Raw genomic sequence first — 72,089 nt, forward strand, 5'->3', positions numbered from 1 at the left:
AACAATAGACATTTATTTAAAGCAAATTCTTGATTACGTAAAGGAGGAAAAAATATCTTTTCCTTTTACTTGTTAAAAACAAGACAGCAGGGTCACCTGGGTGGCTCAGTTGGTTAAGCTTCTGACTCTTGATATTGGCTTAGGTCATGATCTCAGGGTCATGAGATTGAGCCCCGCATTGGGCTCCACTATGAACTTGAAGTCATCTTAAGATTCTCTCTCCTTCTGTCTGCGCCCTGCCCCCTGCTCATACATGCTCTCTCTCTTCGTCTCTCTAAAAACAAAATAAAACAAAAAAGCATTAAAAACAAGACAACAGGTGCAAAATGGAGTTGCTTATGCTAAGTCCATGTCCAAGCTGAGACTTAATTAGAGTTTCAGCTTTTCCAGAAATTGAACTTCAAACTGATCAGGAATTACTTGATCAGTACTAGTTAGGCTGATAGACCCTTGGCAATCCCCTAGAAGAAAAGGACCTTGCAATAAGCAACCTGCTTTTCTGCCTAGTATAACACCCTTGTTCCTGCTCCCTTCTGCCTATAAATGTCATGTGTTGCATACAGCTCCTTGGACTCCTTTTTATCTGCTAGATTGGATGCTGCTCAATTTATGAATCATTGAATAAACCCAATAAGATCTTAAAAATTTACTCAGTTGAATTCTTTTTTAAACATACCCTTTTAAATTCTTGGCTAGGGCCCCTATAGCAAAAAAACAGATTAATAAGAAAAGGCATAAAAATTTATTTAATATAAGTTTTGTGTAGCATGAGAGTCTTCACAAGGAAATGAAGACCTGAGGAAGTGGTTATGCCTGAGTGTTTTTATGCCAGGTTTGATGAAGAGTGGAAAGTTGTGGAAAAGTGTGATAGAAGGGGAAACTAAGCAAGGCCTGTTCATTCTGATTCCTCCCCCCCTTTCATCTTCAGAGATAAGGTTGTTCCTTTCCTCTGGGTATAAGGAGGGCACCTCTCACATGAGAGTTTCATGAACTAGTCCAGGGAGAAGGTCAGAAAGCCCTTCCTGAACTTCTCATTTCTCAAATTCCTTCAGATTCAAATGCTCTATATGCCAAGATGCCATTTGTGGGAGTGGGTTTTGTGTCTCAAATCCTGTTGATAAGCATTGTGCAAAAACTCTCCTCCAGCATACATTGATTTTACAAACTATGTGTTGATTTTATTGTTTACCCTCTCACAGAATTAACTATTTCAGTATTATTTTGTAGCTGCTCATAAAGTCTTAATCCCTCTTAATGTAAGGAACAGCATAACTCCAGAGACTGATAATCTAACATTTTAAGAGTTTTTCTCATAAGGCCAATACATTTGTCCTGAGTTACCATCAATAGCATGAGTAAACTCACACTTACATGATAATTTAGGTCCTTTAGTCACTTTTCTATCATCCTAAACAATATTTTCCAGATCCAAGACATGGCCATGATCTAGTAGCAAAAGCTTCTTGTGAGGGACCCTTGGAATAGTACAGATCATTTGCAGTGTCCATGGAGATAGTTGTTCTAAGTCTTAAGGACCAACTTGACCAAACTCTACACCAGATCTTCTGGACTCACTTCTCACCTAGGCCCTGACTCTGTGGCTTCCATGTTTCTCTGTGTTGCCCACTTTTAGCAAGCAGCCTGCTAAGTCAGTTTAGCCAGAACTCCCCATGATTGGTATCTGATTGGCTTGGATATCTGATGGTGTTCCTCACCATCACTTCCAGGCAATGTTTGATCACCTTGGCTTGCCTTCAGCAAGACTCCTATTAGGTCAGTATAGTCAGAAACCCCCCACCCTGCCCTGACCCCTGATGCTTCCTCTTGGAGATTTTCCATCCCATGACCTCCCCCACCCCACCCCACTCCTTGGTTACCAATTTCCATCATTCCTTGTTGTGTTTGAAGCTGAGCCCAGTCTCTTCCCCCACTGCAAGACCACCTTTGAAGAGGTCTCTAACACCTCTCAGCATGATCTTGAATAAAGTCTTATGGTTCCTTATGGTGCCTTATGGTTCTCTAAGTGTCATGAACAATTTTTTTCTTGAATAGTATCAAGATGAATATTATTAGTTCCTTTTACTTTAGCATTATCAACAATTATTCATGACAATGGTCCCAACCTCACTTTGCTGATAATAGGTTGTTGGACTTGTACGTCCAGACCGTGTCTCTCCTGGGAATACAATATGGAGCTGATCAGAAACATGTAATCATGGAAACCATTTCAAAAGAAATAGCCATGTTCCAAATAACATGTTTATTTCTAATAAATTTTTTAAAGATTTATTTATTTATTCATGAGAGACAGAGGGAAAGGCAGAGACACAGGCAGAGGGAGAAGCAGGCTCCCACATGGAGCCTGGTGTGGGACTCGATCCCGGATCTCAGGATCACGACCTGAGCCGAAGACAGAGGGTTAACTGCTGAGTACCCAGGTGTCCCTGTTTCTAATAAATTGTGAGTCTTAAAGTAATTGAGATAATCACTACTGTGAATAAGACAGCAGGGCTGTTTATGATCATAATAATAATTTCACTAGAAAAGCTCTTTTCTTTAAAAAAAACTCTTTTTTATGGAGCTCAGTACCAATATCAGTGATTTTAGAAAACTTGTTTCAAGTCCTTGTGGGAACCTCAGTCCTTTCTGAAATGCTGACTTCACATTAGAAGCATAAATCCAACTGGATTTTTCTTTCACTTTGATAGCCACATCTAAACTCTTGAAAGGGTTCCTCCCAGTGTGGCGAGAGGCATCTGTCCTCTGGAACACCTTTATGTACATGAAATCCTCCAGCAGAGAGGGGTGGTAGACCTCCTCCAATGGGTCCTTCTAGGTCCTGTGATGTCTCACACTTTCTAGGGAGAGAAGCCCTTTTAAGTATTGAACATGTTTATGAGAGGATTCAACTAAACTGGGCACAGAATATGGTCTCAGACCCCAATGCATAGGCCTGTCACACCTAAGTTCCTAAGTTCAAAGGGAGAGACACTGTGCTTTCTGGAAGGGTCACTCTCTTTTTTAACAAGGGTGGTGGTAAACCCTAGCCATTTCCACCTGGTAGACTCCTGAATGAAGTTTTCAGAATTGGATTCACCATCCACTCTACTTGTCCAAAGTGCGGAGGGAACAGGATGTATTCTAGCATGATTTGCATAACTCCTGAATGACAGTGGGCATCAGGCCACCCGCACATCCCCATACACCATAATGAGACAAAAATCTCTTACTTTCCACAGGTGTCAATTATATGGGATTGAGCTGTCCCCAGTGCCTCCTATGCTTATGTTGGCAGTGGCCCAGAAAGAATTCTACTGACAGCCCAGAGCATCTCGGATATATTTTGGATAATGTCATCTGTTTGGTAGTCATAGTAAGAGTCTAGTGCCTTTAAAATCCCTCTCAGATGATTGACTCGGATGATTTTGTTGATGGCACATTACTAACCAAGCAGAAGGGAAGTATGGTACAGGGGTTATTTTGTTAGTGGAATCCCAGAGACCAATTGAATGATTTTTAGCCCTTTTCTCAACATATCTGTCCATTTCCTTTCATGAAGCATGTCTTTGAAAATGAGTAGAAATTATTTGCATTAAAAATGAGGCATCTGGGCAGCCTGGGTGGCTCAGTGGTTTAGTGCTGCCTTCAGCCCAGGGCCTGATCCTGGAGACCCAGGATCGAGTCCCACGTTGGGCTCCCTGCATGGAGCCTTCTTCTCTCTCTGCCTCTCTCTTTCTCTCTCTCTCTCTCTCTTTCTCTCCCATGAATAAATAAATAAAATCTTTAAAAAAATGGGACATCTAAGGTTGGGGTTCACATTTTAACAGGGGCTTCAGCAGCTCTCTGAGCAAAATCATCTCCTTTAGAAGCTGACAACTGATTGCTGATATATGAGTTGCAAAGCCTCTGACAACTCCACTCTAATTTTCCATGAGATATTTTAGTTCCCAGCTTACTCAAGGATCCCCTATATTTCCAAGTTTTCTCTGTTGCTTGACAGACCCTAAACAGATATCTACTATTAGCATGTAGGTTTGCTTAAGTGCTCAACTGAGAATCATGGTCCTAGTAACTGCTAGCAGCTAACTCAACTCATGCTGATTTAATTTCAGGCAAAGCCTAAGCTTCTGAGGTTTGATGAGCAGCCATCACAGTACAGAGTCTTGTCTTGGCCATTTTCGTCTCTGAAAGTGACCCTACAGGAAACATGATCAAATCTGAATTTTGAGGGGATCCCTGGGTGGCACAGAGGTTTAGCGCCTGCCTTTGGCCCAGGGCGCGATCCTGGAGACCCGGGATCGAATCCCACGTCGGGCTCCCGGTGCATGGAGCCTGCTTCTCCCTCTGCCTGTGTCTCTGCCTCTCTCTCTCTCTGTGACTATCATAAATAAATAAAAATTTAAAAAAAATCTGAATTTTGAAATGGAATGACAGATAAATTATATCAGGGCCTAATGTCCAACTCTTGCCATTGTACAGTACAGGCTGTCTGTTTGATCAGGTAAGAGAGTAGCAGGGTTTCTGAAGTCATGTTCCACCAGCACAACATGAGGGTTGGGTTGTGTCACTTGCTCAGAGCTAATCTGATGACACACCTGCAATGCTTGCTGAGTCTTCCACATATGAAAAATGGCATGAGACATGCCAAAAAGTCAGATGACCCAGAGAAAGGCTTGAGCCCTTTCAATAAGGGTGGCTGCTTCCACCACAGCTTGGAGGCATCCAGAAGAACTGAGAAATAATGCTATTGGTCTAGAGTCAAATGCCTGCTTTTGAGTTAAATTCTGCTAGCAGCCAGTGCCTTTTTTTCCATGGTAAGTCATGTGGAAGGATTTTTCAAAATTTGGAATCCTCACAGCTTACAGCGGGACCACAGCCAATTTCAGTTGCTCAAAAGTGTCCTCCAGATTCTAGGGATCAAACACCAAGGTCTAGAGTATTATCAATCAGTTGGTCTATCAGAGGATTTGCCCACTCTGCAAAAGCTGGAATCCACTGTGGAAAATATCCTACTACTCCTCCAGATTGTCTAAGTTGTTGTTGTTATTGTTGTTGTTGTAGGCTATTTCATCTGCAAAATTGGCCAGCTCCTACATTCTAACACTTTGTGGACAAATGCTGTAAATATTTGACCCCAGTCTGGCAATATTGCAGTTCATCTAGTGAGGCCTTATGTTCCTGTGAGGTGAGGAATTGTAAGAAGCCAAAGTATCAGTTTTGCATTACCCTTTAGTTTCTGAAGCTACCAGCAGATCATCCACATATAGATAATTATAGATCACACAGCGAGACAGATTTCCCTAACAAGGCTAGACAAGTAGGAGTCCTGAAACTCCTGAGGAATCCTTTGCTATAAACACATTGGACTCTTTCAAAGGTAAAAGCAAATGGGAATTTGAGCTCATTAGTTAGAGGGACATGGAAAAAAAGAAAGAAAAGAGCAGAATGTAGAGAAAACCTTTGCAGGCGACAGAATCAAAGTCAGAAAAGTTGCAGGGTCAGGGACCACAGGGCTTAATGAAAGGACAAACTCATTCACCTCTCTAAGATCTGGTACAAATCCCTACAGGGGTCAACCCTTTATCTCAAGTTCACCTTCCTTGCCTGCTGGAAGTGTGGGCATATGACAGGGTGAGTGTCCCTTTTAAAAATGATGGCTTATTTTCTAATTTTTTAAATATCTGGTTTGATTTCGTCTGATTGAGCCCTTGAAAAAGGATATTGTTTTACACATGGCCAAGGCACATCCTTTTGGTAAGCTATTTTTATCAGTTGTACATCTCCAATTAGACCAGTATCCTAATTCCCAAGGCCCCAAAGTAGTGCATGGATCTGTTTCAGCCTGGGTGCTTTTCCTGCATGGTGTGAGAGTGCCACTTTGTCACTCACCTTCTCTTTTAAAAGGCTCAGGGTAACCGAGTCAGCCTTTTGTCTGGGGAGCTCCACAAACACTGCATCGGAGCACAGAATATGGTAGGCTTCCACATGCACAGCGGGCATTTCCCCTGTGGGTTTACAGGGGAATTGGAAAAAAAAAGTAAGAATGCCTGTTCCTCAGTCAGGGAGGGACCACAGAATAAGAGGAACAGTGGAAAAGAACTCTTTTGTTATTGGGTGGAGTCTTTTTAAAAATGGTAATTAGGTCAACATGGTTTACAGCATTACTAAACCTTCTATGTCATACTGATTTTATCTACTTGGTTATCAACTACTGAGAGAAGAATGTTAAAGTCTTTAACTATAATGGTGGATTATTTATAAATATCAATATACTATATATAAATGGTGATCTATTTCTCCAGGCAATTCTTTTTTTTTAATAAATTAATTTTTATTGGTGTTCAATTTACCAACATACAGAATAACACCCAGTGCTCATCCCGTCAAGTGTCCCCCTCCGTGCCCGTCACCCATTCACCCCCACCCCCCGCCCTCCTCCCCTTCCACCACCCCTACTTCATTTCCCAGAGTTAGAAGTCTTTATGTTCTGTGTCCCTTTCTGATATCTCCCACACATTTCTTCTCCCTTCCCTTATATTCCCCTTCACTATTATTCATATTCCCCAAATGAGTGAGAACATACACTGTTTGTCCTTCTCCGATTGACTTACTTCACTCAGCATAATACCCTCCAGTTCCATCCACGTTGAAGCAAATGGTGGGTATTTGTCGTTTCTAATGGCTGAGTAATATTCCATTGTATACATAAACCACATCTTCTTTATCCATTGATCTTTCGATGGGCACCGAGGCTCCTTCCACAGTTTGGCTATTGTGGACATGGCTGCTAGAAACATCGGGGTGCAGGTGCCCCGGCGTTTCATTGCATCTGAATCTTTGGGGTAAATCCCTAACAGTGCAATTGCTGGGTCGTAGGGCAGGTCTATTTTTAATTCTTTGAGGAACCTCCACACAGTTTTCCAGAGTGGCTGCACCAGTTCACATTCCCACCAACAGTGTAAGAGTGTTCCCTTTTCTCCGCATCCTCTCCAACATTTGTTGTTTCCTGCCTTATTAATTTTCCCCATTCTCACTGGTGTGAGGTGGTATCTCATTGTGGTTTTGATTTGTATTTCCCTGATGGCAAGTGATGCGGAGCATTTTCTCATGTGCATGTTGGCCATGTCTATGTCTTCCTCTGTGAGATTTCTCTTCATGTCCTTTGCCCATTTCATGATTGGATTGTTTGTTTCTTTGCTGTTGAGTTTAATAAGTTCTTTATAGATTTTGGAAACTAGCCCTTTATCTGATATGTTATTTGCAAATATCTTCTCCCATTCTGTAGGTTGTCTTTGAGTTTTGTTGACTGTATCCTTTGCTGTGCAAAAGCTTCTTATCTTGATGAAGTCCCAATAGTTCATTTTTGCTTTTGTTTCTTTTGTTTTCGTGGATGTATCTTTCTCCAGGCAATTCTATCAATTTTTGCTGCATGTATTTTGAAGTCCTGTTATTTAGGTGTATGCACATTCAGGAATGTCATATCTTCTTTGAATGCAGCATTATGAATGTTTCTCTAGCATCCTGGCTAAAGTCCTTTTGTGATTTGCTTTGTCCGATACTGATACAGCTACTCCAGGTGTGTTTTATTTAGTGCTTGCCTGGTATGTCTTTTTCATTCTTTCACTTTCAACCAGCTGTGTCTCTATATTTATTTATTTATTTATTTTTAATTTTTTATTTATTTATGATAGTCACAGAGAGAGAGAGAGGCAGAGACATAGGCAGAGGGAAGGGCAGGCTCCATGCACCGGGAGCCTGATGTGGGATTCGATCCCGGGTCTCCAGGATCGCGCCCTGGGCCAAAGGCAGGCGCTAAACTGCTGCGCCACCCAGGGATCCTTGTCTTTATATTTAAACTGTGTTTCTTATAGAGAGCATATTTTGGGTCTTACTTTTCTACCCAGTCTGATAATATCTGCCTTTTGTTTGCATTATTTAGGCCACTTACATTTAAAGTAATTATTACCATGGGGCATCTGGGTGGCTCTTGGTTTTGGCTCAGATCATGATCAAGGGTGGAGAGTCTGAGCCCGAAGCCAGCCTCCATGCTCAGCACAGTCTGCTTGAGTTGTTTTGCCCCTACCCCTTCCCCTGCTCGCACACACACACTCTCTCTCTGAAATAAATAAACTCTTAAAAAAATAAAATAATTATTAATAGGATGTACTTTGGAGTGGTTGTCTTTGTTTCCTTTGCTTAGGGTTTATTGAGTCTGAATCTGTTGGTTTCCATCAAATTTGGAAAATTTCAGGACATTATTATTTAAATTTTTTTTCTGCCTCTTCTCATTCTAAGACCTCAGTGACATATACAGTAGACCATTTGATATTGTCCCACAAGCCCCTGATGTTCTTTTCTACCCCCTCTTTTCATTCTGCCTCGATATTCTCCTCTCTGATCTTTATAATATCTACTCTGCTGGAAATTACATCTGGTCATTGTTTTTAAAATGTCTTCTGTTTAACTCCTGATCCTCTGCATTCTTGAGCACACAGAGCATATTTATGATAACTTTTTTCTATGTCTTTTTCTATTAATTCCATCATCTCTGTCACTTAGAGATCTGATTCTACTGATAGATTTTCCCTTGATTATGGGTAATGTCTTTCTGCTTCCTGCTTCTCTCCATGCCTATATAGTTAACACAAAATTTACCATTGTAACCATTTTCTAAGTGTGCAGTTCAGTGGCATTATGTACATTCACATTATTGTGTCACTATCACCACCATTCAAACTCTAAAGCTGAAACTCTGTCCCCCTTAAAAAATAACTCTCCCCAGCCCAGGAAACCACCACTCTACTTTTCTGTCTCTATGAATTTGACTACTCTGGGGACCTCATATGAGTGGAATCATATATTTGTCCTCTTCTGACATGCTTATTCTATTTAGCATAACATCCTTAAGGTTCATTCAAGTTATAGCCCATGACAAGATTTTTCCCCTTTTTGAGTAAGGACTACTAATTTATTTTTAAAGATATTTATTTATTTATTTATTTATTTATTTATTTATTTATTTATTTATTTAAGAGAGCATGGGGGTAGGGGCAAACAGAGAGGGACAAATAGACTCCCTGTTGAGCATGGAGCCTGACCCTGATCCTAGGACCCTGAGATCACAGCCCAAAAGCTGAAGTTAGGTGTTTAACCAACTGAGCCACCCAGGCATCCATGGCCTACTGATTTTTAATTGAATACTGGACATTGTGACTTTTACATTGTCAGGTCCCGAATGTCATTGAATTCCTTCATAAACTGTGGGATTTTCTGCTAACAAACAGCTTGAAAGGACCAAATGGATCCCTAGTAGCTTAGCTGTGTTCCAGAACAAAGTACAACAGCCTTTCAAGGAAGACAATATCTAGTCCCATGTATTACAAGCCCTTTCCATGCTGGATCTCTTCCCAGCCCTGCATGAGTGCCAGTAATTATTCAGTCTACAAATTCCAAGTCAGATTTCTGGGGAAAAAAAAAAAAACTCCACAAAACCTGCTTAGGTGCACTAAGTAAAAGGCCAATTCAAAATACTGTATTGGTATCAATGAAGACTCAAGGGACCATGAATCTAGAAACACAGTCTAATTCACTCATTTCTATTATAATAAATTATATTTATGCTCCCAATATAATGTAGACTCTACTAAGATATTTATTCCTCATATAGACATCAGGTTTTATTCTACAGTATTCTAACATCCTGTACAACCTGAGTAATTGTTAGATTTATCCAAATATTTAAAACTACCACCATTCCAGTCAATCATGTGTCCTCAAAAGGATATCCAGGGGCGGCTGGGTGGCTCAGTTAGTTAAGCATTCAACTCTTGGTTTTAGCTCAGGTCATGATCTCAGGGTCATGAGATCAAGCTGCATGTGGAGCTCTGCACAAGAGCTTGAGATTCTTTCTTCTCCCTCTCCTTCCTGCTCTGCTCCTTCTTTTGCTCATATTTTCTCTTTAAAAATAAATAAAATCCTTTTTTCAAAAAAAAAAAAAAAGGTCATCCAGAAGCTTGTAAAACAAAAGAAACACAGATTATTCTTAAAAACTTCCAGAAGGGATTATTGGTGCCCTTTCCCTGCATACTCCACAAAATACAACTCCCACAAAAGGAATCAAGTAACTAGAAAAGGTGTGCAAACTTCTCTCACCTTCACAGAAGTCATCAAAGATGACACTTCTGTTCTAAAGACTTAACAAATGAATCTAAATGCATTAGCTGAAGTAGTCATGGCAATCGTATAGCCTTTGACTCACTCTTAGCCAGTCAGGGGGGTGCTAATGCTATAGCACATCTTGTCACACATGCATAAGTGTTATGGGGCATATGGAATGGTCTGTGATTAAAGCTAAAAAAAAAAAAAAAAGGACCTGACTCTGAAACAGATCCATCAAATTGTGGGACCTATTCGATTTGAGACCCCTTTCAAGCATTGATAGTCATTGTGTGTTCCTTGACTATTTTACAGTTGATGTATATATCCCATCCAGAGTTTTAAATGGACTACTGAGCAGTCATTGTTACCTCAGGTGATCCGACAACTCATCCTACAACAGAAAGAAAAACAGAGATTAACCCTGGGTCAGCTACAGAGTATGTGTAATGCACATGCTTCTGTTCTTAATCAACATCTTGACAAAAGTAAGAATCTAGACATCATGAATTAATGTCCTGCAGCCTGACGTCATCTGTCCTTGGCCAAAAGAGAAACTGAGAGGGAAAAAAGCAGCGCCTGACATCTGGAATTGATCTAATATTCATAGCTACATCTCAATGTGATCATGAGCATGTCTGAGGCTCACAGCCAGGCCATTTTGTTCTGTTGGACATATGAAACTTCAAAGACTATCAGCCTCAGAGGTTACTCTGAGACCAGGGTAAAATGAAACAAAACAAAGGCGCTTCATAATTTGGTCTAAGAACAGATGCAAATAAGGTCACTGTGCCATCCACAAAGTGCCCAGTGGTAAGACTGGTCCTTGCTTTCTAATAGCATTTGATCTGGAACAAATCCCTGGCTTCCTTGAACCCTTCAAATCATCCACCTAGTGCCCAAATCCTGTAATAGGTTGCCATGGTGTACATTCTCCTTCCTACCAGCCAGTAAAAAACCCAACTTGGTCAACTACATGTATGTTCCATGTTCCTGAAGGGCTGAAGGGCATTGAGAAATTGAATATAACCAAGAGCACAAGCGCTGTGGAGTGGGCTTGGCCAGGGTTCTGGCTGTGCTCTTTACCTGCTGTGCACCCTTGTTCTGCACACTATTTCTCCCCATGACTCAGTTTCCCCATATTCAAAAAGAAGCATTCTATTTCAAAGGGGGCTGGTGTGAGGAATCATAAAAAGAGGCCAAAACCTAACAAAAGATAACAAATGTTACCATTTTTACTCCTTACTCTCATAAATGATCCCAACCACAACTCAAGATTTGGGCTTCAGAAATGCGAGTCTTCCCAGGGGACCAAATTAATTCAGGCCCTGTAAGAGGACTGTGGTGGGCCAGAAGCCCCACTGTCTGCCCTCAGCCCTGCCCACTGCCCCTGGTCCCTGCTACTTCTTCCTTGGGGTGAGCTGGGTAGAGTGGGTCAGCTGGCAGCTCGGTCCAGGCAGTGGAGGTAGGGCAGGCTGTGCTGGCCCCAAGTCCTAAGGGTTTATCAACGGCTCCTTGCCAGGCCCGGCCCCAAGTGCCACAGCCACCACCATGGCTCCTTTGGCCACCTAAATGCGCCAGGCTAGCCCAGGATAGACTCAGCCGCCAGATGTGGGAGAGGAGCTCACAGACCTGTTCCCCTTCCATCTCTTGTGGAACTCAGCCAGCCTCCCCACCCTTCCCCTCACACCTACTGTGGATGAAAGTATTGCCATTAGCTTTAATGTCTATATGATCAACTCCTTCTGGAATCTACAGATTATCCACTAATTACACAAGGACACAACTTTTTTTTTTTAAAGGAACAGGTGGGCAGACCCCACTTTCTACCAGGGGCTAAACCCTGTCTGTACCCCATCTTCCCTCAGCAGAAGAGAGAGAGTCGCACCAGAGGCTTCCTCCTTTCCCAGCCCCGTTATCCTTTACTTGTGACCCAGTGATGGAATGCAAGTCACAATTCACCCAGCACCCTTTAACACTTTTTTCAGTCAAAAATTTTTTTATTTATTTTTCCTGTGGTAAGATATACATAAAATTTACCATTTTAATTATTTTTCAGTGTACAGGTTCTGTGGCATGAGGTACGTTCATATTGTTGTGCAGCCCTCACCACCATCTGTCTCCAGAACTTTCTTCACTATCTCAAACTGAAACTTCAGACCCATTAAATCATCTTCTCATCTCTCTCTCCTCACTGCCCCTGGTAACCACTACCTTACTGTCTGTCTTTATGAATTTGACTATTCTAGGTGACTCATATAAGTGGAATCAAACAGTATTGGCTCTTTTGTGTCTGGCTTATTTTATTTAGCATACTGTTCTCAAGATTCATCCATGTTGTAGCATGTATCAAAATTTAAATCCTGTTATGGACTAATAATATTCCATTGTATGTATATACCCTATTTGTTTCTCCACCTTTTGGCTGCTGGCATAATGCTGCTATGAACATGGTGTATAGATACCTCTTTAAGTGCCTGCCTTCATTTCTTTTGGTTATATAATCAAAAGCGGAGTTTCTGGATGATACCTTAATTTTATATTTAATATTCTGAACCACCATACTGTCTTCCATAGTGGCTACAGTACTCTCCATTCCCACCAGCAGGGTGCAAGGGTTACAGTGCCACATTCCACATCCTTGGCAACACTGTTGTTTTGTTTAATAATGTCATTCTAATGGATGTGAAATGATGTTTCATTGTGGTCTTTTCTTTTTTTAAGACGTTATTTATTTATTTGAGAGAGAGAGTGAGACAGAGGGAGCACATGCAGGTTGAGGGTGCAGAGGGAGAAGCAGACTCCTGGCTGAGCAGGGAGACTGATATGAGGCTCAATTCCGAGACTATGCGATCATGACCCGAGCCAAAGGCAGATGCTTAAACTGTGAGCCACCCAGGTGCCCCTCATTATGGTCTTGATTTGCATTGCCCTAATGATTAATGATGTTGAGAATCTTTACATAGGTTTATTAGCCATTTCCATATCTTCTTTGGAGAAGTCTCTATTCAAATTCTTTGTTTGTTTTTTTTAATCAGATCATTTGCATTTTTGTTGAGTTGTAGGAGTTCTTTGTATATTATGGATACTAGACTTTTATCAAACATATGATTTTCAAATATATTTTTTATACTATAGGTTGTTCTTTAACTTTTTTTTTTAAAGAGAGGGAGAGAGAGCCATAGGAAGGGGCAAAGGGAGAGGGAGAGGGAGAATCCCAAGGAGGCTTCATGTTCAGCACAGAGCTCGAGGCGGGGCTTGATCTGACAACCTTAAGATCATGACCTGAGGGATGCCTGGGTGGCTCAGTGGTTGAGCATCTATCTGCCTTTGGCTCAGGGTGTGATCCTGGAGTTCCAGAATGGAGTCCTGCATTGGGCTCCCTGCAGGGAACCTGCTTCTCCCTCTGTGTGTGTCTCTGCCCCTCTTTTTCTGTCTCTCTTGAAAAAATAAATAAAATATTAAAAAAAAATAAAAGTGATCATGACCTGATCCAAAATCAAGAGTTAGATGCCTAACCTACTGAGCCCCCCAGGCACCCCTGTCCATTTCACTTTTGAAATGGTGTCCTTTGATGCACAGACATTTGTAATTTTAATGGAGTCCAATTTATCTGTTTTTCTTTTGTTGCTTGTGCTTTTGGCATTACATATGGGAATCCATTGCTAAATCCAAATTCATGAAACTTTACCTCTGTTTTCTCCTAAATGTTTCATGATTTCAGCTCTTAAATTTTGATCATCAACTTAAATCTTAATTTGTGAATCAGTTAAGGGAAAAGAGAAGATTAAATATGCATTTATGTAATTTTTTATGATTACAAATTCCTTTATCAGTTCTCTCTCTTTCTCCCTGTGTGTACAAATTTTCATCTGAGTTTAGTTGCTTTCAGCCTGAAGAACACTCTTTGTATGTCTTTAAGATGGATCTGTTAGCAATGATTCTTTCATTTTTTAAATTTTCTGGGAGTATCTTTACTTTGTCTTCCTTCTTGAAAGATAGTTTTTAGGGATACCTGGGTGGCTCAGTTGGTTTAGTGTCCAACTGGTGATTTCAGTTCAGCTCATGATCTCAGGGTCATGAGATTGAGCCTTGCATCGGGCTCTGAGCTAGCCATGGAGCCTGCTTAAGGTTCTCTCTCTCCCTCTACTTCCCCTGACTAATGTGCACTCTCCCTTCTCTCTAAAATATATAAGTAAACTAAAAAAAAGGTAGTTTTTAGTTTTGCTGGATATAAGAATCTTGGTTGACAATTTTTTTTTCTTTCAGCCCTTCAGTATGTTATCTCACTGCCTTCTGGCCTCCATTATTTCTGATGAGAAGTCATATCAGGGTTCCTTGTATGTGATGAGTCATTCTCTGACTGTTCTCAAGGTTTCCCCTTGGTCCTTCAGCATTTTTACTGGTTTGTCTGACTGTGGATCTCTGTATTTATCTTATTTGGAGTTCACTGAGCTTCTTGGATATGAAGATTAATGCTTTCCAGAAAATTAGGGACTTTTTTTTTAGTCATTATTTTTTTCTGTTCCTTTTCCTTTCTTCAGGCACTCCCATTATATGTATGTTGGTGTACTTAAGCATATCCCATACTTCTTGGAGGGTCTGTTTATTTCTATTGTTTATTTCTATCCATTCTATCTTCCTCTTTGTTCTTCAGTTGCATAATCTCTATTGCTCTATCTTCAAGTTTGCTGGTTCTTTATTCTGCTAGTTCATCTCATATTAGCTGTTGAGCCCCTCTAATCAAATTTTCATTTTGTTCATTGTACTTTTTTTAAGATTTATTTATTTGAGAGAGAGAGAGAGAGAGAGAGAATATGCATCCATGCGTGCATGCACATAAGCTCATAGAGGGAGGGGCAGAGGGAGAGAGAAAATCCTGAAGCAGACTCCACAATGAGCACAGAGCTGGATGCAGGGATCAATCTCAAGACCTCAAGATTATGACCTGAGCCAAAACCAAGAATCAGCTGCTCACCTGATTGGACCACCCAGGCCCCCTGCTCATTGTATTTTTAACTCCAGAATTTCCCATATATATATATTCTGTTTCTTTGCTCTTACTCCCTATTTGGTGAGGCGTTTCTCCAAACCTTTCTTTACTTCTTTGAGCTTCCTGGAAGTTAGTTTATTGAAAATAAATTTTGGAAGTTTTCAGCCTATATTTTTTCAAATATCTTTTTGCTCCTTTCTCAACTCTGCATTTCATGTGGTTCCAAAGTTCTTTGAGATTTTGTTCATTTTTTTCATTCTTGTTTTCTCCCTTTTCTTCAGCTTCCATAATTTCTCTCAATCTATCTTTCAGATCATTAACTCTTTCTCCTACCAGTTCAAATATACTATTGAGTCCATGTAATGAATTTTTTTTTTCCTTAGAGAAAGGGAGTGAATATGAGCAGTGGGGAGGGGCAGAAGAGGAGGGAGAGAGAATTTAAGCAGGTTCCATGCCCAGTGTGTAGGCCAACACTGGGCTCTATCTCATGACCCTGAGATCATGATCTGAGCTGAAATCAAGAGTCAGATGCTTAACTGACCAAGCCACCCAGGTGACCCTTAATTTCACTTGTTGTATTACCAACCTTAGAATCTTTCTTCAGTTTTTTTAGGTTTTTTTGTTTGTTTTTTTTAGATTTTATTGATTTATTCATGAAAGACACAGAGAGAGAGAGAGGCAGAGACATAGGCAGAGGGAGAAGCAGACTCCCTGTGGGGAGCCCGATTTGGGACTTGATCCTGGATCCTGGGATCATGACCTGAGCCAAAGGCAGACGCTCAACCCCTGAGCCACCCAGGTGTCCCTCTCTTCAGTTTTTTTGAAAATAATTTCTATCTTAATTGTTTCACAATATATGTTAAGTCAAGTCATTCTGCTATACACACTAAACTTATATGGTGCTGTGTATCAATTATAACTCAAAAAAAACCTGGAAAAATCACAAAAAAATAAATTATTGACAGCAAGATTTTTAAAAAATTTCTCACTTTGGGGATCCCTGGGTGGCTCAGTGGTTTGGCGCCTGCCTTTGGCCCAGGGTGTGATCCTGGAGTCCTGGGATTGAGTCCCGCGTCAGGCTCCCGGCATGGAGCCTGCTTCTCCTCCTCCTGTGTCTCTGCCTCTTTCTCTCTCTCTCTGTGTGTGTCTATCATAAATAAAAATAAATAAATAAATCTTTAAAAAAATTTCTCACTTCACTGATATTTTTTATTTGATGCAACATTGTCATCATACTTCCTTTACTTCTTTAATCATTAATTTTTTAGTTATAAGAACTTTTTCTTTTAACTGAACTAAGTGGCCTTATTGGGGAAAGCCAGAATTACAATGGACTTAAGAGTTGGCATCAGAGCCCTTCCTCTTGCCAAAGGTAGACACAACATTGACAAAGCACCAGTTGTACTGCATCCACCACATGGCTCAGCCTGTCTTCTTCATTTTGTCCTGTTTGGCTATCTTGGGAGTCTGCCCTCTTACCTTCCCAGCATAAGCCAGGGAACCATAGCACCAAGCACACAGCAGGCTAATTCCAGGGTGGTCAGAGCCTCCACTCCACACCCACCTAGGGTAGCCTTGTCTCTAGGGCTGTGACTGCCAGGAGCACAATTTGATCTTCTGGAGCGATGCCCTTCAGTAAGGCTACATGAGCCTTGATCTGGGCCACTGTCTCCTGGCTGGTCACCTTGAGGGTGTGCCACAGGCCAAGAGCTGCCTTTTGGTGACTGAACTGTGGCCACCACAGCACTATGAACATATTTATAATTATTACTTAGAAGTCCTTTTCTATTAAATCCAACATCTTGTCACTCTCACAGGCAGTTTTTCTTGCCTCCTTTTTCTGCTGTTTGGGTCATACTTTCTTGTTTTCTTGGCTCATAATATTTTTGTTGGAAGCTAAAAATTTTAGATAATCTATTGGAACAATATCAGGTACTACTCTTCCCTCCTCTGAGGCTTTTTATTATCATTTGCTTATTTTTTAGTTACTAGCTGGATTTTTTTTTTTTACAATAATGTATTGTGTCCTCCTCACCACACACACACACACACACACACACACACACACAGCATTAAGCCTCTTCTCTTGCTCCTCAGAAATATGCAGCTTTGGATAGACCCACAATCACCCTGGCATGACAGTTGTGTAGGTAGGGATTTCTTCCCATTTTTCCTAACCCCATCTAGCTGTTAAATTTACTAAATTTTGGCTGATTGCTCTATTGTTTTCAACAATATCTTTAGGGCATACATTGTTCTACAAACTGATCCAATCAAATTTGGGCTCCACTGAAAGAATAGTTTCCAGTGTTTGACATTTATTCCGACCTTGGGAGGGCTCCTCCTACATGTTCCCCAGTTCTTGCTTCCAAACTAGCCAGGCTATAGTTTAGCCTAAATCTCCATTAAGTTCATTAACCTCCACCCAATTGTCTTTCCATACAATTTCCACTGTTCTTGAGAGCATGGTGAGGTTTGAACTTCTCCATGCTTTGTTGCAAGTCAGTTTGACGCAAGCTGGCTGGGTTCAAAGACCCAAAGGGGGTCCCACAGGACTAGTCAAGAGGATCCTTGGCTTCACACAGGATAGAAATCAAATGTGAGCTGAGAAGTGAGAGCAGAGTTTATTGAAGACATAGAGTGAGATACAGACAGAATGTCTAGGAGACTTGGAAAGGAAAAAAGGATGAGTCTTGTCTTTGCTTGGGGTATGGATTTTGTTTCTTTGTTTTGTTTTGTTGTTTTTGAGAATTGTGATCCAGTGCACATGTCTTCTCAGGCATTTAGGAACAAAGATAAGTGTTTAGGTATCCTTCATCAGTCACTCATATCCTGGAACCAGGGGTCTTGGTGAATCAGTGGTCTTAGAAAACATTCATGATGAACCCACTTATCGTGGAAAACTTCAAAAAAATAATTAACTCCTTGACTTTTACAAGGAGAACATACATTATCTGTTCTATAAGGCAGGGGTGTAGGTCCTAGCAAGAATAGAAGCAGGAAAAGTGGCGGGGCCGGGGAGTGGCGGTGGGGGAGTAATCTTTCATGAGATCCCTTTAACTTCTCTGCCTCAAGTTTATTTGAGAGGAGAATAGGAGCTGCCAGTTTTATGATCTGCCCTCCCAAATCTATTGACCAGAGGTCTGGAAGTTAAGGGTAGGCACAATGGTCCTTTAATCTCTGAGTGACACTTCCACTCAAGGAGCTGTTTGGGAGGACAAGAGACTTGTCCTTTCAGTTTCCCTCCCTTGACATGGAACCACTGCTTCATGAGCTGAGAAAAGGGTATTTGGGGCCCATTATTTTCAGTATATTATGCCCAAGGTAGAGCCCTCATTCCATGGGTAGAATCTGGACAGAAGAAGGCAGCCCCCAACTCTTGACTACATTCATATGCAACTTAACCTCAGGAATAGGTTGCTAGCTGGAGGCAGGATGAGAAAAACTGGTCTTATACCTCTTGGGAAGAGGGCCCTCTAGCTGGGATTTAGGGGTAGAAGGACTCTGTTCTTGGTCCATGGTGAGAAAGCCCTGTATTCTTGGCTGCATCTGGAATAGAGTCTCTGAGTTGGGAGGGAAAGAGAGTGTGGTCTTGGTTCAAACACCGTAGACTCGCATTTCTTGCCATATGTTCATAGATTTTCTTGAATATATATTTCTTCATTTGCTGTTTGCCCTTAGAATCATTTTCATAGGCTTTGAATTGTTGGTTTTTTATTGTTAAATAATGTTCACCAATTTCACTGGGGAGTGGGTCAGTAGGGCATCTCATTCTGTCATGCTAGAAGTTGATACTTTAACTTCTTTAAGCATGGTTTCTATTAAAAATATTTGTAATGGCTACTTTGAGGTCTTGTTTGCTAAATATGATATCTGGTGCCTTTCACAGACAATTTCTGTTGCCTGTCTTTTTTTTCTGTGTAAGGAGGTCACTTTCTTACTTGCTTGTATATCTCGTTAATAAACAAATTTAATGAAATTTGCACACTTAAGGTAATACATTGCATTAATCCTGCATGAGGATTCTCTCCCTCTTCTCTGTGGCTTATTTTAATTTTTTTGCTTGTTTATTTGTTTTGTGACTTGGCTAGTCTATTTTAGTGAAGTCTATTCCCTCCATCCTGCCTGCTGCAGTGCATAGCATTTGGTGTCACTCCTCTGAGGCTCAGGATTGAGGGGGTGTGCAGTAACCCTGGAATGGCAGTGCTCTTGTTCATTATCTATGCCCTTGATCTCTCTGTTTAGCTCTTAGCTCTTCCTAGTTGTTTCTTTGCATAGTTCTCTCTGGCTAATAAGCTGGCTGGCCTATGGTTTAGTTTGTTGCCCTAAATTAAGAGGAGTTATTGTTTTTGAGAGTGTTTTATGATTGAGCTTTCCCACTATTTCAAATAAAGTCAATTCCTTTATGGATAGCTTTGGAACTCTTTTCTTATGATCTGCTTTTTCCCTTGGGCAAGGTCTCCGAAGTACTACTGGGTTTTGGGTAGGTGGTAGATGAGGGTGTTCTCTGCATGCCTCTCTCATTATGGAGCCTTTGCCTTACAAGCAAGCTGGACAGAGGTGATCAGGACCCTTGCTCTCTTGGCTTGCGTGTCTAGGTTAGAGCCAAGGTTAGAGCCTTTATCCTGTTGGTGAGGACTGTGTGGAATAAAAGGGGTCCTAACTTTTCATTCATACTCATTAGGAATTTAGCCACTTCAACGTGAAGTTAGAGAGAGGAGCAATGCTTGTGACCCAACCCTCCTCGTGAGATAAGATAACCCTTGATTGGGAGCTGAGGAGAGAGGAAACCCTGTATTCTTGGCTACATACCTGGAGTAGAATTTTTATCAAGGTGAGATATGAAAGGGGAAGAAGAAGAAACCATCTGTGGCTCAAATGCTGTTCTTTCTGAATTCTAGGGGATTTTCTTTTCTCTCCCTTTTTTCTTTAAGATTTATTTTATTTATTTATTTATTTATTTATTTATTTATTTATTTATTTATTTATTTATTTATGATAGAGAGAGAGAGAGAGAGGCAGAGACACAGGCAGAGGGAGAAGCAGGCTCCATGCCTGGAGTCCGATGTGGGACTCGATCCCGGGACTCCAGGATCTTGCCCTGGGCCAAAGGCAGGCGCCAAACCACTGAGCCACCCAGGGACCCCCCGGATTTTCTTTTTTATTGTATATACATAACATCAAATTTGTCCTTTTAATTATTGTTTAAATAACAATATTGCAATGGCATTAAGTACATTCACATTGTTGTACAACCATCCTCACCACCCATCTCCAGAATGTTTCATCATCCCAAACTAAAACTCTGTATTCTGTAGATAATAACTTCCTGCCCCCCCCCTTTCCCTGGTCCCTGGTAAAAATAATTGTGTTTTCAGTTTGTGTGAATTTGTCGAATCACACAAAATTGATCCTTTTGCACCTGGGTTATTTCACCTAGCATAATATTTTCAACATTCATTTATATTATAGCATGTAGGAGAATTTTGTTCCTTTTTATTTTTTGAAGAATTTTTATTTACTCATTTAAGAGAGAGCTTCTGTAGGTTGCTTTTTCACACTGTTGATGATATCCTTTGATGCACAAAAGCTTTACATTTTTATGAAGTCAAACATATTTTTTTCTTTTATTGCTTGTACTTTGGGTATTAAAGCCAATAAATTATTGCCAAATCCGATGTTGTGAAGCTTTTTCTTTCTGTTTTCTTCTAAGAGTTTTATAGTTTTGTTATTATATCTAGGTTTTTACCCATTTTGAGCTAATTTTTGTATATAGTTTTAAAATTCAACCTCCTTTTTTTGCATGTGGATATGTAGTTGTCCCAGCACCATTTGTTGAAAAGATTGTCCATTTCCCATTGAATCATCCTGGCACCCTTGTTTAAAATCAGTTTGACTGTACCTAGGAAACTTTGTTTCTGGTCTTTCTATTCTATTTGTCCATATGTCTTTATACCAATGCCATGCTATTTAGTTCCTGTAGGTTTGAAGTGAGTTTGGAAATCAAGAAGTGTGAACTTCCAACTTTGTTCTTTTCTTTCAGTATTAGTTTATTTGGGGTTCCTTGAGATTCTGATATAAACTTTAGGATGGCTTTTTATATTTTCACAAAAAAATGTCATTCAGATTTTGATAGGGATTGCATTGAATCTTTGGATTGCTTTGGGTGGTATTCACATCTTTATAGTAACTCTTCCAATCCATGAGCATTGAATGTCTTTCCATTTATTATTGTCTTTTTTTTATATCTTTAACAGTTTTTTGTAGTTTTCAGTGTACAACTCTTTTACTTCTTTTGTTAAGTTTATTTCTAAGCATTTTATTCTTCTTGATACTATTGTTTTTTTTTTAAAGTCTTTTTTTTTTTATTTATGATAGTCACAGAGAGAGAGAGAGGCAGAGACACAGGCAGAGGGAGAAGCAGGCTCCATGCACCGGAAGCCCGACGTGGGATTCGATCCCGGGTCCCCAGGATCGCGCCCTGGGCCAAAGGCAGGCGCCAAACCGCTGCGCCACCCAGGGATCCCTCTCCTTGATACTATTGTAAATGGAATTGCTTTCTTAATTACCATTTCAGATTGTTCATTGTTAGTGTGCAGAAATGCTACTGATTTTATGTGTTATTTTGTGTCCTTGATTTTGTTGACTTTGCCATATTAATTCTAACAGTATCTTTTTTTAAATTAGAGAGGTTTTTTAACATATAAGATCATGTCATCTGAGAACAGAAATCATTATATTTCTTCCTTTCCAATTTAGATGCTTTTCATTTATGTATTACCTAATAACTCTGACTAGCACTTCTGATACTATGTCAAATAGAAGTGATAAAATTAGGCATCCTTGTCTTTTTCCTGACCTTAGGTAAAAAGCTTTCAATTTTTCACCATTGGCATATGATTTCTATTATTTGAGAAATTATCCTTCTATTCCTAGTATGTTGAGTATTTTTATCACAAATGGGTGCTAAATCTTGTCAAATACATTTTCTGCCTTAATTGTGATGGACATGTGTTTTTTCCTCATTCTATTACTGTGATGTGTCACATTGATTGATTTTTATATGTTGAACCTACCTTGCATTCCAGAAATAAATCCCATTTGGTCATGATATACCATCCTTGTAATATGCTGTTGGATTCCATTCACTGGTATTTTGTTGAGGATTTTTACATCAATATTCATCAAAGATATTGGTATGTAGTTTCATTTTCTTGTAGTTTTTTCCACTGTCATCAGTATCAGAATAATATTTGCCTCATAAATGAGTTAGGGAGTATTCCTACCTCTTCAGTTTTTGGAAGAGTTTGATGATTGGTATTAATTCTTGTTTAAATGTTTGGCAGAATTCACCAGTGAACTATCTGGTCCTGGGCTTTTTTTGTTGTTGTTGGGAGGCTTTTGATTATTGAATCAGTCTTTTTACTAGTTATAGATCTCTTCAGATTTTCTATTTCTTTATGAAATATAAAGGTTATGCATTTCTATGGATATGTTCATTTCTTAGAGATTGTCTAATTTGTTGTTGTAGAATTGTCCATAGTACTTTCTTATGATCCTTTTAATTTATGCAAAATTGGTAGTGGTGTTCCCACTTTCATTTCCTGAATGAAATGTTTTTAGTATTTGTATTTTTTCCTGAACATAGTTAAATATTTGTTAATTTTGTTGATCTTCTCAAAGAGCCAACTTTGGTCCCATTGATGTTATCTGTTTGTTTGTTTTTTTATCCTTTATTGTATTTGTGTTTAATTTTTACTATTTCCTTCCTTTTGCTAGCATTTGGCTTAATTTGTTCTTTTTTCCTTACTCCTTAAAGTAAGAATTTAGATTACTTATTTGAAAATTTTCTTCTTTTTTAATGTAAGCATTTACATCTATAAATTTCCCTATTTCCAGTGCTTTTGCTGCATTTTATAAGTTCTGGTATGTAGTGTTTTCATGTTCATTTGTTTCAAGATATTTCTAAATTCTTTTATGGTTTCCTCTTTGATTCATTGATTGTTTAAGAGCATGTTGTTTGGGCAGATCCTGCGCCGGAGGAGACGCGCGCTGCTAACCTGGTCTCCTTCGCGCGTCCCTTACAGCCGCTGGTCTCGGGGCACAATGGCAACTCTTAAGGAAAAACTGATTGCACCAGTTGCAGAAGAAGAGGCTGCAATCCCAAACAATAAGATCACTGTAGTGGGTGTTGGACAAGTTGGTATGGCATGTGCCATCAGCATTCTGGGAAAGTCTCTGGCTGATGAACTTGCCCTTGTGGATATTTTAGAAGATAAACTCAAAGGAGAAATGATGGATCTACAGCATGGGAGCTTATTTCTACAGATACCTAAAATTGTGGCAGATAAAGATTACTCTGTGACTTCCAATTCTAAGATTGTGGTGGTGACTGCAGGAGTCCGCCAGCAGGAGGGAGAGAGCCGCCTCAATCTGGTGCAAAGGAATGTTAATGTCTTCAAATTCATTATTCCTCAGATAGTCAAGTACAGTCCTGATTGTATCATAATTGTGGTTTCCAACCCAGTGGATATTCTTACATATGTTACCTGGAAACTAAGTGGACTACCCAAGCACCGTGTGATTGGAGGTGGGTGTAATCTGGATTCTGCTAGATTTCGCTATCTTATGGCTGAAAAACTTGGCATTCATCCCAGCAGCTGCCATGGATGGATTTTGGGAGAACATGGCAACTCAAGTGTGGCTGTGTGGAGTGGAGTGAATGTGGCAGGTGTTTCTCTTCAGGAACTGAATCCAGAAATGGGAACAGACAATGACAGTGAAAATTGGAAGGAAGTGCATAAGATGGTGGTTGAAAGTGCCTATGAAGTCATCAAGCTAAAAGGATATACCAACTGGGCTGTTGGATTAAGTGTGGCTGATCTCATTGAATCCATGTTGAAAAATATCTCCAGGATTCATCCAGTGTCAACAATGGTGAAGGGCATGTATGGTATTGAGAACGACGTCTTCCTGAGTCTTCCGTGTATCCTGAATGCTCGGGGCTTAACCAGTGTGATCAATCAGAAGCTGAAGGATGATGAGGTTGCCCAGCTCAAGAAAAGTGCAGATACCTTGTGGGATATCCAGAAAGACCTAAAAGATCTGTGACTTCTGGCTTCTAGGCTGTAGAAATTTAAAACCATGATGTAATTAACTGTGAGCCTTTAGTTTTTCATCCATATACATGGATCAAGTTTGCTTTTATCTTCCTAAATATGTGAATCTGGGCTCACAGGATCAAAGCCCATGCTTGGTTTAATGCTTGCAATATGAGCCTTGAACAAATAAAATTAACTACCGTAGTGTGCTTCTAAAAAAAGAGCATGTTTTTTGGGACACCTGAGTGGCTCAGTGGTTGAGTGCTTGTCTTTGGTCCTGGGTGAGATCCTGGAGTCCTGGGATCAAGTCCTGCATCGGGATCCCTGCATGGAGACTGCTTCTCTGTCTTGTGTCTCTGCCTCAATCTGTGTGTCTTTCATGAATGGATAAATAAAATCTTTTTTTCTTAAAAATAATCTCTTAAGAGCATGTTGTTTAATTTCTATGTGAAACTTCGTTTTCCTTCTATTGTTGGTTTATATTTTCATTCCATGTAATCAAAAATATACATTGTATAATTTCAATCTTTTAAAATTTATTATGACTTGTTTTGTAGCTTAACATGATCTGTCTTGAAAAATGTTTCCTGTGCACTTGAGAAAAATGTGTGCTCTGCTGTTGTTGGGTAGAGTGTTCTGGATATGTCTGTTAGGTCTTATTGGTTTATAATTGCTGTTCAAATCCATATTTCCTAATTGATCTCTTTAATGGTTGTTATATCCATTGTTGAAAGTAGTATATTAAGATCTCAAACTATTATAGAACTGTTTGTTTCTCCCTTTGATTCTGTCAATATTTGCTTCATATGTTTTGGTTTTCTGATGATTGGTGCACTTATGTTTATTATTGTTATATCTTCTTGATAAATTGATTCATATATCAACATATTATGTCCTTATTTGTCTCTTGGAACAGTTTTTTATTTAAAGTCCTGTTTTGTCTGATATTAGCATAGCCAACTCAGTTTCTTTTGGTCAGTATTTACATGGAATATCTTTTCTATCCTCATATTTCCAGTTTGTGACTTGGGATATGAAGTGTGTAAGTGACAAATTATTTAATACTACACCTGAAACTAATACTACACTGTGTATATGTTAACTAACTGGAACTTAAATAAAAACTTGAAAATAAAATGAGTATTTTATGAACAGTATATAATTGGATCTTTTAAAAAATCCACTCTGCCAATCTCTACTTTTTTATTGGTGAGTTTAGTCCATTTACATTTAAAGTAATTACTGATAGGGAAAGATTTACTTTTTTCATTTTGTTATTTTTTTCTCTCAATGTGTTATAGTATGTTTTGTTCCTCATTTCTTAAATTTCTGCCTTATTTTGTGTTTGTTTTTTTTAGTGACACATTTAGATTTCCTTTTCATATTCTGGTGTATATTCTACAGCTATTTTCCTTGTTTTTGCCAAGGGGATTACTTATAAAGTTATAACAATCTATTTTAATGTGACACCAACTTAAATTCAATTGCATGCAAAAATTTCATTAAGGATATTATAAGGAAATCTCCACCCCTGCTCTTTATGTTATTGATATTACAACTTACATCTAATATACTTACACATCTTACAACTTATATACTGTGTACTCATTAGCAGAGATTTATAACTATTTTTATGTATTCGTCTTTCAATTGCATAGAAAAGAAAAAAGTTATTATAATATGGAGTTTTAAAAATAATACTTAAAAAGATTTACTCATTTGAGAGAGACAGCACTAGTGGTCAGGATGGGCAGAGGCAGAGGGAGAAGCAAACTCCTCACTAATTAGGGAGCCCGACACAGGGCCCAATTCTAAGACCCTGAGATCATGACCTGAGCCAAAGGCAGATGACTAACTGACTGAGCCACCCAGACATCCTATAATATTGGTTTTTATATTTGCCCAGGTATTTGCCTTTACCAGAGATCTTTATATCTTTATATAGTTTCAAGTTATTGTCTAGTGTTCTTTCATTTCAGCTAGAAGGACTCCTTTTAACATTTCTTGCAGTGAAGGGCTCATTCTAATGAAGTTCCTCAGCTTTTGTTTATCTGGGAATGTTATAATTTCTCCTTCATTTAAAAAATTTTAATTAAAAAAATTTAAACTGCAATAAAATACATGTAACAAAATTTACCATCTTAACCATTTTTAAAGATTTTATTTATTTTTAGAGAGAGAGCATGAGTGGGGAGAAGGGGAGATGGAGAGAATCTCCAGTAGACTCCCTGCTGAGTGTGGAACCTTGTATGGGGCATGAGTTCATGACCTGAGCCAAAACCAAGAGTCAGTCACTCAACTGACTGAGCTACCCAGGCAGCCCTACCATCTTGACCATTTTAAGTGTACAGCTCGCTAGTCTTAATCACTCTCCTCTATTTTTGAAGGATAATTTTGCTGGGCACAGAATTCTCAGATGACAAAATTTCCCCTCTAGTACCTAAAATACACCAACTGTCCTGACTCCCATGATTACAGTGAGAAATTGACTGATAATCATACTTAGGATTACTAGAGCTTGCAGCTTCCTAATTTGCTATTTTTCTCACCTACATAGACTTTTTAAACACAGTATTTTAACATGTATTTCTTAAAATGAAGTAAGAGGTCCCTGGGTGGCTCAGTTGGTTGAACATCAGACTCTTGGTTTTGGCTGAGGTCATGATCTCAGGGTTGTGAGATCAAGCCTTGGGTCAGGCTCTGTGCTCAGCGCCAAGTCTGTCCCTCTCTTTCCCCCTCTTCCCCTCCCCTGCTTATGTGTTCTCTTTCTCTAAAATAAATAATTAAAATCTTTTTTAATGACATAATGAACAACACCCTTTTATGGTGTTTCACGAGATGCTATGCTTGTTTGCTAATGTACTTAGTTCAGTTAAAAAGGCATCTAAGCATGTATTGTGGATGAATGAAGTACATAAATCACATACTCCTAAACAGATTTTTCAAAGATGTATCACTATATTCATTCATCATGTGTCTATCTCTGTTAAAAACAGTGATTAATATGTATCACTGAAGAATGGAGTACATGAACTATACTCTCAAGACAGTGTTTCACATATAACACCATACTCATCTACTCATCCACTTGTCTCAGTTAAATTTATAGTTGAAACTTGTGTCCCATAAGAATAAAGTACTGGAACCATACAAGTGTTGTCATATACTTGCCAATTACTTCATTAAACCCTGTGTTCAAGTGCATATCATAAAATAACAGATTACCTGAACTGCACACTTCTCCATACAGCTTTTCACTGAGATAATACTATGCTTATTCACATATTCCCGTAGTTCCCTTAAGTAGTGTTTAATCATGTATTAGAGAATGAAGTACATGATCTATAAGCTTCCAAACACAGTGTCTCAGGGAGATTACACTGAACACATTCACCCTCACACTTAGTTTTGTAAAACACAGAGTGGAGTGATAGATCACAGAAGAATGGAATTCCATGAATCACAATGTTCTAAACCTACCATTTCACAGACATAACACTGTGTTCATTCATTCATGCACCTAGACAGGTGAAACTGAACCATGAAATACATGAATTGTGTCCTTTTGAACCTAGTTTTTTTAATATTTATTATTTATGATAGACAGAGAGAGAGAGAGAGAGAGAGGCAGAGACACAGGAGGAGGGAGAAGCAGGCTCCATGCCAGGAGCCTGATGCGGGACTCAATCCCGGGACTCCAGGATTGCGCCCTGAGCCAAAGGCAAGCGCTAAACCACTGAGCCACCCAGGGATCCCCGAACCTAGTTTTTAATATAGAAAACAATACTCATGAACTCATGCAACCAGCTCAGTTAAACAGAATTGCATTTTGCAATCTAGACACTGTGTTTAAACATTTCCATAGAAGAATGAGTTACCATACCACATGCTTTTAAACACAGTTTTTCACAGAGATGATACTATGTGCCTTCACACACATGCTCAGCACTGATGGACACAGTGTGAAACTATAGCCAAAGAACATATTGTAATCATCACACACATCTCAACCCAGAGGTTCATTGAGTAACAGTATTCCCCCCAAGTTACTCACAAATTAATCCTGTAAACAGACTTTAACCATGTCACAGAAGGATAAGGTACATATTCACAGATTTCTAAATGATGTGTTTCACATAGATAACACTATGCTCGTTCACACACACACCTAGATCAGTTAAACACAGAGTTCAAATATTTAACACTAGAGGATGAAATACATGGACTGCACCCTTTTATACACAGTGCTTCACAGAGAGAGCAAGAAACTTATTCACTCACACACCTAGCTCGACTTTACAGAGTTTTAAAACATGGGCAACCAATGAATGAATTACAGTAATTCTACACTGTAAAAAAAGTACTCGTTTATTTTTTTTAATATTTTATTTCTTTATTCATGAAAGACACAGAGAGAGAAAGGCAGAGATGTAGGCAGAGGGAGAAGCAGGCTCCAGGCAGGGAGCCCGATGTGGGACTTGATCCTGAGACCGCAGAGCATGCCCTGAGTCAGGGGCAGGTGCTCAACCGCTGAGCCACCCAGGCGTCCCTGTACTCATTTACTTTAGAGAGAGAGAGAGGGAGACAGAGGGAGAGAGGGAGAGAGAGAGAGAGAGAGAGAGAGAGAGAGAGAGAAAGTACTCAGGTGGGGAGAGGCAGAGGGACAGGGAGAGAGAAATCCAAGCAGATTCTAAGCTGAGTGCAGAGCCCCACGCAGGGCTCAATCTCATGACCCTGAGATCACGACCTGAACCAAAACCATGAGTTGGATATTTAACCAACTGTACCACCCAGGCGCCCCTGAACTGTGCACTTCTGAAGACAATATTTCTCAGAGATAACACTGAGCTTCTTTTATGCACCTAACTCTGCTCAATGCAGTATTTGGGTTTTTTTAAAAATATTTTTAAATTTTTTCATTTGTGAGAGAGAACACCCAAGAACATGAATGGGGGGGTGGTCAGAGGGAGAGGGAGAAGCAGACTCTACCTAAACAGGGAGCTCAACACAGGGCTCAATCCCAGGACTCAGGATCATGACCTGAGCTAAAAGCAGACACTCAACCGACTGAGCCACCCAGGTGGCCCTTAACTCAGTGTTTATAGATGTATCACAGAAGAATGAATTTCGCGATCCCTGTACTTCTAAATACGGTGTTTCACAGATATAGCATTATGATTATTCACTTATGCAAATAGCTCAGTAAAATAGTTTCAACATATATCACTAAAAAAAGTATATGCACTATACAGTGATAATGGCATTGCTTCACAGAGATATCATCGTTACAATGAATCAATCATGCCCCTTGCTCTGTCAAACACAGTTCATACAAATATCATGCACTACACATTGCTAAACAGTTTCAGAGACATATCATGATAGTGAATAAAAAACCTAGTTATAATAAGCACAGTTTTCACATATGTTATTAAAGAAAAGAATACATTCACCAAACATTGATTAAAACGTATTTCACGGAGAAACCATGAAACGAATCGATTATGCGACTACCATTAAAATTCAGAGTTTTAAAACATCTCAAAGATGTACAAGCAGCACTCAGTGCCAAACACTGTTTCAGAGAGAAATCACTCCACTCAATCTGTCACACACCTATGTTGAATAAGTACAATTTTTCAACATATATCACTAAAGAAAACAGAACACACCACACTGTACTAATGACACAATTTCAGAGACATTTTGATAAGGATTCAATCATGTACTAAGTTTTATTGAACAGACTTTCACCATAGGTCACTAAAATAGGAATATATGCACCACGTGGTGCTAAACACACAGTTTTACAGTGACCTCAGTATGCTAAATTCATCACACACCTATTTTTGCTAAAAAGAGAGTTTCAGCAAGTCACGGGAAAGGAGCAGATGCACCATGCTGTTCTAAATGCAGTATTTCACAGAGGCATCACCAAACTGAATGATTCATGCCTCTATCTTGTACGTACAGAGTTTCAACATATGTCACTAAAGAAAAGCTCACGTGCCACATAGCACTAATCACAGTGTGTCACAGAGATGGCTCTGTACTGAATCATGGACACACCTACTGTGTTTAGCATTGTATGTTGGATGTGTACCTTTGCAGCATGTGCTTAAAAGTGTTTTAAAAATAGCTTTGGTACATGATTGATTCTGGAAAGTGAAGTCTCTGTGAGAAACTGCTCAGCAGTAGGTGGGGCATGTCACCAAGTGACAGATGTTGACACTGGAATAAAAGCCCAAAGTATGTGATTTATACCTTAGAGTGACATCTCTGTGGAAGAGTGTGTTTTGCACTGTATGGTGCAAATACTCCTTTCTTTAGTGACTCAAGTGGAAACTTTTTATAACAGAGTTGGGTGCCTGAATGATTCCGTGTATAATGTCTGCATGCTGCATTCTTTATTTTAGATTTTTATTTATTTATTTATTCATGATATGAGAGACAGAGAGACACACGGAGAGGCAGAGACAAAGGCAGAGGGAGAAGCAGGCTCCCTTTGGGGAGTCTGATATAGGACTCGATCCCAGGACCCCAGGATCACGCCCTGAGCCAAAGGCAGATGCTCAACCATTGAACCACCCAGGTGCCCCTCCAGTGGTGCATTCTGTTGAGCCCTGTGTAGATTGATTTGCTCGATCTAGTGACATGTGTTGAAACTCTTCATATAACTATGGTAGGTGGTGACTGATTCCGTACATAGATGTCTGTGGGAATGTGTGTGACCTAGTGTGTGTACTCACATCTTTATTGCCATTTATCGAAACTCTGTATCAGAGCTCTATGTGTGATTTGATTCAGTATAGAGAAGACTATGACATAGTTAGTTCTCTGCCATACATGCCCTCTTTATTGGGTGCCATCTGTAGAAACTCTGCCTTGCCAGAACGAGGTGCATGTTTTCTTTGTCATGGTGACATCTCGTTGAACCATTGTGATTAAGAATTTATGCATCAGGGCTGCCTGGGTGGTTCAGTTGGTTGAGAGTCCGACTCTTGGTTTTGACTGGGGTCATGATCTCAGCGCCATGAGACTGAGCCCACGTGGGGCTCTACCCTGAGCACAGAGTCTGTTTGAGATTCTTTCCCCCTCTCTCCCCCTCCCTCTCCCTCCTCCTCTGCTCCTCCCTCTGCTTGCACTCTCTTGCTCTCTCTCTCTCAAATAAATAAACAAACAAAAGCTTTTAAAAAAAAATTCTGCATCATTTACTCCTCTTTAGTGACATTAGCACATAGTTGTGCATGCACTCCATTTTTTGTAATAAATTCTGATGCCCTGTGTTTGAAGGACTATGTGCATAAATGATTAAAATATAGTGATATCCATGGTGTTTAACATGGCGTGATTCATGTATTTTGTCACTTGTGATACATGTTGGCCCTCAGTGTTTGAAGGAGTTTTGTGAGAGATTGACTTAGGGTCGTGATATCTCTGTGAGGTTCTGGTTAGCCCTGGGTGGTGCAGGTGCTCCTTCCTCTCTTACCGATGTGTGTGGAAACTATACTCATGGGAGCTAGGTGCATGGTCGACTCAGAACAGTGGTGTCACGCAAAACATTTAGCACATGTACTCTTTTGCTTCAGGCCATGTGTTGAAACCTGTGTTCTACAAGCTACGTTTGTAATAAATTCAGCCTAATGATGTCTCTTACAAACCCTGTTTGATACTGTATCATGCACGTCCAACTTTCTTTAGTGATGTATGTTGATACACTGTTTACCTGACCTATTCCCATGATTGATTCAGGAGAGGTAGATGTGTAAAACACTGTATTTTGCAGAGAGTGGTGGGTTACTCTGTGTTTAGTAACATGTAACTAAATACTCTTACTTAGTATGTAGTATGAGACTACATAACCAATAAAACTCTGCATCTAGGGCAGCCCGGGTGGCTCAGTGGTTTAGCGCCTGCCTTCAGCCCAGGACTCCCCTGGAGTCCCGGGATAGAGTCCCACATCGGGCTCCCTGCATGGAGCCTGCTTCTCTCTCTCTCTCTTTCTCTCTGTCTCTCTCTCTTTGTGTCTCTCATAAATAAATAAAATCTTAAAAAAAAAACCAACTCTGCATCTAACAGAACAGGGTGCATGATTGAATCAGTACAGTTTTGGTAAAGCGCTGTATTTAGCACTGTGTGCTGCCTCTGCTTATTCTCTTGTTTTGGGTTCTTTTTTAAAAATTGAAATATAGGGGCCCCTAAGTGGCTCAGTGGTGGAGCATCCGCCTTCAGCTCAGGTCGTCTTCCCAGGGTCCTGGGATCGAGTTCCGCATCGGGCTCCCTGCGGGGAGCCTGCTTCTCCCTCTGCCTGCATCTCTGCCTCTCTCTATGTGTCTCTCATGAATGAATAAATAAAGTCTTTTTAAAAATTGAGATATAGGGGTACCTGGGTGGCTCAGTTGGTTAAGCACCTGCCTCCAATTCATTCAGGTCATGATCCCAGAGTCTCAGGATCAAGCCCCACATCAGCCTCCCTGCTCAGCGAGAAGTCTACTGAAACATAATAATTCTATATTCGTATATATTGTGAAATTACCACCACAATGAATCTAGTTAACATCCAATACCTCACAGTTACAATGTTTTTCATGTGATGAGAACTTTTAAGATCTATTCTCTTAGCAACTTCCAAATATACAACACAGTACATTAACTATAGTCACCATGCTGCACATGACATCTCCAAGGCTTATTTGTTTTTAATAGGGAATTGTACAGACGACCACCTTCCCCCATTTTGTACATTTCCTACCACCCATTTCCTACCACGGCAATTATCAATCTGTTCTCTGTGTCTACAGACTCAGGTTTTGTTTTTTGTTGTGTGTGTTTGCATGTGTATTTTAGGATTCCACATATAAGTGAGATCACTTATAATAATTTGGCTTTCTCCGATCTACATCACTTAGAATAATGCCCTCAATTTTATAAACTTTTATAGTGCAATACATGTTATTTTTCAGAGAAACCAATGGTTAACTTCTCAAGCTTCTTGCTGCCTGCTTTAGCAGTATTTGATGGGAGAATATTTTATATATATATTTGTAATATATGAAAAAGAAACCAGATTGCAAATCCTTTTTTTTTTTTAAGCTTAAACCAAGTACCAAGTTTCTGGTCCAAATTTTGTAGGATAAGTTAAACTTAAATTGCATTCTATTAACCAATATGAGTATATTTCTGTAAGCATAGTTATGTTGAAATAAAGTTTTAAAAAGCAAAAAAAAATTAAAAAATTTTTAAAAAAGCAAAAAAATAATAATGCCCTCAAGGTCCATCTATGTTGTTGGAAATGGCAAGATTTCCTTTTGTTATTGCTTAATAATACTCCAGTGTGTGTGTGTGTGTGTGTGTGTGTGTGTGTGTGTGACATTTTCTTTACCAATTCATCCATCAGTGGATATTTAGGTTGCTTCCATATCTTGGCTATTATAAATAATGTCTCAATGAACATGAGTACACAGATATCTTTTTGAGTTAGTGGTTTGTTTCCTTCAAATAAATATCCAGAAGTAGAATTGCTGGATCATATGGTATTTTCTATTTTTAATTTTTTGAGGAGCCTCCATACTGTTTTCCATAGCAGCTGCACCAATCAACATTCCTACCAACAGTGTACAAGATTTCCCTTTTCTCTACATCTTCATCAACACTTATATCTTGTCTTTTCGATTCTAGCCATTCTAACAGGTATGAAGTGCTATCTCATTGGGGGTTTGATTTGCATTTCCCTGATGATTAGTGATGTTGAGCAGTTTTCATGTACCTATTGGCCATCTGTATATCTTCTTCGGGAAAATGTCTATTCTGATCCTTTGCCCATTTTTAAAAAAAATTGATTTGATTTTTTTTCTGTTGAGTTGTATGAATTCTTTACATATATTGGATTTTAACCCCTTATCAGATAAGAGTGGTTTGCAAATACTTTCTCCTATTTGTCAGGTTGCTTCTTCATTTCATTGATGATTTCCTTTGCTGTGTAGAACTGTGCTCATTCTTTATTGAAAAATGTTGAAATTCTGTGTTATTAGAACTGGGAACGTGATTGATTCAGTACAGTGATATAATTACGTCACACTGTGTGTAGGATTATATGGTGCATGTGTTCCTTTCTTTGATAACATATAATAAAACTCTGCTTTTACACATCAAGTACATGTTTTCCACCGTACAGCAGCATCTTTGTGAATAACTTTATGCTTAAGACTGTGTGGGGCTTGAAGTCCTTTCTTTGTAAACAGTTGTTGTGTGTTGTAGTAACATAGCTCTGTGTTATTATTTACTTAGCATATGATATCTCTGAGTTTAGCCTTTTATGGTATCTGGGCTTCTTTCTTTAGGGTGACATAATGAAACTGTGTTAAAAGAGCTCAGTGCATATATTAGCACTGATACTTATATAGAATCAATATGGAATCACCATATTGAGTCCATATGGTGCCGACACTATGTGGTGCATATAATTTTATCTTTAGTGACATAAGCTGAAACACTGTGTTTAGTCTACCTTGATACATGATTGATTCAGTATGGTGCTCTGTGACACATAGTGTTTAGTACTGAGTGGTTGCAAAGAATTCTTTCTTTAGTGTCATGTTGAAACTCACATTTCACAGATCTCCATGGGTGATCTGTGTCTGTATGAAACACTGTTTAGGACGCAAGTACTACTTTTTAATGACCTATGTTAAAGGCACATTTTTTAAAAAAGATTGTATTTATTTATTCATGACAGACACACACAGAGGCAGAGACATAGGCAGAGGGAAAAACAAGCTCCTGCAAGGAGTCCAATATAGGACTCCAGGATCACTCCCTGAGCCAAAGGTAAACTCTCAACTGCTAAGCCACCTAGGAATCCCTGAAGGTGCATTTTTTTTAAGATTTCATTTATTTATTCATGAGAGAGAGAGAGAGAGAGAGAGAGAGAGAGAGAGAGAGGCAGAGGGAGAATCAGGCTCCACGCAGGGAGCCCGATGTGGGACCTGATGCCGGGACCCCAGGACCATGTCCTGGGCCCAAGGCAGGCGCCAAACCACCGATCCCCCCAGGGATCCCCTGAAGGTCCATTTTTAAAAAAAGATTTTATTTATTTATTTGAGAGAGCAAGTGAGAACATGACCAGGGGGAGGGATAGAAGGAGAACCAAACTCCCTGCCAAGCAGGGAGCCCAATGTGGGGCTTGATGTGGGGGTCTATGCGGGGCTTGATCTCAGGTCTCTGGAATCATGACCTGATTTGAAGGCAGATGCTTAACTGACTGAGCCACCCAGGTACCCCTTGAAGCTGCATTTAACTGAGGTTGCTTGAGTCCGTATAGAAATGTGTGTTTGTAATACTCTTTAGCACTGTGTGGTCCACATACCCTGATTTTAGTGACAAATGTTTTATTTTTTTAAACCATTTTATTTATTTATTTGAGAGAGAAAGAGCATGAGCCAAGGGTGGGGGGGGGGGAGAAGAGGAAGAAGCAGACTCCCCACTGAGCAGGGAGCCAAACGCAAGGCTTTATCCCAGGACCCTGAAATCATGACTTGAGCCGAAGGCAGACACTTCACCAACTGAACCACCCCCCACACACCGGGTGCCCCATCACATATTTTTAAACTCTGCATTTAACTCTACCAAGAGCATGATTGAGTCAGTAGAGTGAGGTCTCTTTGAAAGACTGTGTATAGTACTGTAATGTGCAAGCACCCCTTTCTTTAGTGACATATATTGAAATTCTGTGTGAAACAAAGGCATTGCTTAACATAATCTATCATGCACCTACAACTAATAAACCTCATTTCAACATGTCACTAAAGAAACAGATACACCATTGATTGCTAACCACAGTGCTTCAGACATCACTCAATCATGCACACAGAGCTTTGAAACCAGAGGTCAGAAATATGTCATAAAAGAAATGGATGTGCCACATATTGCCAAACATGATTTTTCACAGACATCACATTACTGGATCAACCATGAAATTAGTCCTGTAAAACCCAGAGTTTAGAAATAGGTTACCAAATAAAAAATATGTGCGTGACACAAGTGCTAGATAAAAATCATCCAGAGGTCTCACGACACTAAATCAATCACCCCCACCTATTTTGTTTAAATGAAGTTTGTCAATAAAGAAACGCATGCATACACCCAAGGGCTAGACAGTACTTCATAGACAAATCATTATGCTGAATCAGTCACGCACCTAGCTCTGTTAATCACAAATTCTTAGTGCATGTCACAAAACAGGAGTGTGTTACACATACAAACCTAAACACAGTGGTTGTCAGAGATGTGACTAAACTGAATCACACATGCACCCACTTCTGGTAACACAGAGGCTCAATATATGACACAAAAGAAATGAGTACATTCTTTACACAGTGCTAACAAAGTTTTCACAGAGAGGCCTCTACATTAAATCAGTTGTTCACCTAGCTCTGTTAGATATTCCAATATACATCAATAAAGAAACTAGTACATGCATAACACAGCACTAGGCACAGTGTTAAAAAGTGATATCATTATATTCATTTGGTCACACACTTAACATGTTATTCAATTAATTACATAACTAAGCCTGTTAAACACAAGGTTTCAACAGGTGTCAAAAAGAAAAAATTGGTGCATCACACAGTGCTAAACACAGACATCCTAATACTCATCAAACCATGCATCTCTAGGTCTGCTAAACTTAGATTTTAAACATATGTCACTATAGACAAGATAACATGTAACACACAAGGCTAAACGTTTTCACATGAGGCATAGTATGCTCCATAAAACATAATGTTTCAACATATGTCACTAAAGAAAGTATACATGCATGATACAGTGCTAAATAAAGTGTTTCAAAAAGATGTCACTGCACAGAAAAAGAGCACTCGCTTCTTGTCGAATGCAGCTTCAACATACATCACTAAAAATGGTGTACACACAGCATACACTGCCAAAGAAAAGTTTTCACAAAGTCATCACTACTGAGTCAATCATGCCCCTGGTTTCTGTAAAGTGTTTCAACATATGTCACAAACAACAGTCTTACACCACACGATGCTGAGCAGTGTTCACAGTGACTTCCCCATAGGTGACTTCCCTTCAGCTAGCTCTTCTATATGGTCCCAACTGCACGTCACAAGGCAGGGAATAAATACATCACACAGTGATAACAAACACAGTGTTAAGGCTTGTGTTGGATGCAGGGATTAGAGGAAATATCTGTCAGATCACTAGCTGACAATTAACTGGGCTAAAGGAAAGAGATTTCACTGACCACGTGTGACAAAAAAAATACAATGTTTACAAAAATAATTTGAAAAGTTATTAAACAAAACAATCAACTATAACATGTAACAACAGCAAGAACAAATCCTGAGGATGGGGAAAATCTGACTTCCAGAGTTACCTACTGTAACAGTCAAATGTCTAATGATCAGCAAAAAATTACAAAGATCCAAGAAAGTATGATGGTTTTATAGGAAAAAATAAACAAATTATTATTGAAGAAACACAGATATTGAACCTAACTATAAAAAAACCTTCAAATAAATTGTCTTAAATATGCTCAAAGAGCTAAAAGAAACCATTGAAAAAGAATAAAAGGAAACCAGGAAAGTAATGTCTCAAGAAGTAGAAAATATCAATAAAGAGGTAGAAATTATTAAAGACGCTAAACCGCTGAGCCACCCAGGGATCCCCTTGAATTTATTTTAGAGTAAGAAAGTGGTCTGGTTTCATTCTTTTAGTTGTATCTGTCCAGTTTCCCCAACACTATTTATTGAAGAGACATTCCTTTTCCCATTGGATATCTTGTCCTGCTTTCTCAAAGATTACCTTACAAGTCAGCAATTAAACTACTGGGTATCTACTTAAAGAATACAAAAATATTAATTCAAAGAGATACATGCACTCAGATGTTTATAGCAGCATTATTTACAATAGCCAAATTATGGAAACATCCCAAGTATCCACCTACTGATGAATGGATGAAGAAGATGTATATACACATATATACAAGATGTATATACACATACATATACATGTATATACACATATATATGTAATGTAATATTACTCAGTCATAAAAAAGAATGAAATCTTGCCATTTATAATAATGATGTGGATGGAGTTAGTATTATGCTCAGCAAAATAAGTCAACCAGAGAAAGACAAATACTATATGATTTCACTCATACATGTAATTTAAGAAACAAATGAGCAGAGGGGAGAAGAAGAGAGAGAGGCAAACCAAGAAACAGGTTCTTAACTATGGACACTCAACTGGTGGTTACCAGAGGGGAGGTGGGTGGTGAGAAGGGATAAATAGGTGATGAGGATTAAGGAGGGCATTTGTGGTGATGATTTGGAGTGATGTATGGAAGTGTTGAATCACCTTATTGTACATATGAAACTAATATTACACTGTATGTTAACTAACTGGAATTTAAATAACATTTTTTCTTTAAAAAAAGATTCACACACACACAAGATTCACATAGAAATTTTGGAGCTAAATAGTACAATAACTGAAATTAAAAATTCACCAGAGTGAATTCAACTCCAGTTTGAGTATAAAAGAACCAGCAGACTTGAAGACCGGTCACTTGAAATTAGCCACTCTGATGAAGAGAAAAGAAAAGCAGTGAAGAAAATTAGCAGAACCAGGAGAGAAAATGACAGTGTAAGAGCCTCCAGGGGCTGATCCCTCTATAGACATACCAAACCAACCTACCAACAAACAACAAGTGGGCAAAAGTAGTCAAAACCAACTTTGCTGGACTGTGGAAAATAGTCAAAGGCCTAGCACAACCAAACAATGGCTTAAATAGGAGAAATTTCCTGAAATATGGTAAGACAGTTTTATGGTATTTTACCTTCCTAATCTCCTCTAACTATATGGACACCAATCATATTGGGTTAGTTGCCTCTGCCTCCACACCTCATTTAGTCTTATCCTTTAAAGACTCTATCTCCAATTACAGTCATATTCTGAGGCACTAGAGGCTAAGAATGTATTTATTTATTTGCTTATTTATTTATTATTTTTAAATTTGAATTCAATTTGCTAACATATAACATCATTAGCTTCAGATGTAATTTTCAATAATTTATCAGTTGTGTATAACATCCAGTGCTCATCACATCATGTGTCTAAGAATTTAATATATGTATTTTAGGGGCCTGAAATTCAGTCCACAAAAATCTTCTAAATAAATTGTGCTTGTCTTCTAAATAAATTTTGACATGTCTGAAGAGGCTTGCCTTTATATCCCTAACTCAGAACTCTCTAAGGGTGTGCAAGTGATTACACAGAAGGGTATCCCTCAAAAACATTGAAATACAAGTGAACAAATTGCTGCTGCCTACAGCACAGGATTATACTTAGTACCAGAAGGGTGGGAGGAAAAGATGGGCAGTTAGATATTTGGGGTATTGATGGCTTTGAGTGACTCAGGAAAGATCCGAGAAAACCATATCACTTCTAGTTGATCTTTAGGCTTACCGCTAAGAAGTAAAGACTAAGTCAGAATTGTAGACAGCTTGGCTAAGCTTTGAAAGAGTGCCTCAATACAGAGCCAATCTGTTAAACACAGGGAAAGTGTTTTCTTTCTCCTCATTTCTCTCCATATGTTTAAGGAAATCCCTGTCAACCAACTAACTGATCACAAAGCTAAAGGAGTAGACATGTCAAAAACTGCATATAACAAGGATGCCTGGGTGGCTCAGTGGCTGGGCACCCACCTTGGGCTCAGGGTGTGATCCCAGGATCCCGGGATTGAGTCCTACATCGGGCTCCCCACAGGAAGCCTGCTTCTCTCTCTGCCTCAGAGACACAAGCAGAAGGAGAAGCAGGCTCCATGCAGGAAGCCTGATGTGGGACCCAATACTGGAACCCCAGGATCGCACCCTGGGCCGAAGGCAGGCGCCAAACCGCTGAGCCACACAAGGATCCCCAAAATAAATAAAATCTTAAAAACAAAAAGGAAACTGCATATAACAAAAAATACAGCTTTTGCAAAAATAGTTCAGAAAGATTACTTTAAAAACCAAACAAATCTAAGCAATTGTAAACAACAAGAACAAACTCAAAGGAGATACTGGGTCTGAGTTCCAGAGTTACCACATTATAATATCCCAGATGTTCAATTTTCAACAAAAGACTACAAAGCATGCAAAGAAACCAGGAAATATGGACCATTCATTGGTCCATTCATAAGTTAAATTTTTTAAAAATTTATTCAAGAGAGACAGAGAGAGAAAGGCACAGACACAGGCAGAGGGAGAAGCAGGCTCCCCTCGAGAAGCCCAGTGTGGGACTCGATCCCAGGACCCCAGGAACACAACCTGAGGAAAAAGCAGACACTCAACCACTGAGCCACCCAGGTGCCCCACCCCCAAGAAATTTTTTTTAAAGATTTATTTATTTATTCATGATAGACAGAGAGAGAGAGAGAGAGAGAGAGAGAGAGGCAGAGACACAGGCAGAGGGAGAAGCAGGCTCCATGCCAGGAGCCCGACGCGGGACTCAACCCCGGGACTCCGGATCACGCCCTGGGCCAAAGACAGGCGCCAAATCACTGAGCCACCCAGGGATCCTCAAGAAATTTTTTTTAACAGAAATTGTCCTTGAGGAAGCACAAACATTGGACTTACTAGACAAAGATTTTAGATTTTTTGTCTTAAATATGTTCAAAGGGCTAAATGAAATCAAGGACAAAAAATATAAAAGAAATAATAAATAGAGAATATCAATAAATGGATAAAAAATTTTAAAAAGGACTAGAAATTTTGGACATGAAAGTACAATAATTTAAATCTAAAAATTCAACACAGGGGCACCTGGTTGGGTCAGCTGGCTAAGCATCTGACTCTTGATCCCATCTCAGATCTTGATTTCAATGTCATGACTTCAAGTCCTGCACTGGGCTTCATGAGGGGTGTGGAGCCTACTTTAAAAAAGATTTACTGGGACACCTGGGTCCCAGGTCATGATTTCAGGGTCCTGGAATTGAGCCCTGAGTCAGGTTCCCTGCTCAGTGGGGAGCCTGCTTCTCCCTTTCCCCACTGCTTGTGCTCTCTCTTGCTATCTCTCTCTCTCTCTCTCTCTCTCTCTCTCTCTCTCTCAAATAACTAAATAAATAGATAAAATATTTTTTAAAAATTTAGTATAGTATTTCAATATAAAGTTTAAGCAGGTAGGAGAAAGAATCAGTGAACTTGATAGTTCAATTGAAATTATCCAGTTTGAGGTGCAGAAAGAAAAAGAATGAAGAGAAATGAACAGAACCCTAAGAGACTCGCAAGCACCAATGTACAAACAATGGGATTCCCAGAAGAAGAAAGGGAGAAAGGAGCAGAGAAAATATGTGAAGAAACAGTGGCCAAACTCACAAATTTAGTAAACCACATAAATCTACACATCTTAGAATCTTAACAAATTCTGAGAAGGATAAACTCAAAGAAATCCACACTAAGATATATTATAATCAAACTGTCAAAAGCCAAAGTCAAAGAGTAAATCTGTAGAGCAGCAAGAGAAAGTGACTCATCCATCACATGGGAAAGATCCTCAATAATATTGACATTTAATTTCTCATCAGAGACCACAGAAACCAAAGGGCAGTGGAAAGACATTTAAAGTGCTGAAAGCAAAATGTGTCAACCAAGAATTCCACATCTGGTAAAAACTATCCTTCAAAAAGGAGAAATTAAGGCATTCTCAGATAAACAGAAGGTGAAGGAGTTTGTCACTAGTAGACATGCCCCACAAGAAATGCTATGAGTCCTTCAGGCTGAAAAAAAAAAGGAAATTAGACTAATTCAAAGTCATTTGGAAAAAAAAAAAAAAACACTGGGGGAGGTTAAAAAAAAGGTAATATAAAAAGCTATGATTGTATTTTGGTTTATCTTTTTTTTTCCTGGATGATTTAAGAGACAGATGTATAAAACAACAGTTAGAAATTTATATTAATGTGTTATACTGTATGTTGGCAAATTTGATCTAATTTTTTTTTTTTAAGAAATCTATGTTGGGACGCCTGGGTGGCTCAGCGGTTGAGCATCTGCCTTTGGCCCAGGGCATTATCTCGGGATCTGGGATCGAGTCCCACATAAGGCTCTCCACGGGGAGCTTGCTTCTCCCTCTGCCTGTGTCACTGCCTCTCTCTCTCTCTCTCTCTCTCTCTCTCTGTGTGTGTGTGTGTCTCTCATGAATAAATAAATAAAATCTTTTAAAAAAAAATCTATGTTAATGGACAGAGGAGTCCAAGATCCGGTGGCTTCTTTATTGAATAAAACCAAAAAATTATAGGGGAATTGACACCAATTTTTCTCAAACTCTTTGAATAACATAGAGTATTAGGAAACACATCCTCATTTTATGATAATCTGATACAAAGGCATCACAAGAAAATAAAACTGCAGGCAAATATCCCTTATGAATATAGATACAAAAAGTATTCACCAAAAAACTAGCAAACCAAATCCAGCAGCACATTAATAGAACTATATATTGTGACCAGTGATATTTATCCCAGAAATGCAAGGGTGGTTCACATATGAAAATTAATCCATGTAATACACCATATTAATAGAATGAAGGTTTTAAAAATATGGTCATTTCAATTGATGCAAAAACACATTTGATAAACTCCAACACACTTTCATGATAAAAACATGCCACAAACTGTAATAGAAAGGAATACCCTCAACCTGATACAGGCATTAATGAAAAACCCAAAACTAACATAATCAAGCTGAAAGAAAGAAAGCTTTTCCTCTAAGATCAGGAACAAGACAAACTTATTTTTGCCACTCCTTTCAATGTTCTACTGGGAGGTTCTAGACAGAGCAATCAGGTAAGTTCAATAAATTATAACTATCCATATAGGAAAGTAAGAGGTAAAATTATTGCTACTTGCAGAAAACATGAACTTATTTATAGAAAAACTTAGTGAATTCACAGAAAGACTATTAAATCTAATAAATATAACAAAGATGTATAATACAAGTACAAGATCAACAGAGAAAAGTCAGTTGTATTTCTATACGCTAACAAGAACTAATCCTCAAAAGAAATTAGTTAAGAAAACAACTGCACTTGCAATAATATTAGAAAGAATGAAATATATAGGAATAAATTTTTTAAAAAGGAACAAATTTAACCAGGGAGGTGCAAAACTCATACACTAAAAAGTATAAAATGTTTCTGAAAGAAATTAAAGAAGACCTAATAAATGGAGTGGAATCATGGAGTGGAACACTTAATGTTAAGATGACCTTACTCCTTAATAGGATGTTGATCCAATGCAATTTCTTTCAAAATTTCATTGGTCTTCTTTGCAAAAATGGAAAGGCAGACTGTAAAATTCATATGGATCCCTGTGTATTTTCCAGGATCATAGGGTTTGGGTTGTCCCCACTGTAGGGAACAGTCATTTGATGAACCCGGGCCAGGACACACTGGCTAGTGTATGGGTGACAGTCACAGATAACCCACCAGTTGAAGGGTGTGTGGTTTGGTTCCATAAGAAAGCAGCATAAAGCATTTCTCAGAACAAAAAGGAGAAAAGTATATGAAGAGTGAAGTAACAGACATGATAGTGTGAAGAACTCTGTGAACCCACTTTCTAGCGAAGCTAGTGAAAATTGTAAAAGCACAGCCATTTGAAGTCTTTAGAAATGGTCTAGGGATATAGAGAAAATGAAAAAAAATGGTTCAAGAAAATCTACTAGAGTTCAGTAAGAATGCTAAGTGTTGGTGGTGTTTGAATCAGGACTCCCTCACTTCCTATGCTGTCCCAGCTCAGTAAAATGGAAAACCCACTCTAGACTGGGTCAGCCAACAACACAGGGCTCCTTCTAACCCCAGCTTCCAATCAGAAGGCTATATTTCCAAAAGGCAAGACCCAGACTTTCTCCTCTTATCCCCAGCTACCTGCTTTGAAACTGCATTCTATGCAAGTGTGGCCTAGAGATGGGGGCCCACTGATGGGACAGAAGCTCTACCTTGGGCTCAGTGCCACCAAGAATATCAGGTCCTGATTATCATTATCTGAGTTTGTAAGGTGGTGCTTCCACATTTGGAGAGGCAAGCCAAGAAGACCCAAGTCTACTCCCTACCCTAACCCTCATCCTGCCCCTGGCCTTCCACTGAATGCTCAGTGCATCCTGTGGGGATGTCACTTAGACAGATGTGAGTTATTGCCTTCACTCTAAGCTCCAGACCCGGGCTCAGAGATTTTTGCTTACGGGGAGAATCAGGCCATAAAGCAGAAAAATTCTAAGCTCTTCCCAGAATAATTGACTTCACTGCAATAGAATGTGAAGTGCAAGGCTGAGGGGGCTCCCAGCAGTGGATGAAGTGGTGAAAGGCAATTGGAAGGAGATGGGTAAAATCATTGGATATATAAGCTAAACTGTAAGCTGGAAGGTTTGTCCAAGAGAACCAAGGAATGAGAGAGCTGGGAGGAGTCCACCTGGGGTCAGACAGATCTTCAACACTGACTTCCACAAATATGCATTGAAGGAGTGGGAATTTTATGGGTTTGGTCTGTGGAGCAATTTATTACCTCAGGTTATTATTGAAACAATAGAAGAATCAGCACTCAATTAGTGCACTTTAACAGCTGGATGTAGTTAGGAAAAGAGACAAAGAGAGTCCTGCCCAAACCAGTGTCATTCCAAGGTGTCTGGGAGCAAGAATGTCCAAGACTGTGCCCCTTGAGAAGCAACATCACAAGCTTAACACTGCAGGGATGGAAATAGAGTCTACAAAAATGATCCAGCCAGCCACTAAACAAAAAAACAAGCAAATAACAATAACATGCCCAGCAAAAAGACCGGCACCCAGAGTTGCTACAATATATTATCCAAAATGTTCAGGGTAAAAAAAAATATTATGAGACATGCAAAGAAACTGGAAAGTGTGACCCATATACCAGGAGAATAAAAAAAGCAGGCACAGAAACTGCCAGTGGATAAGACCAGATGTTGGTTTAAACAGATAAAGCCTTCAAGTAGTCATTATACATATGTTCAAGAAGTAAAGGAAGGCACAATAACAGTACTTTATCAAATAGAGAACATAAACAAAGAGATAGAAATTGTTTAAATAAAGGGATCAAATGGATACCCTAGCATTTAAAGGACGATAACTGAAATTAAAAATTCACTAGGGTTGCTCAATAGTATATTTGAACTGGCAGATTTGTGAACTTGAATGTAGGTCCATAGAGATTGTGCACTCCAAAGAACAGAGAGGGGAAAAAAGAAAGAAGAGGGGTGCCTGGGTGGCTGAGTCAATTCAGCGCCAATTCTTGGTTTCAGCTGATCTCAGGGTCATTATCTCAGGGTTTTAAGATAGACCCTGCGCCAAGGCTCCACACTCAGCAGAGTCTGAGTTTCTCCCTCTCTCTCTGCCCTTCCCTTTCCACCACCACCCCTAATAAAATAAATAAATCTTAAAGAAGAAGGAGGAGGAAGAAGAGAAGAGAAAGAAGAAAAATAAACAGACCCTCAGAAAACTGTGGGACGCTGTTAAGTACATCAACATACACATAATGGGAATACCAGAAGAGAGGAGAAAGAGAAAGAGGATTTTTAAAAAATTGTTTGAGAAATGATGGCTAAAACTCCCCAAATTTCTTGGGAGAGGGGAGGGAGCCACATTCAGTAGACTCAACAAACTCAAAGTAGGATAAATGGAAAGAGGTCTGCAAACAGACATATTATTGTAAAAATGTTGAAAGCAAAAGAGAGAAAATCTTGAAAGCAGCAAGAGAAAAAAGACACATCACGTATAGGAGAACCTCAAGAAGATTAGCAGCTAACTTCTTCCGGGGAAACAATACTAGAAAGCAGTGGGACAACATTCAAAGTGTGTAAGAAAACAACTGTCAACCATGAACCCTATATATATAAAAGCTTCTTTCAAAAGTGAGACTGAAATAAGACATTACTATATAAACAAAAAACTAAGAATTTGTGATTAGCAGACTAAACTTACAAGAAATTCTAAAGGAAATTCTTTCGGTTGAAAGCTAGTGATCCCAAATAGTAAATTCAGATCCACATGAAAAAGCAAAGAGCAAAAGTAAAGGTGATTATGTAGTTATATTAGTATAAACGCATATTTTTCTCCTTTCATGTCTTAGCTTATTTAGAGAGCAACTGTATAAAGCAGTTGTATATATGTATATAATATACTCTTGGGCGTATAACATATAAAAATGTGATATGTTTGCCATCAGTTATTGGCAAAATGCGTCAAAAGTTCAGAAACAGCAGAAGTAAAACCATGAATCACCGGAGTAGTAATGAGCAAATGTTTATTGTGCACACACCAAAAGACAGTTTGTAAGCCAGGTGCACACAGACCAAAAGATGGAATGAGGCTCAGGTGATAAAGCAGCTTATATAGTGAGAAAGCAGTGCTTTGTTCTTCCAATGATTGGTTATAAAATTAGAATTTTTTTAAAAAGATTTTATTTATTTGTTCGTGGGAGACACAGAGAGAGGCAGAGACACAGGCAGAGGGAGAAGCAGGCTCCCTGCAGGGAGCCCGATGTGGGACTCGATCCCAGGACCCTGGGATCATGACCTCAGCCAAACATAGATGCTCAACCATTGAGCCAACGTAGGTGCCCTTAAAATTAGAATTTTCTTAAATGATAGGGAATTGGTCAGTGTGGTTACCTCATATCAATCTTGGGAAACTGTTGACGTTTTGCTTATGATTTCCAGAGGCATTAGCAAGAAGTGACCCTGGTCAAGTTAGTCTTGCATAATAAGCTAAATTAAGCTTTGTTTGTATGACTGAAGTGGTTTTGTCTGCTCAGGGGATTTTCAAGGCTAGTCACTATTTGTTTTTGATTCTAACAGATGTGAGTGGCAAAAGGAAATGACTACAGATGGTAACTTGAATTTACAAGAACAAATGAAGATAAGCAGAAAAGATAAATAGAAGTTCATTATGACAAAAGTGATAAATATATTTTTGCTCTCCTTTCTTCTCTCAGCTTCTTTAAAAGGCATGGAGTTCAGTTGGATTATTTGGGTTTCGTGCGTTGAGTTTTATAAATTCTTTCTATGTTTTGCACACTAACCCTTTAGTGGATATGTCATTTGCAAATATCTTCTCCCATCCTATAGGTTACTTTTTAATGTTATTGATGGTTTCCAAGTTTTGTTTTGTTTTGTTTTTGCTTTTGTTTTCCTTGACTCAGGAAACATATCTAGAAAAAAGCTGTGGCAGCTGATGTCAAAGAGATTACTGCCTGTTTTCTCTTCTAGGATTTTTATGGTTTCGGGTCTCACACTTAGGCATTTAATCCATTTTTACTTTATTTTTGTGTATGTTATAAGAAAGTGGCCTAGTTTCATTCTTTTGCATGTTGCTGTCTAGTTTTTCTAATACCATTTGTTGAAGGGACTGTCTTTTTCCTACTGGATAATCCTTTTACCCTTTGTCAAAGATTCATTAAACATTTAATTGTGGGCTTATTTATGGGTCATCTCCTCTGCTCTATTGATCTATGTATCTATTTTTGTGCCAACACCATACTGTTTTAATCACTACAGCTTTGTAATATAGCTTGAAGTCCAGAATTGTGATGCCTCCAGCCTTTCTTTTCTTTTCGAGATTGCTTTGGCTATTCGGGGTCTTTTGTGGTTCCATACATGTTTTAGAATTGTTTTCTTCTAGTTTTTTTTAAGATTTTATTTATTTATTCATGAGAGACACAGAGAGAGAGAGAGGCAGGCAGAGGGAGAAGCAGACTCCATGCAGGGAGCCCAACGTGGGACTCGATCCCAGGACTCCAGGATCATGCCCTGGGCCAAAGGCAGGTGCTAAACCGCTGAGCCACCCAGGGATCCCCTGTTCTAGTTTTGTGAAAAATGCTGTCGGTATTTTGACAGGGATTGCATTAAATGTGTAGATTGCTTTGGAAAATATCAACATTTTAACAATATTTGTTCTTCCAATCCATGAGCATGGAATGTCTTCCCTTTTCTTTGGGTCACATGCAATTTCTTTCATCAGTGTTTTATAATTTTCAGAGTACAGGCATTTCACCTCTGGTTAGTTTTATTCTTAGATATCCTATTATTTTGGATGCAATTGTAAATGAGATTGTTTTCTTAATTTCTTTTTCTGCTGCTTCATTATTGGTGTATAGTGTAGAAATGCAATGGATTTCTGTACCTTGATTTTTTTGTGTGTGTCTGCAACTTTACTGAATTCATTTATCAGTTCTAGCAGTTTATTTTAGCAGTCTTACTTCTTCCTTATCAATTTGGGTGCCTTTACTTTTTAAAAAATTTTTATTTCAATTCCAATTAGTTGTAATTAATTGTGTACATACAGTGTAATATTAGTTTCGGGTGTACAATTTAGTGATTCAACACTTACATACAACACCTGGTGCTTGTCACAACAAGTTCCTCCTTAATCCCCATCACCCATTTAACCCATCGCCCCCCACTGGGCTCCCCTCTGGTAACCATCAGTTTATTCTCTATAGTTAAGAGTCTGTTTCTTGGTTTGCCTTTTTTTTTCCCACTATGATCATTTGTTTTGTTTCTTAAATTCCACATATATGAGTGAAATCATATAACACTTGTCTTTCTCTGACTGATTTATTTCACTCAGCATAATACCCTCTAGCTTAATCCATGCCATTGAAAATGGCAAGATTTCATTTTTTATGGTCGAGTAATATTCCATTGTGTACACATACATACCACATCTCTTTTTTTTTAAGATTTTATTTATTTATTCATGACAGACACACACACACAGAGAGAGAGAAGCAGAGACACAGGCAGAGGGAGAAGCAGGCTCCCTGCAAGGAGCCTGATGTGGGACTCAATCTGGATCCGGGGATCACACCTTGAGCAGAAGACAGACGCTTAACCGCTGAGCCACCCAGGAGTCCCACATCTTCTTTATCCGTTCATCAGTCAATGGATGTATGGGTCCTTTTCATAATTTGGCTATTATTACTAATGCTGCTAATAAACATGAGGGTGCATGTATCTTTCAATTTGTATTTTTGTATCCTTTGGGTAAATACACAGGAGTAGGACTGTTGGATCATAGGGTAGTTATACTTTTAACTTTCTGAAGAACTTCCATACTGTTTTCCACAGTGGCCACACAGTTTGCATTCCCATCAACAGTGTAAGAGGGTTCCGTTTTCTGTTTAGTTCTTTTTTATAGTTCCCATCTCTTTGTTGATACCCTCATTTTGTTCATGCATCATTTCTCTGATTTTGTTTAGTTGCTGGAGTTCACTTGTAGATCACTGTGTTTCTTTAACACAACTATTTTTAAGTATTTAGTAGTTCATAGATCTTCATTTTTTTTGGTTTGGCCTCTCAAGATTTATTTTGTTCCTTTGAGACATGCTTCCCTGTTTGTTCTATGACTTGTGATTATTTGCTGAATTTTATGCATTTGAAAAAACCTGCCACCTCTTCCAGTCTTTATGGATTGACTTCATACAGGGGAAGACCTTCACCAATTAGCCTGACTAGAGATTCTGGGGGTCTCTGAAACCTTTTTTGGGGATGCAACGTTTTTGGTCTTGTACATGTAATTTCCCAATTGGAGAGGTTTCCCAATTGGAGAGGTTTGCTGGTTTCTTTTTCAGGAGCTCATAATCTCTTGTTTCCTCTGGGGTCTGTCTGTAGTGTCGCAGTTTCTTTGGTGCTATAGCAGCAAGCCACCTCAGCTCTCCTCTGTTCTCTGTTCTCTGCTCTCTCCAGTCCCCAGGCACCCAAATTATGCCAATTCACTGTTGGCTCCCCAAAACAACTGAGGCAGATGCCAATCCGTCAAGCAGACTCTCCCTGCAGTCAGAACACCAGACTCATGTCTCATGTTCTACTCTCATCTTCTTTCCAAAGGAGAAATTACTCAATTGTGTGCCTTCTCTTGATTACACTGAGTTGCCCTAGCCTCTGTCTGCAGCACTACAGGCCCTCTGGCATTGTAAAAAGATGTTCCCACTCTTCCTTTCTTTGGGTAGCCCCCAGTCATCCAAACTATGTTGTTAGCCCTCTAAGTCAGGAGAAACAGAAACCAGTCTCTTGGGTGGCTCTCTGAAAGCTGAAATGATGGATGCACATTCCATGCTTCTCTACTTTCCTCACCACTTCACCCCAGCAGGAAGCTGTGCCAGTGTAGGGGAGTGGTGATCATGGATTAAGTAAATGGCTTTTCTAACCTTTTGGATGCACTTTGCTTTACATTTGCCTGGGGTACTTTAACTTTTTTTACCAGTTTCTGGAGTTCCCCCAAAGGTATTTTGGTCCATACCATGTTGTTAACTGGTATCTCTGTTGGGGAATGAGGACTGGGACTTCCTATTCCATCTGGCATCAACCAGACTCCTCCATTATTTACCTTAAGGGATCACATGAGGTTCCCAACTGTATAAAACTGAATGTGCTAAACATAAACCTATTGAATAGGGCGCCCAGGTAGCTTGGTCGGTTGAGCATCTGCCTTCGGCTCAGGTCATGATCCCATGGGCCTGGGATCGAGCCCCATGTAGGGCTCCCTGCTGAGAAGAGGGTCTACTTCTCCCTCTCCCTCTGCTGGTCCCCCTGCTTGTGCTTCTCTCTGTCAAATAAATAACATCTTCTTTTAAATCATTAAAAAAAAGGGATGCCTGGGTGGCTTAGTGGTTGGGCGCCTGCCTTTGGCTCAGGTCGTGACTGGGATCGAGTCCCACATCAGGCTCCCTGTGAGAAGCCTGCTTCTCCCTCTGCCCATGTCTGCCTCTCTTTCTCTCTGTCTCTCATAAATAAATAAATCTTTTAAAAAATAAATCATTAAATAAAGAAAAACCACACACATACTGAATAAAAGCAGACCAAAGATTATACCTCCCTTAATGAGTGAGGAAACTAAAGATAAGGAAGGCTATGGGATATGCCCAAAGTCAAAATCTTAGTCTGCACACAATTGCAATCAGTGAGCCAGCACTTTGGCAAGCAAAAGATAGGTCTGTATTGGGTTGGACAGTGTCATCCAAAAAGTTATGGCAACCAGGAATCTCAGATGTGACCTTATTTGGAAATAATAGGATCTTTGCAAATGTAATCAAGTTCAGGATCTTAACATGAGATTATCCTAGGTTTATTTGTTTTTTTAAAGGATTTTATTTATTCACGAGAGACGTAGAGAGGCAGAGACATAGGCAGAGGGAGGAGAAGCAGGCTCCATGCAGACAGCCTGATATAGAACTCAATCCTGGAACTCTGGGATCATGCCCTGAGCTGAAGGTAGATGCTCAACCATTGAGCCACCCAGGCATCCCAAGATTATCCTAGATTTAAAGTGGGCCATAAATCCACTGGCTGATGTCCTCATAAAAGAAAGGAGAGGGATATTTGAGACAGACACACAGGGAGAATGCCTTGTGAAGATAGAGGCAGAGATTGGAGACATATGTCCACAAGCCAAAGAATAGCAAGGATTGCCAGCAACCACCAGAAGCTAGAAGAGACGTAGGTATAGAACAGATGTTTCCTCAGAGCTTCCAGAAGGAACCAACCCTGTCACCACCTTGATTTTGGACTTCTGGCTTCCAGAACTGTGAGAGAATCCATTTCTGTCATTGTAAGCCTGTCAGTTTCTGGTTCTTTGTTATAGTAGCCCAGAGAAACTAATATCGGGTGTAGCTTCCCTCTCACAGCCATTACTTCTACCCCCTATCCCACTATAGGCCATGAGAAGGGAGTATGGGCAGGTACTCTTTTTTTTTGGGGGGGGCAGGCACTCTTATGCATTGATTGGAGAGCAGACTTGTAAAGATACAAATAAATAAATGGAAATGTGTAGAAAGAGTGAACGTTTCCTTCCCAGAGTTATATAACTAGAGGTATTTGTTAGAATTTTTATTTATATGGTTTTGATAATGTACCATTCATTTGATATACTTTTTCTAAAAATATGCAAAAATAGAGTTGAGAAGATTAGATGACATGCATAGTTCAACTTGTTGTTTTTTTTTTAAGATTTTATTTATTCATTTGGCAGAGAGAGCCCACAAGCAAGGGGAGTGGCAGGCAGAGGGAGAGAGAGAAACAGGCTCCCCACTGATCAGGGAACCCGATGTGGGGCTCAATCCCAGGACCCTGGGATCATGACCTGAGCCGAAGGCCAATGCTTAACTGACTGAGCCACCCAGGCACCCTCTCAACTTGTTTTTTAAGGTATATTAAGCTTCAGAGATATTTTCATATAACAATATGTATCTATGCCATTTTTATTTTTTTTTAAGATTTTATTTATTTATTCATGATAGACACACAGAGAGAGGCACAGGCCTAGGCAGAGGGAGAAGCAGGCTCCCCGCAGGGAGCCCGATGTAGGACCCAATCCTGGAACCCCGGGATCACGCCCTGAGCCAAAGACAGACGCTCAACCACTGAGCCACCCAGGCATCCCTATTTTTTAATTTTTAAAAAAGATTTTATTTATTTATTCATGAGAGATACAGAGAGGGAGGCAGAGACATAGGCAGAGGGAGTAGCAGGGAAGCCTGATGCGAAACTCCATCCCAGGAACCCCAGGATCATGAACTGAACCAAAGGCAGATGCTCAACCACTGAGCCACCCAGGTGCCCCCTATGCCATTATTTTTAATTTCCACATAATTTAAAGCCACATAATATAAGGAATGGCATTAATTTATTTAAATGTTCCCAGTTGTTGGGCATATAGAATATTTCTTCTATTATTATAGCTATTGCTGCTAAAACCAATAAACAAACTAATGAGACCATATAATGTAATTCTTTTGGGGAATATAAAAAATAGTGAAAGGGAATAAAGGGGAAAGGAGAGAAAATGAGTGGGAAATATCGGAGAGGGTGACAAAACATGAGAGACTCCTAACTCTGGGAAACGAACAAGGGGTGGTGGAAAGGGAGGTGGGCAGGGGGTTGGGGTGAGGGGGTGATGGGCACTGAGGGGGGCACTTGATGGGATGAGAACTGGGTAATATGCTATATGTTGGCAAATTGAACTCCAATAAAAAAATAATAAATAAAACAAACAAATAATAAAACCAATAAACATGAATAATCTCTACATGCCTATTTGTAGATATGTATTAATTTTTCTCCAGACAAAAATTTAGGTGCCAGAAGATGTACCTAAACATATAATAAATGTATTGGTTCTAGAAACAAACATTTTTTCATTTGATATCAACAGATTTCCCTGAAAAAATGTCTTTTTTAGTTTATGTTTAAACTTTTATGTGTTGTGACACCCGGTGGCTCAGTGGTTGAGTATCTGCCTTCAGCTCAGGGCATGATCCTGGGGTCCTGGGATCAAGTCCCACATTGGGCTCCCCACAGGGAGTCTGTCTCTCCCTCTGCCTATGTCTCTGCCTCTCTCTTTCTGTTTCTCTCATGAATAAATAAAAAAAATATTTTAAAAGTAATAAAGTTTTATGTGTCAATTGACTAGGCCACAGTGTGTCCAGATATTTGGCTAAACATTATTCTGAGCCTTTCTATGCAGGTGTTTCTGGATGAGACAAAATTTGAATTGGTAGACTGAGGAAAGCAGATTGCCCTCCCCAATATGAGTAGGCCTCATCCAATCTGTTGAAGGCCTGAATAGAACAAAAAGATGGAAATTTTGCTCTATTTATCTGCCTGTTTCTGAGCTGAGACCTTGGTTTTTCCTACATTCAGACTCAGACTTGGACTGGAGTAACTGGTTCTCAGGCCTTTGAACCTGGACTATAACTACACGTCAGCCCTCCAGGGTCTCCAGCCTTCTGACTAAGATCTTGGGACTTGTCAGTCTCCATAACCATGTAAACCAATCCCTTCATTTGAATGTAGGAATTCTGAAACTGGAAGCGCCTTCTCTGTAGAGTTCGAACTTGTGATACAGACTCAAGTTTCTGTCCTCTAAAGGGCTTTCTTTGACTAACCCTGCCCCTGTACTCCAAATTTAGAATTATAAGGTAGCTGACAAAATAGCACCAGCCTGAGACAAATCCAGTCCCCTAACCCATGAAACACCTCTCAATGGAAACTGTTTGAAAATCACAACATGGAGGGAAACATTTTACATTATGTCTTCCTTACAGGTGGCCCAGTCGAAAGAAGATGCTAAACAGATGTTGGTATCTTACAGTTCATAGTCCTTTTTTTATTTTTTATTTATTTATTTTTTTACAGTTCACAGTCCTAATGCAGGTGTGGTCCCATAAGGATGGAGGGAGGCCTGGTAGAGGCTAGTTTTGACTCATCTACCCTGGGTTGTGGGCCCAGCACATTCCCACAGCAGCATTCTGCTGTAGGTGCAGACTTTTGTCATTCGTCTTCAAATTCTTTGATCTGTTCTCACTCTTTCACCTGCTTCCCATGGGAAATCCTCAGTCTTATCCCACACACCCATGGCAGTGTCTTGGTCAAGTGATTTCACTTGCCTTGTCACCATTAAAATAAGGAAGATGGATAAACAAGAATGAGCCCCACAAATGGTACCCCACATTAGCCTTACACTTGCTGTCCTTATCTTTAGAGATGGTGAGAGTGAGGGAGTTTAAATAAGACACAATCTAGACCCACATGAGGGCTAGTGCCAGGTGGGGACTCAAAATCAAATAGCCCAGCTCCAAAACAACTTGATTATTCTAGAGATGTGTCAGCTACATAGAGCCACATTTGAGGAGAGAAAACTGTAAACTTACCACTTTCATATCTTACCCACATCCCAGAGATTCCTTCATGGAAACCCCTTTGGGGACTTACAGAGTGTTCAGGTTTTCGAGGTACAACACATGTTGCAGTTCTTATTAATTCTTTAATTATTTACCCTGTTAGGATGCTGTTCACTATCACAGTAGCAGCTAATGCAGTAATTTTGAAGAACAAACTCCACAAGACTCCACACCACTCAGCAAATAAGAGTCAGCCTCTGAAGTCTATCTTCTCGTTTCTTGAATTCTCAGATTTTCTCCCTAACTTTTTTCTTGTGAGTTCACCTGTGCCCTCATGGGCAATAGACCATGATAAATTCAACAATAATGTAAAAATAGACTGGGGGACATCTTCTGAGCTGCGAGACGGGGCAGAGAGTTTATGCAATGGAAGAGGGAGGATTCTGGAGAGTCTGAGAAGACTTCCATTGATGGAGTCATGTGGGGAGGGGACCACAAGACATCACAGACATCCCATTGTGACACATGGGGAGGCTTAGCTGTGATTGGTCAGATGAGCACAGGGCTGGGATAAAAGCCCAGGGCTCTGCACAGACCCTGGAATGAGAGTCAGTGTGGAAGTATCTCTGCTTCTGCTGGGCCCTTCCTTCCCACAGCCTTAGCACCCACCCAAGGCCCAGTCTCCTGAGTTTTAGGTATAGACTCAGGTCTCTCCTTTACCATCCACATCTACTTTCTCCATCCTGAAGCTGCCGGGGGGTGGGGTGGGGGCAGGAAGACAAGCCGAGCCCCATTAGGCTGGAGAGAGAAATACCAAAATCTGGAATCTCGTAGAGCCCTAACAAAGGGAAGCCCATTGCCAAAATTATCAATGTCATGAGCTCAATGAGCTTAATCAATATCATGGGAATTCCAGGGATTTAAATTTAAAACCTTGGAAGAAAACTCAGGGTCCTAATTAGCACATCATCAGAAGCTCTGCATCTGCAGAAGAGAAAGTCATGCTGGGTACTACATTCATGTAGAGTATTTTCTCTACCCAAGTGATGAACGAACCTGACCCCATGATAATGGCTTATTTGTGAGACATTCAGCCCAAAGCCTTTCCCCTCCTGTGATATTAATCATTACCCAACCAGGTACACTTAGGAGAAGTGCATCCTTTCAATGGCCATATCCATCCTTCCTGTGTTCCATGGGACTCTGATCAGGTAAGGCCCCAAATCCACAAAGCTCACTATTGCTGATTGTCTTGCACTGTGCATAAGTTGCGCTGCTCTAGAACTTCATATTTGTGGAATCATCTAGTATATGCTATGTTGGGCAAGGCTTCCTTCTCTCAACATAATGCTGTTGCCTGTATCAGGAGCATGTCCTTTTTATTGCTAAGCAGTGTTCCCTTTTATGGATGCCCACAGATACTTTCTATTCTCCTATTGCTGGAAACCCGGGATATTTCCAGTTAAAGAATAGTATGAATAAAGCTGCATTGAAATTCTGGTACATGTCTTTTGGTGAAGTTATCATAGCTTTTGGAGACCAAATATTGTTCATCATTTATGGAGAGTCTAAGGACCAGTGGAAGACCTTGCGTGGGGTCACATAAGAAGGCTTGGCACATCCAGGAAAGCTGTCTTCCCCTCCCAGCTTTATCTTCTCCTTGTGCTCATAGAGGAGATTGGCTCCATTCTGGGGCTATTCATGGCCCTGATAATCTATAAGTCAACAACTATAACCCAATTAATCAGTGATGGTTAAAGTGAAGATGTGGTGTCCTTTCCCCCTTCTGCTCACTTGTGGCCCAAATCACCCCTCCATGTAAGCTCCAGATGGAATCCTGCACACTGCTTCCCTTGTTGACCTAAAATTATCAGGAGGCAATAATTAAGCAAGAGCATTTATATGGGATAAAAGAATTGCTATTTGGGGTACACAGACATAGGCAGCTGCCCAAATAGTGTCCTTGCAAAAGCCAGGTTTGGGGAGCACAAAGGGAATGGTTGTATATGTTGTCAACAAAAAGCTTTTGATAGGTGTGGGGGGAGGGGAGAAAGCTAATCTTTGTTGAATATAATCAGTGGTTGTAATATCATTATGCAAAGCCTCCTACTGGAGCAAGTTGCAGGTGTCTGTGCTGAGTCTTTGGAATATTTTCACTTTGGCCCAGTTCAAAAGGTCATGGTTCCACTGGTGAGAACATACATAGAGCCCATCTCCTTAATGGCCTCTAGCTTCATTTTAGAATCACCTTGACATTAGGGATCCCATTTCATGACACCTTTCAAACTTCTGACACCCAATTCCCATGATGGTCAGTGTTTTAACATGTACCCAACATGTTGGTTTTATTCAGTATTCAGGTACACTGAGGCCAACAGATTAGATGATTGCTGTTGAAAGACAGTTTGTTACAGTTCCTAAGAAGAGGGGGCATGCCACACTCTGCAGGACCACATAAGGAGGCACCCAGGTCAGGCAGGAGGCAGGAGGAGCAAAGGGCAAGTGTGGGCAAGAGCCTTTAGTTTTTGCTGGAAGGATTGGGTGAAGTAGGGGAAGCAGGCTTAGGACTGTCTAGTTTGAATAATTTCGGTGGTTCTGGGGTATGAGTGCTGTCCCGAGTTGTCTGGTACATGTCCCTGGGGTGACTTATGGCAGGGGGACAGTGTCCCAGACTGCCAGAGCCTGCAAAAAAAAAGGTGCAGGGGGTTGCTTTGCAGATCAAAGCTATGGTTAAAGGCAAGTCATTTATTATCTATAGGAATTGGCTAGCTCTGGCAGGGGCAATCCCTTCCAGGTCCACAAGGCCACCGGGCTGTCAAAGCATCATAAAATATAGAGAAGTTAAAACACGATTAATAAAGTCAGGGAAGGGCAGGATGCCTAGGCTGACACTACAGCCTTCCTGAATACTCCTCTGGAGTCCTGCTCCATCTCACCAGCTGGTATAACGGAAGTGGCTCCTGGGACATACTCAGTGCTGGGTTTCTACCCCAGGGCTGTCCCTTGGGCTTCAGGGAGAAAAAGCACTTTGTGTGCATGTGTCCATATGTATGAGTGTCTCTGTGTGCATACTTTGTGCACATCCTGAGCTAATTTCCGCTTTTTATTACCTACATGATCTAAGCTTTGTGATGGTCGTGTTATACAGTGTGCGTTCAGTGAGACACCAGCTGAATATTTCTAACTAGACCTTAGAGGCCGGGGAGCCCCCTCCATCCTGGTTGCCCCTCCCCTATTTCTCACTCCCATGGGAGTCTGCAGAGATGCTAGGGTGAGGGAGAGGCAGAGCTGCCATGTTGCAAGTCATGGCAGGTTATGTTGCAGGGACCCCAGAGGAAAAAAATCTTTCCCGTGTTTACCATGGCCACAGGAATGGGGCAGAGAGATGGGAAGCAGAGCCAACAAGCCCATTAACTTCTTAGCAGGGTCTTGTGTAGACGCCCCTCATCTCTCCTCTGCCTCCCCAGGACTTCAGTTCCAATGATCAGACACTTCAAAGAATTTCAAAGAGAATCTGCAGAGACCTGTCTTGAACTGTTTGCAGCTTTCCAGAAAACAGTCACTTGACTGGAGACTGAGTTGGGGCATGGATTGGATGGAGGGTTTGGAGGAAAGTGATAGAGTAGCATTTTTTTTTTCAGCAACAGAAAAATTTCTTAGTGCCTCAATGAGTTAAAACCAAAAAACAAACAAACAAACAAACAAACAAACAAACAAACAAAAAAACGGAACCCCTCCATCCTGAAGTGAGGTAATTCCTGATGTGTTCCTCTAAATGCAGGGGGGGGGGGGGCTTCAGCCATGTGTGATGGCCCCAGCAGGACTGGCCAGCGTGCACATCAGGGCAAGCGCAGGGCAGACTTCACCTAGCGCTGTGCAGGCCTTGAGCTCTGTGGACACCCTGAAATGGTTCCAGTTATTGAGCCTGGCAATGCATGGAGGCAGGGTTCATTCTTTTTCTCTGATTTCATTCATCTCGGCAACCCAGGAAAATATTCAGACTAGTATGACGGAAGTTCCCCCCAATCCTAGCACATGTGTGAACTCCAGAGAGTCTGATCCAGATGTGACCTCACACACCATCCATCCAAATTTTCCACTCTATAGAGAGAGAACCTGTGCCGTGAAGATCAGCTGTCCAAGATCAAGCTACAATTCAGGATTTGGGAATAGAAACAAAAGCATGGTTGTAAGTTGCCACCAGCTACAAATCCTGTACAAGTCCAGTGGCATAAGATCTTTCTTACCCTTAGAACTTTATTTGGTGGCTTCCTTGCTTGTGTTCACCCAAGGGAAATGCCAGAAGTTGCAGACTTCCCTGCCTGAAATTTGGGCTGCTGTTCCGTAATGGGTCCCCCAGTTCAGGATCTGCAATAATGGGACGGGATTTTCTTTCTTCTGTGCCTGGAGCGCCCCCTGATGGCTTATTCAGTAACAGCCCACCTCTAACGTCTTCATGTAAGATGGGACAATTGTCAGGAAAAAGGTCCTGCAGCACTCCTCTTCGGGAACTTCGTCTCCCTCATTAGTGTACACTTGGGGAAAGCATGTATCAGTAAAATGTCCCATGAGGATGACAATTTTTGTCTTGTTTAGGGTAGTGGTCTCAATACCCATTCCAGTGTCTATTCCAGGGGTTATAGATGATGAATAAATACTGAACGCCTGAATGAATCAAGTACCCACTCTGCACATGAACTTCTCTCTTCTGACAATTTCTTGAGACACTTCAATCAACATTTATGAATGCCTTTTTGCGTGCAATATACCATAGGAGAGTCATGGAGACACATCTGCCCCTAAAAAAAAAAACATTATTCTTGTCCTAATAGAGTTATCATTTATCGCTCAAGACAAGCCACAAGTCTATAAAAGTGGAGCAAGACTTTGGCAAGGACAAGAGAAGGTGTAAGCAAAGGTATAGGGGACAGAGTGTCAGCCATGCAGCTAGGGGTGGCCTCCCAGGAGAGAGGCTGTATGACCTGAGGCTGAAGAAGTGGAATTTCAGAAGTGGAGGAGGGATGGATTCCAGGGAAAGGGCAAGTGGGAGGCAATCCCTTCTTCACTCTCCCCTCTCGTCCTTGCATTCTTCCTCCTTGCTCCTCACTCTCAGGGGGGCTGAATCCTTGCATTCCTGACACTGCACCTCTCCTGGAGGCCTCAGTGGCTGGTCCTGCGTGCTTCTCCAGAAGGTTCCTTCCCTACCTGGCCGCATCCGTCTCTTGGAAGCTTCTTCCCACCCAGGCACCCCTCACACCCCAGCCCTGAGCTGAGCATTGACTGGTGGTTAGAATCCCACAGCCACCAGCCCTAAAGATTGACTCAGGAAGCCAAGACTTTACTGGGACATCAGCAGGAGGGGACCCAAGGGAATGTCACTCGGCCTGTGACCTGAGGAAGAAAATTCATATAGGATTTGAAGACCACATTAAACTTTGTTTATAGAAACTTATTTTACTTATTTTAGGAGGGTTTAGAGGAGGAAAAAGTTGAATCCGAGCTACTGAAGCAGGAAGGAGGCGGAGAAGGAGTAAATTGATCTCTGAAGACTATAGAGAGAGGTCTGGGCAAGTGGAATTCTGGAAGACAGGGACAGTGGAGGGAAGGCAGGCGTGCTTTAAGTGTGTGTGACAGTGTGTGTGACTGGTGTAGCAGAACCAAAGGGATTCCATCTTAGGTCACAGCTTTAAGGAGATCATTCATATGCATACACAATTTGATAGTTTTTAATATTTCCAGAGTGGTGCAATCACCACCAGGATCAATTATAGAGCATTTTCTTCAAAATATTTATCAGAAAAGAGGATCCCTGGGTGGCTCAGCAGTTTAGCGCCTGCCTTTGGCCCAGGGCACGATCCTGGAGTCCCGGGATTGAGTCCGCATCGGGCTCCAGGCATGGAGCCTGCATCTCCCTCCTCCTGTGTCTCTGCCTCTCTCTCTCTCTCTCTGTGTGTGTGTGTGTCTATCATAAATAAATAAATAAATAAATAAATAAATAAATAAATCTTAAAAAAAAAAACAAAGTATTTCTCAAAAAGAAACCTTGTAAACTTTAGCTACTGCTCCTGAATTTCCCACCTCTGCTGCCACTCTGGGCATCACAAAGCTCCCATCTCAGAATATTTGCCTATTCCAGCAGTCCTTTCCTTCTTTCCTTTGCCCGATATGTTTGGGGTTCAACCACGTTGCAGCACATATCAGGACTTTACTCCTTTTTTACAGCTGAATAATATTCTATAACATTCTATTATATGGCTATACCATATTTTCTTGACCCATTCATCAGCTGATGGACGTTTGGGTTGTTTCTACATTTTACCTGTCATGAAAAATGATGCTATAAACATTCGTGTACAAGTTTTGTGTAGATATGTGTCTTCTGGGTCAAATGATAATGCTATGCTTAAATTTGGGGAACTATAGACTGTTTTCCAAAGGGTCTGCATCACTTCACTCAAAAAAAAATGAGAGTGCCTATTTTTAAATATTTCTACATTCCTGCCAACGTTTGTTTTTTTTAATCTTTTTAATTATAGTCATCTTACTGGGTATGAAGTGGTATCTCCACGTGGTTTGGATTTTCATCTCTTTGATGACAATTGATGTCAAGCACCTTTTCCTGTGCTTTAGACCATTTGTGTATCTTTGGTGAGGGGAATGTCTATTCAGATAATTGAAAGATTTTTTAACTGAGCTCTCTTTTTACTATTGAGTTGAAACTGTTCTTTATATATTCTAGATACAAGTTCCTTATCAAATATAGGATTTACAAATATGTACTTTCTTTATATGGGTTGCCTTTTCACTTTCTTTTCTTAAAACTGAAGAATAGTTGACATGCAATGTTATATTTCAGAAATACAACATAGTGATTCGACAATTCTATACATTATGCAGTGCTCCCCACCATAAGTATAGTTACCATCTGCTACCATACAGAGATTTTTTTTAAAGGTTTATTTATTCATGAGACACACACAGAGAGGCAGACACAGGCAGAGAGAGAAGCAGGGTCCCTGAGGGGAGCCCAATGCGGTACTCGATCCCAGGACCCGGGATCATGCCCTGTGCCGAAGGCAGACACTCAACCACTGAGCCACCCAGGCATCCCCAGAGATTTTTTTTTTAATGGAGAAATCAAAATTTATTTAGCCGTTAATCTTGTAATGACCAGTTGGGTTGTTCACCATTAACACTCTACCTCAATATACATCTTTTGCTAATACCTCTGCAGGTAAATTCCAGACAATGCATTTACTGGGTTTAAGTAATTAATTAAAAAAAGTAATTAATTTTATTTGAATTCAAGTTAGTTAACATACAATGTATTATTTAATTTTAGGGGTAGAATTTAGTGAGTCATCAGTTGCATGTAACACCCAGTGCTCATTACATCTTAATGCTCATCACAAATTACCCCATCCCCTACCATAGTTATTATATTATTGATTATATTTCCAAGCTGTACTTTGCATTCCTGTGACTTCTTTATTTTATAATTAGAAGATTGTACCTCTTAATCCACTTCACTGATTTTGCCCATCCTTCCCTCCTCGTGAGGAACCACCAGTTTGTTCTTTGTATTTAGGAGACTGTATGTGTGTGCTCATTTGTTTTGTTTTTTAGATTTCACATATAAGTAGAATCATATGGTATTTGTCTTTGACTTATTTCACTTAGCATAGCCTGTAGGTCCATCTATGTTCCCATGAGTCGCAAGATGACATTCTATTTTATGGCTGAGTTATATATATGGTATATATATCACATTTTCCTTATCTGTCATCTATCGATGGACACTTAGGTTGTTTCTATATCTTGGCTATTATAAATACCACTGCAATAAACATACAGATGCATATATCTTTTCAAATTAGTGTTTTCAGTTTCTTTGGATAAATACCTGGCAATGGCATCACTGGATTGTATTTGTTTCTTTTTTTTTTTTAAGGTTTATTTATTTATTCATGAGAGAGAGGGCGGGGGGCGGGGGGGGCAGAGGCACAAGCAGAGGGAGAAGTAGGCTCCATGCAGGAAGCCTGACATGGGACTCCATCCCGGGTCTAGAGGATCACGCACTGGGCTGAAGGTGGCGCTAAACCGCTGAGCCACCCGGCTGCCCCTTTATTTCTATTTTTAATTTTTTTTTGAGGAACCTCTGTTTTCCACAGTGGCTGCACCAATTTACATTCCCACCAACAAGAATATTGCCTTTTTGATACTAGCCATTCTGGTAAAAGGTAACATCTTATTGCGATTTTTATTTGCATTTCCTGAATGATCAGTGATGCTGAGCATCTTTTCACATGTCTGTTGACAATCTACATCTGCTTCAGAAAAATTTCTATTCAGGTCTTCTGCCCATTTTTAATCAGATCATTTGGGAGCTTTTGGTGTTGAGTTGTATGAATTATTTATTTATTTATTTTAGACATTAGCCCCTTGTCAGATATGTCATTTGCTTTCTCCCATTCAGTAGGTTGCATTTTGATTTTATTAATGGTTTTGTTTGCTGTGCAAAAGTTTTTTTCAGTTTGATGTAGTCTCAGTGGTTTATTTTTGCTTTTGTTTCCCTTGCCTGAGGAGGACAAATCCAGAGAAATTTGCTAAGGTCAATGTCTAAGAGATTACTATCTATGTTTTCTTTTAAGAGTTTTATCATTTCAGGTCTTACATTTAGGTCTTTAATCCATTTTGAGTTTGTGTATGGTGAAAGAAAGTGATCCAGTTTCATTCTTTTGCATATCCCTGTCCAGTTTTCCTAACACCATTTATTGAAGAATTCCCCATTGTATATTTTTATCATCTTTGTCATAGATTGACCATATAAGCATAGGTTTATTTATGAGCTATTTTGTTCCATTGAGCTAAATATCTAGCTTTGTGCCAGTTCCATACTGTTTTGATTACTACAACTCTGTAATATATATTGAAACCTGAGATTGTAATACCTCTAACTTAGTTGTTCTGTCTCAAGATTGCTTTTGTTATTCAGGGTCTTTTGTGGTTCCATATAAATTTTAGGATTATTTGTCTTAATTCTGTGAAAAATTGGTATTTTGATAAGGATTGCACTGAATCTGCAGATTGCTTTGAGTAATACGGACAATTTAACAATATCGATTCTTCTAATCCATGAACATAGTATATCTTTCCGTGTGTTTCTGTCATCTTCATTTTTTTCATCAATGTCTTATAGTTTTCAGAATTCAGGTCTTTCAGCTCATTGGTTAAATTTACTCCTAGGTATTTTCTCCTTTTTGGTGCAATTGTCAATGGGATTGCTTTCTTAATTTCACTTTCTGGTATTTTGTTATGAATGTACAGAAATACAATCAATTTTTTAATATTAATTTTGTATCCTGCAACTTTACTGAATTCATTTATTAGTTTAATAGGTTTTTTTTGGTGGAGTCTTTAGGGTTTTCTACATATAATATCATGTTATCTGCAAATAGTGACATTTTTACTTCTTTGCTACCAGTTTGGATGACTTTTATTTATTTTTATTGTCTGATTGCTGTGGCTAGGATTTCCAGTACTGTGGTGAATAAAAATTGTGAGGGTCAATATCCCTGCCTTGGTCCTGACTCTCTTAGCCCTTCTTGTGGAGCAGGCCTACTAGTGGTAAGCTAATCCAGTTTTTATCTGCAAGTGTCTTAATTTCTCTTTCATTTTTGAAGGCCAGTTTTAGAGGATATAGAATTCTTGGTTGACTTTTTATTTTTTTTTTTTTTTTTTTTTTTTTTGAGTTTAGTAATTTTTTTTCTTTATTTATGATAGTCACACAGAGGGAGAGAGAGAGAGAGGCAGAGACATAGGCAGAGGGAGAAGCAGGCTCCATGCACCGGGAGCCCGATGCGGGATTCGATCCAGGGTCTCCAGGATCGCGCCCTGGGCCAAAGGCAGGCGCCAAACCACTGCGCCACCCAGGGATCCCTTGGTTGACTTTTTAAAATCTTATCACTGAAATATGTCATCTGCCTTCTGGCTTCCATGATTTCTGAAGAGATATTAGCTATTAATCTTATTAAGGACCACTTGTATGTGATAAGTTGCTTCTCTCTTGTTAGCCTCACATTTCTCTATCTTTTGTTTTTGATGATTTGACTTTAATATGTGTTGATATAATTTTGAATCTATCCTTCTTGGAGTTTTTTGAGCTTTTTGAATTGTAGATTCGTGTCTTCCATCAAATTTGGGAAATTATTGGGTAATAATTTGTCATCTTTGTGCTCTCTTCTTGCTTTCTCCTCTCCCTCTGGAATTTCTATTGGTATGCATGGTGTCTTAAGTTCTGTTAATTTTTCTTTATTTTCTCTTTCTACTCATCAGATTGGATAATATCAGTTTGCTTATCTTCACTGATTCTTCTGCCTCCTCAGGTCTGTTGGATTCCTTTAGCGAATTTTTTTTTTTTAAAGATTTTTTTTTAATTTTTATTTATTTATTTATGATAGTCACAGAGAGAGAGAGAGAGAGACAGAGACACAGGCAGAGGGAGAAGCAGGCTTCATGCACCGGGAGCCCGACGTGGGATTCGATCCCGGGTCTCCAGGATCGCGCCCTGGGCCAAAGGCAGGTGCCAAACCGCTGCGCCACCCAGGGATCCCCCCTTTAGCGAATTTTTAATTTCAGTTGTAATTTTCATCCCCAGAATTTGTTTGGTTTATAATTTCTTTTTATTGATACTCTCTATTTTGTGAGACATTGTTTCTCTGGTGTTCTTTGATCCTGTGTCCATGGTTTCCTCTTTCTCTTTGGAAGCTGATTTAAAGTCTTTGTTTAATAAGAATACCTGGGCTTCCTAAGAAAGTGTCTGTTCATTCCCCCTTTCCAGTGACTTGTCCTTATTTTCTTGTGTCTTGACATGTTTCAGTTTTTGGTTGAAAATGAGACCTTCTGAATATTACAATGTGGCAACACTGGAAAGCAATTTTCCCACTTCCTGGGGACTTGTTGCTGTTCATTGTGGTTTGCAGTTATTTGCTTGTTTAGTGACTTTTTCAACTGATTCTGTAAAGACTGTATTCAGGGTCATGTGGCTATTAGCTTAATGGCCAGCTAGTGTTTTTAACTGTACTTAAGTACCTGGAAACAAAGGAAGAAAAGAAAGAATATTAAGTTATTATAATACTCCCTACATTCATATGTTAAAGTCCTAACCCCAGTACCTCAGAATGTGACCACAGTTGGAGATAGACTTTTTAAAGAGGTAATTACACTAAAGTAAGGTCATTAGGTGGGGCTTAATTCAATATGATGGGTGTCCTTACAAGAAGAGGAAATTAGGACAAAGACACACACAGAGTAAGGATCTTGTAAAGGCACAGGGAGAAAGCAGCCATCTACAAGCCAAGGAGAGAAGCCTCAGATTAAATCAAACCTGATGACATCTTAGTCTTAGACTTCTAGCCTTCAGAATTGTAAGAAAATAAATCTGTTAATTAAAGACACAGGGGCACCTGGATGGCTCAGTGGTTGAGCATCTGCCTTTGGCTCAGGTCATGATCCCGGGGTCCTGAGATTGAGTCCCACATCAGGCTCCCCACAGGGATCCTGCTTCTCCCTCTGCCTATGTCTTTGCCTCTCTGTATCTCTCATGAATAAATAAAATCTTTAGAAAAAAAAGACCCAGCCTGTGGTACTTTGTCATGGTGGCCTTAGAAAACTTATGCAATCATTATTATTTGTTTCTTTTGTTGGAAATGTTACAGGAATTTTGATATTTGTGTAGTGCTATGTCATCCAGTTACCAGGAGTTAGCAATGGGCAAAAGTTCAGCCTGTCTGAAAATAAACACAGGCCTTCTGATCAGCCAGCCTCTTCCTACAAGGATATTGATATGAAGACGATACAAACTGGAAGGATGTTAGAGACTCTCTGTTCTTGTAGTTCACAACACTGACTGCATATTGAAATCATTTCAGAAATTTTTTTTTAAGATTTATTTATTCACTTTAAAGATAGATGGAGAGAGAGAGAGCATGAGCAGGGGGGGAGGAGCAGAGGGAGAGGGACAGCGGACTCCGCACTGAGCATGGAGCCTAATGTGGGGCTTGACCCCATGACTATGAGATCAGGACCTGAGCTGAAACCAAGAGTTGGACAGTTAACTGACTGAGCCCTCAGGAGCCCCCAGAAATTATTTTCTAAAAGCCTACCTCCACCCTCATAAAATCATAAAGTTATTATTTTAATGGTCTGGAGTTAGTCTGGGAAAACTCCCTTAATATGGATTTGAGTGAAGGACAGGTTGAAAGCCAAGAGCTGAAGGAAGGCACAACTTCAGTTCAGTAAGAGGGCCAGGAAAACAGGGTTAGTGGAGGTGCATTGGGACCAGCATGGTGGGGCACAGGGGAACGGTTGGGGAGCGGTGGAGGTAAAGTTGGGTGAGGAGGGAGAGACCAGGGAATGACCACGAAAACCAAGCAGAGAAATCAAGGCTTATAAATGTGTTTGAGCTCTGGACTGGAATCATTTGGGTCCTTGAAAGCCACTTGAACCTGGGAAGAGTGCTGTCAGAGGTAGACTGAGAACGTGGCTTCCAGGGGCAGACTGGTCATTGGTCATTAAGTGGACAGGAGGCTGAGATCTGGAGTAAAGGAAAGGCCATAGAGTGCCCAGCACTCATCCGAGTTGTAGAAAATATGCACTATGTTGAATAGTATTGAAAGCACAAAGAGGTGGTCTGGTTCCTGCCATGATGATAAAATAGCTGCCTCTGCCCATAAAATCTATCCCTGGGGGATCCCTGGGTGGCGCAGTGGTTTGGCGCCTGCCTTTGGCCCAGGGCGCGATCCTGGAGACCCAGGATCGAATCCCACATCGGGCTCCCGGTGCATGGAGCCTGCTTCTCCCTCTGCTTGTGTCTCTGCCTCTCTCTCTCTCTGTGTGACTATCATAAATAAATAAAAATTAAAAAAAAAATCTGTCCCTGACAAAAACTGGAAAAACTGGAAGTGGAAAAACTGTAGTGGAAAACATGGAACCAGGAGCCAGCAGACCCACATTATGAGAAACCTCTGGAAGGAGGGCAGGTTTGGCCAGTGGTGTGTGCATGTTTGTGTGTATGTGGAGCTGGGGGATAAGTGGGATGTCTACAGCCTGGGCCCCAGGGAGACTCCTACAACTACGAGAACACGTAGTGTTTTCAGCTCTGCTCTGGGCTTTCCCAACCATTGCCCTTGGACAGTCACTGTTTGTCCCTCACCCTGACAGCAGGAATCTGCAGCAAAAGTCCAGGCTGCTGACACGGGAATTATCAGAGGTGACATCCAAGTGCACAAAAACCCTGCTAGGTGAGGAACTGGGGACAGTAGGTAGGAACTGACATTCCCAGGCCATCATGACTCCTCTCTTTTCTCTGGGCCTCCAGGACCAGTGGACTCCAGTGTAATCCCAATGCGGCAGCATTGCATGCTTGAAGGTGAAGCCCTGACTTGAAGAGTTTCTTAGAGTCTAAGGCTCCAAATGTGAGTGACCACAGACGGGGGTGGTGTCCTGTGTACTTTCAGCCCAAAAGTTCCGATTCCTTGAACTCTCCATTGTTGGATATAGAGCAGGGTCTGGCCACCATCCATCTCAGTACTCTGCCAAAGGAAGTGATTCCCAGGATGAGGGAGGAAAGATGAGCTCAGGGCAAAGAGCAGGACAACTTCCTCCAGAGAGGAACAATCACTGTTCAGTATGTGGTACGGGGAGAAGAAAACCCTAGAATGGAGGGATCAAAAATATGAAATGAGTATGCAAATATACTAAAGCATACAAGGCAGATATTAACAATCCAAAATGGGGAAAATCACTGAAAATACTAAAGTTGAATCATTAGGTAAGAAAAATATGTGTTTAATATTTGCTGTGGTTTATTATTTATACAGCATTAAGTTCAACAATGAATTCATGCTTCTTTATATTTGTTCTTAACACTTTTCTTTTTTTTTTAAGATTTTATTTATTTATTCATGAGAGACGCAGAGAGAGAGGGGCAGAGACACAGGCAGAGGGAGAAGCAGGATCCACGCAGGGAACCTGACGTGGGACTCGATCCCGGGACTCCAGGATCACCCCCTGGGCAGAAGGCACCACTAAACTGCTGAGCCACCTAGGGTGCCCTAGGCTTGTTATCTATTGTTTAAGTTAACTTTTAAAGAAGAGTGCCCAAATCACAGGGATTCCTTTTCACAAGAAATAGGAACTTAACTAAAAAGAATAATTCAATTAAGTAAAGGAGTTAAGAGAAGCTCTTGAGTTATACACAGATGGATTTGAACTCAAATCCCAATCCTGATATCTAGTTGCTAAAAGACATTTTACTACAGATGAATGAATAAAGAAGATGTGGTATATAGACATTTTACTACAGATGAATAAATAAAGAAGATGTTGTGGTATCTTCATATACCACATCTTCTTTATTCATTCATCTATATACGGATACTCAGCTATCAAAAAAAATGAAATCTTGGGTCACCTGGGTGGCTCAGGAGGTTAAGCATCTGCCTTCTGCTCAGGTCATGATCCCAGGGTCCTGGGATTGAGCCCCATGTCAGGCTCTCTGCTTGACGAGGAGTCTGTTCTCCCTCTTTCTCTGCTTTTTCCCCTGCTTGTGCTCTCTCTCTCTCAAATAAACAAATAAAAATCATTTAAAAAATGAAATATAAAAAAATAAAATCTTACCATTTGCAACAATGTGGATGGAACTAGAGGGTATTATCTAAGTGAAATAAGTTAATCAGAGAAAGATAATTCTATGATTCCACTCGTACGTGGAACTTAAGAAACAAAACAGGATCATAGGGGAAGGGAGGGAAAACAAAATAAGACAAAATCAGAGGAGACAAACCATAACAGACTCTTAACTAGAGGAAACAAACAGAGTTGCTGGAGGGGAAGTGGGTACAGAGATGAGGTCACTGGGTTGATGGACATTAAGGAGGACACATGATGTAATAAGCACTGGGTGTTATATAAGACTGATGAATCACTGAATTCTACCTCTGAACCTAATAATACACTACATGGTAGGGGATCCCTGGGTTGCTCAGTAGTTTGGCGCCTACCCTTGGCCCAGGGCATGATCCTGGGGTCTGAGGATCGAGTCCCATATCAGGTTCCCCGCATGGAGACTGCTTCTCCCTCTGCCTATGTCTCTGCCTCTGTGTGTGTGTGCGTGTGTGTGTGTGTGTGTCTCATGAATAAATAAAATCTTTTTAAAAATACACATTTTAATTGAATTTAAATAAAAAATTTAAAAATTAAAAAAATAAAAGGCATTTTACTATGTTATTGGCTGAATTATGTCCCCCTTAAAATTCATATGTTGGAGTCCTCATCAACTGTATTTGGAGATAGGGCCTTTAAAGAGGTAATTAAATTAAAATGAATTGTATAGGTAGGCTTGACTCCAATATGACTGGTGTTCTCATAAGAAGGGATATTAGGGGCTCTTGGGTGGCTCAGTGGTTTAGTGTCTGCCTTTGGCTCAGGTCATGATCCCTTGCATCGGGATCTCTGCATGGAGCCTGCTTCTCTCTCTGCCTATGTCTCTGCCTTTCTCTGTGTCTCTCATGAATAAATAAAATTAGAAGAAGAAGAAGAAGAAAAGAAGAAGAAGAAGAAGAAGAAGAAGAAGAAGAAGAAGAAGAAGAAGAGGAGGAGGAGGAGAAGAAGAAGAAGAAGAAGAGGAGGAGGAGGAGGAGGAGGAGGAGGAGGAGGAGGAGGAGGAGATTAAATAGCATACACAGAGACTGTAGAGACACAGGAGAAGGTGGCCATCCTCTAGCCAAGGAGAGAGGCCCCACAAGAAACCAATCCTGCTGACACCTTGATCTCGGACTTTTACCCTCCAGAATGGCAAGGAAATGCATTTCTGCTGTTCAGTCTGTGGTACTTTGTTATAGCAGCCCTAGAAAACTCATACACTATATATTCTGCTGTCACCTACTGATAGGGCTTTTGTGAGAGAAAATTAAATGAAACGAGAGGCTTCAAATCAAGCACCTATACTGTACCTAACATGTGATAAGAATTCAATAAAAATATTAATGCACATCCTGCAAATGCTCATATTTCACAAGGTAAGCAGCATCCTTCCACCATAGAATTCATTGTTAGAGAAACCATAATTATATCCAAATTGGTGGGAAATGGACTAGAATAGGGAAGGAGCATGTTTTCCTGGTTCCTCTCCCCACTTCCCACCACCCTTACCATAAAAAGAAACAAGTGAAGAAGAATTTCTATCATCACCGAACACATTACTCAAGAAAATATTTTAAGTCTATAATAGGATAGAGTTCAAAATATGAGCACAATTATTTGAGAGTCCGAATACAGAAACACAACCTCTAAAGAAATAAGTAGCAAGATTCACAGACATACAAATGATTGAAGTAGACTTTGAGAATATAAATAGATTTTCTCACTCATGTGGGAAAGTGAATAATGGCCATCCAAATATATCCACATCTAATCCTCAAGCAAAATATGTCACCCTACACAGCAAAAGGGACTCTATAGGTATGAGTAAGTTAAGGGTCTTGAGAAGAGATTATCCTGGATTACCTGGGTAGAAACAATCTAGGAGACATCACCAAAGAAGCAAGAAGAATGGACTGATGTGAGGAAAGAGCCATGAACCAAGGAATGCAGAGACCTCTAGAATCTGGAAAAGACCAGGACACTGATTCTCCCCTGGAAGCTCCAAAAGGAATGTAGCCCCGACAACCCTTTGATTTTGACTTTAGACCTCCAGGGAAGTATGATAATAAATTCATGTTAATTTGTTACAATAGCAACAAGAAAGCTAATATGCACATTAAATACTTAAGGACAGCAGTCTGCTCTTTAAGGATTAAAGGAATGTTTCCCAATTAAAAAATAAAAGAGGGGCACCTGGGTGGCTCAGTGGTTGAGGGTGCCTTTGGCCTAGGTCCTGGGATCAAGTCCTGTATCAGGCTCCAGGGAGCCTGCTTCTCCCTCTGCTTATGTCTCTGCTTCTCTGTCTCTCATGAATAAATAAATAAAATATTTTTTAAAAATAAAGAGAAAATGACTTAATAGGATACAGGCAGTGTAGCTGAATGGCTGTTAAGTGTGGCTTTATACTTGTCTAAAAATACAGATGCTTTGGGGGCTCCATTTGGAA

The 72,089-nt window shown here is 40.0% G+C and overlaps 1 protein-coding gene, 1 long non-coding RNA gene and 1 pseudogene across 2 annotated transcripts in view; 1 reads left to right on the forward strand and 2 right to left on the reverse strand.

The window, feature by feature from the left end:
* Positions 1-16,483: 16,483 nt before the first annotated feature.
* Positions 16,484-16,904, reverse strand: LOC129496892 (FAU ubiquitin-like and ribosomal protein S30; annotated as a pseudogene).
* Positions 16,905-23,239: 6,335 nt separating this feature from the next.
* LOC129497391 (L-lactate dehydrogenase B chain-like) lies at positions 23,240-24,337 on the forward strand. The gene has a single exon (XM_055306248.1). It carries the CDS (start codon positions 23,255-23,257, stop codon positions 24,257-24,259), a length of 1,005 nt encoding a protein of 334 aa, XP_055162223.1. The 5' UTR covers positions 23,240-23,254; the 3' UTR covers positions 24,260-24,337.
* Positions 24,338-65,409: 41,072 nt separating this feature from the next.
* The window catches only part of LOC129497367 (uncharacterized), a 10,973-nt gene continuing 4,293 nt past the window's right edge, over positions 65,410-72,089 (reverse strand). Inside the window, exons 2-3 of the long non-coding RNA XR_008661918.1 lie at positions 68,154-68,653; positions 65,410-66,031 (exon numbers count right to left, since the gene is read on the reverse strand). This is a non-coding gene — a long non-coding RNA (uncharacterized LOC129497367). The remainder of the gene's footprint in view (positions 66,032-68,153; positions 68,654-72,089) is intronic.

The sequence above is a fragment of the Nyctereutes procyonoides genome, unplaced genomic scaffold (genome assembly GCF_905146905.1).
Source record: "Nyctereutes procyonoides isolate TBG_1078 unplaced genomic scaffold, NYPRO_anot_genome, whole genome shotgun sequence".
Taxonomy (NCBI): Eukaryota; Metazoa; Chordata; class Mammalia; order Carnivora; family Canidae; genus Nyctereutes; species Nyctereutes procyonoides.

Excerpts from the sequence above, each read along its gene's own strand:
- LOC129497391 (XM_055306248.1), top strand. The coding sequence starts at position 23,255 with ATGGCAACTCTTAAGGAAAAACTGATTGCACCAGTTGCAGAAGAAGAG.